Source organism: Oncorhynchus kisutch, linkage group LG30, assembly GCF_002021735.2.
Source record: "Oncorhynchus kisutch isolate 150728-3 linkage group LG30, Okis_V2, whole genome shotgun sequence".
Classification (NCBI taxonomy): domain Eukaryota; kingdom Metazoa; phylum Chordata; class Actinopteri; order Salmoniformes; family Salmonidae; genus Oncorhynchus; species Oncorhynchus kisutch.
The window spans coordinates 6,946,224-7,016,370 of NC_034203.2; the positions used below are offsets into that span (position 1 = coordinate 6,946,224).

Consider the following 70,147-nt stretch of genomic DNA (forward strand, 5'->3'; position numbering starts at 1 on the left):
TAACAGCAGGGGTTAATATGCCTGTCTGACATCAGATTCAATTTTTTTTAAACTTTTGGAATGGCATCTCTCCTGTACCCTACAGAATGAACGGTGTCCAGATGAGAAATTCACTATTTCTGAGCCAGGCAAAATCACTCATCAGTGTCATTATCATTTGCATATCCAAGTAAATGCCAATAGAAAGCAAACTAAAATGCGTCTAGTTTACTGTTATTCCATGTGCTATGTTTGACGTGACTGTTAGCTGAAGTTGGCTAGCTAGCAAGTGACAAGAACGTTAGTCAGTCTGCATAGCAAACATTTTTGTTAGAACGGACGAACAGACCTTTTGCATAACAACAGAATTAATGACTGGTTGCATCTGTGGCAACATGCCCAAAAGAACAAACCGATATTTGACCAGACTGGTGGTAGGATGATATTGGTAGAAGAATGGAATTGTAGGAATTTTCTTATCAAAATCAATTAAAATATGTAATTCATTGTTAGTTTAATATGTTAACTGTTTTATACAACCAACAAGGCATGCAAGATCGCGCTATGTGATGAATACAGTCACAGGTAAATGGGTTGACTGGCTCTTCGTTTCGTGTCGGGCGCCATTTACCTGTGACTGTATTAATCACATAGTACAGCCTCTTATGCCTTATCGCTTAAATATTAGATACAGGTTTATAGTGTTTTAACTCTGACTCATTTGAGGATGAAAGGGGGTTCAGTGGACGATGTCACCTTGGTAACATTTTCGAATGTTAGAACAGCATATTGTGGTCAAATGTATTTTTAGCTGTCCCATGAATGTTTGTGAACTATCAGTGCAGACAGCTGATGTGAGACAATGCCCCTAGCTGTGTCAAAATAATTTCCTGACTTTTCTGGTGGTTTGTGTGGTCCTCCAGGATTCGTACGAGCGGGCCAGGGCGCTCCTCAAGTCTCACGCCAAGGAGCACAAGAACCTGGCCACCGCCCTGCTGCAGTACGAGACGCTGGATGCCAAAGAGATCAAGATGGTACTGGAGGGCAAGGCCCTAGAGATCAGATGAGACCTCAAGGGTGGAGGCGTCACTCTGTTTATTGGGCAGATCGGGATGGGGTGGGGAGTGGAGACTGTTGGGACTGGCTTTTTGGAAGGTGTTGGAATGTAAATATATGAAAATCAAGGTTTCAAGATAGGATCATTTTTTGATGTAAAATATGTACGCAAACTACGCACACAGTCTTATCTTCCTGTTAATGTCTGGATAGTTGTTAGGATCCTTATTGTTGATAAAAAAGGAGGATTGTGGGATTTCCCTTCAAATTGGTAGAGGCAATCAGCAGTTTCTGCATCCATTTTTGGATTTATAAATTAATGATATGTACCCATAATTGAAGAATATAACTTGTAAATGCCTCATGAGTTTAGTTCAACTGTCGTACCCCATCAGAACCCAAAATATAAGCTTGTATTACGTCAATGTTTGTAAACAAACTAAATGTAAACAAACACTGTAAAGCCTAAAAATGGCCAGATTTACACTAGTTTTTAGTTTGAATGTATCCCATTGTCATATGACCACTTATTCAATGTACCCTGTCGTGTGTGTGTGTGCACATGTGTATGTGTGTTGAATGTTCTATGGCTAGTAAGTCCAAGTCCAGTGAGTCCATGCCCTGGCTCCTCAGAATTGTCTCTACCTGAGACTGTCGATCATGTATTTGTAATAAGGAATCTGATTCCCCCTAAATAGTCGAACAACTTTTCCCAGGTTTACCAATATTCCCAGGTTTGTCTGAGCCGTATGTGCTAGTTGCCGTTTCGAAGATGGCCTTTTGGGAATGTACATGTACCCGGAGTAGGGACTCTTTTGGACTTGAGCCACAATTCAAATGTGTCTTAGCACTTTGGTCAGTCTGAACACTTACTCTATGTATTTATGTTATCAAATGTCAATGCTGTGTGTATATATAGATGGAAGGGAGTGCTGCTGTGCTTTGAAATTATGCTTTTATTCACTTCATACTCCTCAACGTTGGCAAATTAAGCTGCGACAGGCCATTGGATTCTCTGTTTTTGGATCAGATTAGTCCATCTATTTACTATGAAATACCTTAAAGTTATCTGGTTTCTAGGTCTAAACAATTGTAAAAGTAACAGTTAAACCTAAGAGACCCTACAACTCCTCATATCCTGGTTCACTCCCCACTACTGCTGTGTACTCGCTATTCACATCTGAGCACAGCTGTCTCTCTAGCATTACTTGAGTAGATCTGTGAATCTGTTTTTTTACATTTCCTCACTTTGAATGGTTTTAAGCACAGTAGCTCAGAACCTCACAGTGTAAGCAAGGACCGTCGTACTAATTTGCTGACGTGTAGGCCTATAAGGAAAACGGTCAAATGCATCTGTAGACAATCGACTCAATCGCTTCAACAATGCAGTATCTCCATCTTTGGTGAGAATTAACAGTTTTTACAGAATGCTTTAGGCAAGAATATTGAACTCCTTTTGAAATAATGTTGAGTTGGAAGCGTTAAGATTGTGATACAATGGAGGTTGAAAGCCATACCTTTTAGGATGTAATAATGTTATTTTAGAGGCAAAGTTTATTACAATGTCTTGCAAAAGTATTCATACTCCTTGGTTTTCTTCACATTTTGTGTTACAAAGTGGGATTAAAATGTTTTTAATTGTAATTTTTTGTCAACAATCTACACTAAATAGTAAAATGTCAAGTGGAAGAATATATATTTAAGATTGATAGAAATTAAATAACTAAAATGTATTCAGTCAATATACACATTGAGAATACAAAACATTAAGGACACCGGCTCTTTCCATGAGACTGACCAGGTGAATCCAGGTGAAAGATATGATCCCTTATTGATGTCAGTTGTTAAATCCACTTCAGTCAGTGTAGATGAAGTGGAGGAGACCGGTTAAAGAAGGATTTTTAAGCATGTGTGCTATTCAGAGGGTGAATGGGCAAGACAAAATATTTCCGCTGAACGGGGTATGGTAGTAGGTGCCAGGCACACTGGTTTGTGTCAAGAACTGCACCACTGCTGGGTTTTTACACTCAACAGTTTCCCGTGCGTACCAAGAATGGTCCACCACCAAAAGGACATCCAGCTAACTTGACACAACTGTTGGAAGCATTTGAGCCAACATTGGCCAGCATCCCTGTGGAACGCTTTCGACACCTTGTAGAGTCCATGCCCTGACGAATTGACATTCGTTCAAAGGTGTCCTTAATAATTTGTACACTCTGTGTATGTTAGAAACACATTTGGCAGTGACTACAGCTGTGAGCCTTCTTGGGTAAGTCTCTAAGAGCTTTACACATCTGGATTGTGCAATATTAGCCAATTATTATTTTTATCATTCTTAAAGCTCTGTCAAGATGTTGGGACTCATGGCTAGACAAACATGTTAGTCTTGCCATAGATTTTAAATCAGATTTCATTCAAAACTGTAACTTGGCCACTCAGGTACATTCCCTGCCTTCTTGGTAGGCAACTCCAGTGTAGATTTGTGTTGTAGGTTATTTTACTGCTTAATGGTGACTTCTTCTCCCAGTGACTGCTGTAAAGCAGACTGAAGCAGGTTTTCCTCTAGGATTTTACCTGTGCTTAGCACCATCCCACTTCTTTTTATCCTGAAAAAAACGAATTGCCGACATCAAGCTTACCCATACCATGATGCAGCCACCACCATGCTGGAAAATAAGAAGGCAGTTAACTCAGTGATGTGTTGGATTTGCCCCGAACATAAGGCTTTGCATTTAGGCCCAAAAGTTTTTTTTATTTTTATTTTCAGTCATACTTTATTCTGTATATTTGTATTCTTCTTTTGACTTTGTCATTTAAGTCATTATGTCGTCATTACAACGTTGCTGATCCATCCTCAGTTTTCTCCCATCACAGCCATTGAACTCTGTAACTGTTTTAAAATCACCAATTATCTCGGCTCAGGATATGACCCAGATGCAGACAAAGGAGACGGAAGGTACAATACACAGAGTAGTTTATTAAACCACAGGAGGCAGGCAAAGGACAGAGATATTCAATGTCTGATTTGTTATTGTTACCCATCTTCCAATCGCTGCCCTTCTTTATGAAGCTTTCAAAAAGCTCCCTGGTCTTTGAAGTTGAATCTGTTGCTTGAAATTCAATACTTGACTTAGGGACCTGACAGATGTATGTATCGGGTACAGCGGAAGGGTTAGAGTCATCCAAAAATCTGGTCAACTCCTATTATTTCACACAGTGAGTCCATGTAACTTTATTATGTGATTTGTTAAGCCACATTTTACTCCTGAACTAATTTAGGCTTGCCTAAACAAAGGGGCTGATGCAATGAATATATTTTAGTTCTCATTTTTATTTATCTTTAAAAAAAAGACTATATATATATATATATATATATATATATATAAAATCTTCCACTTTGACATTACAGAGTAGATTGTTGAGCAGAAATTCCAATTTATTTTACACCCCACCAAAAATGTGAAGAAATCCGAGGGGTCTTAACTTTTGCAAGGCACTGTACCTACTGTGTACCCCATTCCCAAGTGTATAACCAGTATCATTATGTGTAGGCCAATACGTACATTTTTAGTTTTTCTTGCCAAAGTAACACATTTCGAGCTCTCAATGATATGACAGACGTTGGAGGAATTTTTTGTGCAGCTCAAATAAATAAATGAACAGAAATGTAATAAACAAAACCCTACTATAATATTAACTGTGGTTTGTGGTTGGTTATCTGTTTGATTTACACACCTTTCCTGACACCGGAATTATGCATGTTTAACTTCAGTGTAGTTGCTACATGCTCAAAAAATGCTTGCCAGGAGATTCTGTAACGTTGATACATAACCAGCTAACGGTTTGAGTAAAACGACAGCACCCAAGGTAAGTCGGAAATCAGCTAAACTAGATTTTTTTTTTTTACTTTATATTAAAATAAAAATTCTGAAAATGAGCATAGCTTTAACTAAATGTCCCAATGTACTAGCCAGTGCAAACATTTGCACTGTAAATAAACGGATAGAATCAGAATTTTAGGTAACATAGCCTCTGTATTTTTAATACAGTATGCCCATTCTTTTTAGTTTAATGTTTATTTGGATAGTGAAACAAAAACATTTAATTTGGCTCTACAGTATACTCCAGCATTATGGATTTGGAATCACATTTTTTATATTAGGCAGAATATCACCTTTGACTCAAATGACACAGTTCATTATTTACATTTAATTTATATTGGATAATATCAACATGATTTATACACAAGGTGTAATCCATTCTGAGAGACTCCCAGCAGCCTTGTTTATTGAATTTATCATACTTCACTCAGAGCACAGATACACACTCCCCAAGTTTAAAATGAACAGGTCTGTCACGCCCTGGTCGAAGTATTATTGTGTTTGTCTTTATTTATTTGGTCAGGCCGGGGTGTGACATGGGTTTATTGTGGTGTGTTTTGTCTTGGGGTTTTGTTAGGTATTGGGTGTGTGGCTTAGTGGGGGTATCTAGCAAAGTCTATGAAGGTCTGGAGTGGTTCTCAATCAGAGACAGGTGTTTATCATTGTCTCTGATTGGGAACCATATTTAGGCAGCCATATTCTTCGATTGTTTTGGTGGGTGATTGTCCTTAGTGTCCTTGTTGCTGTCTCTGTGTTAGTTTACACTAGTATAGGCCGTTTCGGTTGTTGTTACGTTCTTTGTTTTGTAGTGTTTAGAATTGATTCGTGTTTTACATTTTGTTCATTAAACAAGGATCGCAATCTACACGCTGCATTTTGGTCCGACTCTCCTTCACACCTAGAAAATCGTTACAGAATCACCCACCACAACAGGACCAAGCAGCGTGTCAACAGGCAGGAGCAGCAGGAGAAGCAACAGCGGCAGCAGGAGATACGTAATAAGGAATTCTGGACATGGGAGGAAATCCTCGACGGGAGAGGACACTGGGCTAAACCAGGGGAGTGTAGCCGCCCCAAGGTGCAGCAGGAGAAGAGGCAACAGGAGCAGCCCAAAGAGGAGTACAGTATGGACTATACTTCTTGGGAGGAGATAGACAGGTGGGCGGTCGACCCAGGGAGAGTGCCGGAGCCCGCCTGGGATTCGATGGAGCAGTGCGCGGAGGGTTATCGGATGATGGAGTTGGCGAAGCAAGCACGGCGGCGTGGACGGAAGCCCGAGAGTCAGCCCCAAAAATTTATTGGGGGGGGGGGGGGCTCACAGGGAGTAGGGCTACGCCAGGTAGGAGACCTGCGCAAACTCCCTGTGCTTACCGGGGGGCTAGTGAGACCGGGCAGGCACCTGTTATGCTTTGGAGAGCACGGTGTCCCCAGTGCGGGTGCATAGCCCGGTGCGGTACATTCCAGCTCCTCGTATCGGCCGGGCTAGAGTGGGCATCGAGCCAGGTAAGGTTGGGCAGGCTCGGTGCTCAAGAGCTCCAGTGCGCCTGCACGGTCCGGTCTATCCAGTACCACCTTCACGCACCAGCCCTCCGGTGGCAGCTTCCCGCACCAGGCTTCCTGTGCGTGTCCTCGGCCCAGTACCACCAGTGCCAGCACCACGCATCAGGTCTACAGTACGCATCAGGTCTACAGTGCGCCTCACCTCTCCAGCGCTGCCGGAGCCTTTCTCCTCTACAGCGCTGCTGGAGTCTCCTGCCTGTTCAGCGCAGCCTGAGCTGCCAGCCTGCATGGAGCAGCCAGAGCTGCCAGCCTGCATGGAGCAGCCAGAGCTGCCAGCCTGCATGGAGCAGCCAGAGCTGCCAGCCTGCATGGAGCAGCCAGAGCTGCCAGCCTGCATGGAGCAGCCAGAGCTGCCAGCCTGCATGGAGCAGCCAGAGCTGCCAGCCTGCATGGAGCAGCCAGAGCTGTCAGTCTGCATGGAGCAGCCAGAGCTGTCAGTTTGCATGGAGCAGCCAGTCAGCCAGACTCTTCCAGATCCGCCAGTCAGCCAGACTCTTCCAGATCCGCCAGTCAGCCAGACTCTTCCAGATCCGCCAGTCAGCCAGACTCTTCCAGATCTGCCAGTCAGCCAGACTCTTCCAGATCCGCCAGACTCTTCCAGATCCGCCAGCCAGCCAGGATCTGCCAGATCCAACTACCTGCCTGAGCTTCCCCTCAGTCCCGAGCGGCCCCTCAGTCTCGAGCGGCCCCTCAGTCCAGTGGGGTTCTGGGTGAGGACTACTAGGCCATGGTCGGCGGCGAGGGTGGACTATCCTAGGACGCGAGGAAGAGGGACTAAGACATTGATAGAGTGGGGTCCAAGTCCCGCGCCGGAGCCGCCACCATGGACAGACGCCCACCCGGACCCTCCCTATTGTTTTGAGGTGCGTCCGGGAGTCCGCACCTTAGGGGGGGGGGGGGGGGGGTTCTGTCACGCCCTGGTCGAAGTATTATTGTGTTTGTCTTTATTTATTTGGTCAGGCCGGGGTGTGACATGGGTTTATTGTGGTGTGTTTTGTCTTGGGGTTTTGTTAGGTATTGGGTGTGTGGCTTAGTGGGGGTATCTAGCAAAGTCTATGGCTGTCTGGAGTGGTTCTCAATCAAAGGCAGGTGTTAATCGTTGTCTCTGATTGGGAACCATATTTAGGCAGCCATATTCTTCGATTGTTTTGGTGGGTGATTGTCCTTAGTGTCCTTGTTGCTGTCTCTGTGTTAGTTTACACTAGTATAGGCTGTTTTGGTTGTCGTTACGTTCTTTGTTTTGTAGTGTTTAGAATTGATTCGTGTTTTACGTTTTGTTCATTAAACAAGGATCGCAATCTACACGCTGCATTTTGGTCCGACTCTCCTTCACACCTAGAAAACCGTTACAAGGTCTATACTGTCCTTCACTACAGATGCCACCATCTTTGTCAATAACCTGTAGTAGCAATGTGTGCTGTCTACATATAGCTGTAAAAAACGTTTTTTTCTTTTTTGTCATGTGTTCATGTTTTTATTACTTGCTGCAAAATTAATTGCCCCTAGGGGACAATAATTACCCCTCTACTCTTTTTAATGTTGATATATTTAAATGGCAGTTAAGTGGTGTTTGTTTCCTAAACCAAAAACTTTAAAGAGAATCTTGTTATTTGTCCACTTAGTTGGAGTTACTACCGGCAACTTATTTTGGAGATATATACATGTGAAGTCGGAAGTTTACATACACCTTAGCCAAATACATTACTCTGTTTTTCACAATTCCTGACATTTAATCTGAGTAAAAATTCCCTGTTTTAGGTCAGAATAATTGTAGAGAATGATTGATTTATTTCAGCTATTTCTTTCATCACATTCCCATTGGGTCAGAAATGTACATACACTCAATTAGTATTTGGGAGCATTGCCTTTAAATGGTTTAACTTGGGTCAAACGTTTCGGGTAGCTTTCCACAACCTTCCCACAATAAGTTAGGTGGATTTTGGCCCATTCCTCCTGACAGAGCTGGTGTAAATTAGTCAGGTTTGTAGGCCTCCTTGCTCGCACATGCTTTTTCATTTCTGCCCACAAATGTTCTATAGGATTGAGGTCAGGGAAGCCATTATGCCACAACTTTGGAAGTATGCTTGGGGTCATTGTTCATTTGGAAGACCCATTTGCAACCAAGCTTCAACTTCCTGCCTGATGTCTTGAGATGTTGCTTCAACATACACACAATTTTCCTGCCTCATGATGCCATCTATTTTGTGAAGTGCACCAGTCCCTCCTGCAGCAAAGCACCCTGACAACATGATGCCACCCCCCTGCTTCACGGTTGGGATGGTGTTTTCTTCGGCTTGCAAGACTCCCTCTTTTTCCTCCAAACATAACGATGGTCATTATGGCCAAACAGTTCTGTTTTTGTTTCATCAGACCAGAGGACATTTCTCAAAAAAGTACAATCTTTGTCCCCATGTGCAGTTGCAAACTGTAGTCTGGTTTTTTTCTGGCGGTTTTGGAATAGTGGCTTCTTCCTTGCTGAGCGGCCTTTCAGGTTATGTCGATATATGACTCGTTTTACTGTGGATATAGATACCTTTGTACCTGTTTCCTCCTGCATCTTCACAAGGTCCTTTGCTGTTGTTCTGGGATTGATTTGCACTTTTCTCACCAAAGTACGTTAATCTCTAGGAGACAGAACGCATCTCCTTCCTGAGCGGTATGACGGCTGCGTGGTCCCATGGTGTTTATGAACGTGGTACCTTCAGGCATTTGGAAATTGCTCCCAAGGATGAACTAGACTTGTGGAGGTCTACAATTGTTTTTCTGAGGTTTTGGCTGATTTCTTTTGATTTTCCCATGATGTCAAGCAAAGAGGCACTGAGTTTGAAGGTAGGCCTTGAAATACATCCACAGGTACACCTCCAATAGGCTAACTGACATCATTTGAGTCAATCAGAAGCTTTTAAAGCCATGACATCATTTTCTGGAATTTTCCAAGCTGTTTAACTGCACTGTCAATTTAGTGTATGTAAACTTCTGACTCACTGCAATTGTGATACAGATTATTTCACTTATAACTCACTGTATGTAAACAATTGTTGGAAAAATTACTTGTGTCATGCACAAAGTAGATGTCCTAACCGGCTTGCCAAAACTATAGTTTGCTAACAATACATTTGTGGAGTGGTTGAAAAATGAGTTTTAATGATTCCAACCTAAGTGTATGTAAACTTCCGACATCAACTGTAGTTAATGCAAGGTATTTGTATAATGTAGACTACACATGCAGAACGTGCATGCTAGACTTACAATAACTTCCCAGAGGAGTTAGGAGTTATCAAGACAATAACAATGAGGATATATAAACTACTTAAATCAGATCACAAGGGGATCTCCCTTATTAACCAGTTGTAATTGTGGTACTTCATTATTAACCATACATCGTTGTTGAACCTGGTCATGACACAGTAACTGACAGATGCAATTCTATTGCCTTTTGGATAGGCTTGAGTGTCTTGTAAAGGAAAATCAGTCCTCTGTCTGACAGGATAGACAATCTGTGTCAGACCAACTACCACCCGATGGGAGCTGTTATCTAAATACTACATGTTTGAGAGCCACTTTCATGTTGGGCTGATCTGTGAACTGGCAGCACATTCCCAGGTAGGAGAGGAATATTTCCTCACAGACTGCATGTAAGTCTGTGTGGAAACATTCAGATCACAATGTGTCTTTTGATTGTCTACACGTGTCGCCAAAGCTGTTCAAAGGTACAGTCAATTTAGTGTATGTAAACTTCGGACCCACAGTGAATTATAAGTGAAATAATCTGTCTAATCAATTATTGGAAACATGACTTGTGTCATGCACAAGGTAGATGTCCTAACCGACTTGCCAAAGCTAGTTTGTTAACAAGAAATGTGTGGAGTGGTTGAAAAAGGAGTTTTAATGTCTCCAACCTAAGTCAAATCAAATCAAATTTTATTTGTCACATACACATGGTTAGCAGATGTTAATGCGAGTGTAGCGAAATGCTTGTGCTTCTACTTCCGACAATGCAGTAATAACCAACAAGTAATCTAACTAATAATTCCAAAACTACTGTCTTATACACAGTGTAAGGGGATAAAGAATATGTACATAAGGATATATGAATGAGTGATGGTACAGAGCAGCATAGGCAAGATACTGTAGATGGTATCGAGTACAGTATATACATATGAGATGAGTATGTAACAAAGTGGCATAGTTAAAGTGGCTAGTGATACATGTATTACATAAGGATGCAGTCGATGATATAGAGTACAGTATATACGTATGCATATGAGATGAATAATGTAGGGTAAGTAACATTATATAAGGTAGCATTGTTTAAAGTGGCTAGTGATATATTTACATCATTTCCCATCAATTCCCATTATTAAAGTGGCTGGAGTTGAGTCAGTATCAGTGTCAGTGTGTTGGCAGCAGCCACTCAATGTTCGTGGTGGCTGTTTAACAGTCTGATGGCCCTGAGATAGAAGCTGTTTTTCAGTCTTTCGGTCCCAGCTTTGATGCACCTGTACTGACCTCGCCTTCTGGATGATAGCGGGGTGAACAGGCAGTGGCTCGGGTGGTTGATGTCCTTGATGATCTTTATGGCCTTCCTGTAGCATCGGGTGGTGCAGGTGTCCTGGAGGGCAGGTAGTTTGCCCCTCCCTGTTCACCCACGCAGTCGTGGGTGAACAGGGAGTACAGGAGAGGGCTCAGAACGCACCCTTGTGGGTCCCCAGTGTTGAGGATCAGCGGGGAGGAGATGTTGTTGCCTACCCTCACCACCTGGGGGCGGTGTATGTAAACTTCCGACTTCAACTGTAAATGATAGGAGTGCATCCTTGTGTCGCTCCCTCTTTGAACTATCGGTTGCCCGATTAACAAAATAACATTCTGTGTAACAATAAATCCATAGCACTTACAGCACAATAAAATATATACAAATTCATAGCTCTTTGTGAACTCTTGAAAAATTCAAATATGACAATTTAATTCACACAGTAACATTAATTTCGTTTATTCATGTTTTCATCTGTCTTCACACCTCCCCTGGCGTCAGTGACTTAAGGACTTCCATGAGAACATCTCTTCTTAGAGATTGCCACAGATATGGTATGTTTGAACCTTGTGATAGCCCACAGATTGTCTGCCATCCAGACAATGTAATAAATTGTCATTCAGTCATCATACTGGGCTTTGCATGCCAGCCTTCTCTCATTCTTACACTACAGCTGTCATTCATGGAAAACAAATGAAAAATCAAAGGGCCTATGCAGAGCATCGAAACTTTTTGTTGTTGCTGTTTTTACCGATGCCTGGAAAATACAACCAGATTATAATCTAATCAACTATATTTAAATGATAGGAGTGCACCCTTGTGTCTCTCCCTCTGAACAGTGCAATAAAATATATCAAAATTCATAGCTCTTTACAAACTCTTGAACAATCCAAACATGGCAATTGTATTCACACAGTGACATTAATTTAATCTGTCTTCACACCTCTCCTGGCGTCAGTGACCCCAGGACATCTATGGGAACGCCAGCCAGTGAGGAGTATTATCACTGTCTCATCCTTCCACTACAGCAGTCATTTATGGAAAACAAATGAAAAATCAAAGAGCCTGTCATGTCAAATAGTGTCCCCCTGCAAAAAAAGTTTTTGGGGTTCCCAGGACTACCGAAACATTGCAAAGAATACTATCCAAAGATGTTTTGGGATTTAAATTGCTAGCTAATGTTACTTGTTTGCTTACATCAGCTAGCTAGCCATAAAGTTTTGTTTAGCTAACATTAGCTAGCTAGCTAATTGTTTTTGTAGCTTTCAGTTTGTATGTAACGTTAGCTGCACTTCAATGGCATGCCTTAAGGAGATGTTATTTTAACTTTCCAACCAGGTGAAGTACTATGAAGGCACCGCATGAACAACCATTTTTCAACAACAGTTTTCCATCTAGGTAGTTGGTCATCTAGAAGTTGCTAGTTATACATTTAGTTATATGTCTGTCATTTTGAGGTATCTAGCTATAAGTTAACTCTGATCAATCAAATGGATAGGTCTAAGCAATTATGGTCATTCCAACTGCCCTTAACTAGGTATATTTGCTAGACAGACACACAGACAAAGAGAGAGGGGGGAAGAGGGAGAAATAAAAGGTGAGAGTGAAAGAGAGAGGTGGGAAAAGCGTGAAAGACCGAGAGACATGGAGGAGAGAAACATAGAAAGTCATTAGTGCAAAATTACTTAGACTTGAGTATTTCAACAACTCTTGTCTTCAAACTTGTGAGGCAATCACATGTACCTACGGGGGAAGGATTGTCAGCCACACAGGAGGGGGATTTTCACTGAGGAGATGGAGACCATGCTGACCATGCCGAGATGCATGTTGGCCATTTCAGAGTGAAGCACATGATTGCCAAAATCAACATACACTTGTTTTGGCATGGGATTGTCAAGGATATGGACAGCTGGGCAAGTGAAATAACAGTTTGTTTATCGATCACATTCTATTATATCTGAAATTATTATGATTTCAATTAATGTCATATCAGAGAGAAAACAATGTTTCAATTTGTCACATTGTGCTTGAAGGTGAATACCTGTCTAGCCTGATGGTGACCGATTATTTTACCAAGTGGGTGGAGGCAATACCCATTCAGGTCTGTAAAGGAAGATAACGTGCTTAACTCTAAATTCCCTTCTGTAACCCATATGAAAAGGGTGCTTGGAACCAAAAATGTATTTTATTTTGTATGATACCCATCAATGACCAGACTGGCAAGGCCACCTCCAAGGCGATGATGGACATCTTCAACACCCATGGTTCTCCTGAGTTCATCTTTTTTTTCACTCCCCCCCCCCCCCCCCCCCCTTTTTCTCCCCAATATCGTGGTATCCAATTGTTTTAATAGCTACTATCTTGTCTCATCGCTACAACTCCCGTACGGGCTCGGGAGAGACGAAGGTTGAAAGTCATGCGTCCTCCGATACACAACCCAACCAAGCCGCACTGCTTCTTATCACAGCGCCATCCAACCAGGAAGCCAGCCGCATCAATGTGTCGGAGGAAACACCGTGCACCTGTGGCAACCTTGGTTAGCGTGCACTGCGCCCGGCCCGCTACCTCCTGAGGTCATCTTGAGTGACCGAGGTTGTGAACTCTGGAACAAGGTACGGATGTAATAGGTTATATTCTGTCACCAATAGTTTGGAATTTTTTTTACAATTAGTTTTTGTTTTTCCATGGTACATAATCAGACTTGTCAATATGTTCCATTGTCAATTGATATCCCTTTCCTACCCCCTCCTCCAGGTTTGGATGAAAGGACCAACCCTCAAGACTGCCATGGGCAAGTCCCATGACGGGTTATAGGAATGGTGGGAGGACAACCTGAAGGTAATTATCTTTGTACACAACAGCATCGTCCAGGCCTCCAGAGTACTCACTCTATTGCCTGCTGTACGGACGGGAGCCGCAGCTACTCCAACTGGTGTGGTGGAAGTTGTCGAACCAGATCAGAACGCCTTCGAGGACCACCTTCAGGCACGGACTGAGAAGGATGTGGAGGTTTTTGACCAGGTCAAAATTATTGTCTGCTGTTTATTTTCTGGCCTTCCAAGAGATATATAAGAGATGTATTTGTAATAACATGAAATATAATTGCATTTATTTATTTTATCAATCAAGGTGAGACTGAACATGGACAAGGCTCTTGAGAAAAAGGAGAGCCACCCGAGGAGAATCAAGGGGACCAAGTGCTTTGACATCCAGGCAAATTACTTGGCTTGGAAGAAAGGAAGACGATACCTGGGAAAGCTTGATGCTCTTTTGCTCCTCGCTGGGGTCACCATCCGTTAAGGTGAATATAAAATCTCAGATGATTACTATTTGTATTTGCTGCCTCATGGTGGGTGGCATCACCATGCTGTCAGCAGTACCAACAGTGGCCCAGTGGTTTCTCCAAATAGTCAATCTCAAGGCTAACCACTGGGTCACATTAAGTAACCGCCACTTCCAGGTAGGTACTGTTAAGGTGTAGGACTCCAGTCGTCATGACACCACCCTGGATTGGTAAGGACCATCCCTTACCAACCCCACTGACATAAACAATTTGACGGGTATCCTTTCTTTTCTGTCTTCCATTAACATTATTTCATGTCTAATCAAACATTTAAATTGAATCATTCAATAACTGTATTTTTACATACCTGATAATCCTGTGTGTTTGCTTGTTTACGTCTGTCTCCTATCCGGTTCCCTTTACTCTGCTCCTGTTCTCCAGGACCTAGGGGTTCTGCCTAACACCCAGACCTGGATCCACCTGATGTCAAATCAAATCAAATCAAATTTATTTATATAGCCCTTCGTACATCAGCTGATATCTCAAAGTGCTGTACAGAAACCCAGCCTAAAACCCCAAACAGCAAGCAATGCAGGTGTAGAAGCACGGTGGCTAGGAAAAACTCCCTAGAAAGGCCAATACCTAGGAAGAAACCTAGAGAGGAACCAGGCTATGTGGGGTGGCCAGTCCTCTTCTGGCTGTGCCGGGTGGAGATTATAACAGAACATGGTCAAGATGTTCAATGTTCATAAATGACCAGCATGGTCGAATAATAATAAGGCAGAACAGTTGAAACTAGAGCAGCAGCACAGTCAGGTGGAAGTTGAAACTGGAGCAGCAGCATGTCCTCCATTACCAACCACCCTCCAACTTTTCATTACATCAGCTACTGTTATTGTCATGTTGTCAATATCGGCTAAGAAAGAGCAAGACAAATATCATACTGGCTACATAATGTGAGCTGCACAGATTAGCTAAAAACACTAGCACTGTAAACCCTCAGAACAAAGAGGGCAGCAGCGCCTGGACTTTGCAGTTTCCCTCTTCGAGTCCACCTTCCAAGACTGACTACATGTTGAAAACAAGTGACAAGCTCCCATCCGCACAGCACCCACCTCCTCTCTATTCCACACACCAGAATTCAGTATTTCAGTCTTTGATTGCCATGTGAGTGTACAAGAAAATCAGAAAGTAAGTTGACACACATGTACCAACAATATATTTATATATTTAAATCTAAAATATTGCTGGATTGGTTTTCACAGATGTTTCATAAGGTGTTCGTTATTGTAAATTGTTACATATCCCTTGATGGTATTTGTTCAACATTATTAATTGTTGTATCATAAGACAACCACAAGGGTGTACTAATGAGCTAGGCTCCCAAAAAATGTCTGCAGCATTGAAGGTCCTCAAGAACACAGTGGCCTCCATCATTCTTAAATTTAAGAAGTTTTGAACCACCAAGACTCTTCCTAGAGCTGGCCGCCCAGCCAAAGTGAGCAATCGAGGGAGAAAGGGCCTTGGTCAGGGAGGTGACCAAGAACCCGATAGTCACTCTGACAGAGCTCCAGAGTTCCTCTGTGGGAATGGGAAAACGTTCCAGAACGACAACCCAAAAATGGGGTATTGTGGGTATTAATCCAATTTAATCCATTTTAGAATAAGGCTGTAATGTAACAAAATGTGGAAAAAGTCAAGGGGTCTGAATACTTTCTGAATGCACTGACTGATATAGTTCCAGTCCTCTAGGGCTGCACTGTCTCTGTTTTTTCTTGGATAATAGGCGAATCAGACACTGAGTTATAGAGGTGTTTGAGATCTCCCTAGCCATTTAATTGACATTAAATGATCAACTACACCCTTTTTACACTACTGGGCCAAATGGAGACAAGTCGAGCTCTACTGGGCTGGCCAGGTTACAGATCCACCATAGTTGCTGGAACCGTACTAGAAACAACAACGTAAAAAAGAAAACATCTGAGCCAGGACAGTTTGGTTTGGTTAGGCTTTACAGTGTAAGTCCAGTATAAGAGTGAGGAAGAAACATGGATTGGAGTTGTTCAACTGTGATAAAGGGCCCATAAAAGAGAACTAGGCCTAATCTTTCTCTTCAATACTGACCATTTAGACATACAAATGTCAGTTAGTGTTTCAGTCTCTCACACACACTGCTGATAGGCAGTGGACTGAAATAGGTGCCAGTTCTCATATTGGGTGCCGGTACCGTTTTATATTTAGGAACTCAAGCAGTAGAAAATGTGAGGTTTCGGAACTCAGTTCCAGTGGGAAGTCAAGCACTGCTGATGGGACGATTTTCCTAATCCTATTTATGGCCTGGCCCTGGTCCTAAAATAACCCTAGGTTCTATACCCTTTTCGGTGGTGACAACAAGGAACCAGATAGGTACAGTATTTCTATAGGCAGGGTCACTGCATTGGATATAAAAGCAACCAGTTCATCAGTTCTGACAGAAACAAATTTGGTGGGATTCTAGACGTTGTACTCATGTTTACACTACTATGTAGGGTATGTAAACAAAGTGGCATAGTTTAAAGTGGCTAGTGATACATGTATTACATAAAGATGCAGTAGATGATATAGAGTACAGTATATACATATACATATGAGATGAGTAATGTAGGGTATGTAAACATTATATTAAGTAGCATTGTTTAAAGTGGCTAGTGATATATTTTCCATCAATTCCCATTATTAAAGTGGCTGGAGTTGAGTCAGTATGTTGGCAGCAGCCACTCAATGTTAGTGGTGGCTGTTTAACAGTCTGATGGCCTTGAGATAGAAGCTGTTTTTCAGTCTCTCGGCCCCTGCTTTGATGCACCTGTACGGACCTCGCCTTCTGGATGATAGCGGGGTCAACAGGCAGTGGCTCGGGTGGTTCTTGTCCTTGATGATCTTTATGGCCTTCCTGTGACATCGGGTGGTGCAGGTGTCCTGGAGGGCAGGTAGTTTGTGATGCGTTGTGCAGACCTCACTACCCTCTGGAGAGCCTTACGGTTGTGGGCGGAGCAGTTGCCGTACCAGGCGGTGATGCAGCCCGACAGGATGCTCTCGATTGTGCATCTGTAGAAGTTTGTGAGTGCTTTTGGTGACAAGCCGAATTTCTTCAGCCTCCTGAGGTTGAAGAGGCGCTGCTGCGCCTTCTTCACGATGCTGTCTGTGTGGGTGGACCTATTCAGTTTGTCTGTGATGTGTATGCCGAGGAACTTAAAACTTGCTACCCTCTCCACTACTGTCCCATTGATGTGGATAGAGGGGTGCTCCCTCTGCTGTTTCCTGAAGTCCACAATCATCTCCTTAGTTTTGTTGACGTTGAGTGTGAGGTTATTTTCCTGACACCACACTCCGAGGGCCCTCACCTCCTCCCTGTAGGCCGTCTCGTCATTGTTGGTAAATCAAGCCTACCACTGTAGTGTCGTCCGCAAACTTGATGATTGAGCTGGAGGTGTGCATGGCCACGCAGTCGTGGAGACGCACCTAGAGATGCACCTTCACCACATGGGACAGGTAGGCTGAGAATAATGTACAATGTAGGGAGTACAGTAGATCTAAACTTTGCATGTACTGTACAGCAGTGGTGGGCAGTCTCACCCTGCAAGGGATGGTTTATGATTGCAGTATTTAGTAGTGTTCCAGCACAGGCAATACCCAGACTACGGTTAGTTGAGTAGTAGAATCAAGTGTGCTACTGCTTGGCTGGAAAAAAAGCCTGCACTCACACAGGCCCTTGTTGATCACCAGGACTGAATAATTACAGTATGCGTGTACCTGTTGATATCCCACCCCACACCTCTCTCATTCTTTTTCTACATCTCTCTTACACACACACACACACACACATGAAAACGGGAGTTCCCTTTCACAACTTCATCAGCTGGCAGGAGCTGAGCGCAGCAGAACTGATGAGGTCCTGGAACAACTGCACCACGATGGGTCGGTCTGGGGTCACTGGGGTCATACAGTAGTTTAGCAGACCCTAGCTCTAATTATGATAATACAGTTGAGTGGCCTCTATCTTTGGACTTTGATTATTAGTAATGATAACAATAAATAGACTTTCTTTGATTTTGCTAACCCAAACGAAATGTGCTAAGCCCCCCAAAAAATGTTGTAACTACCAAAGCAAATAACATTACGTTAAAACATTGATTTTGTATTTGTTGTTGTTTGTACTTCATGTCCAGAAATAAGTGCTTCCAGGTGGCAAGCCTATTTTAATTAACATTGAAATTAAATCTATTTTAATCCCACTTTGTAACACAATCAAATGTGAAGAAATGCAAGGGCTCTAAATACTTACGCAAGGCACTGTATATCTCGTAACGTATGAATTGTGCGTGTATCTTTAAGCTTTATTTATGATGGACGGTGGCACACACTCCAGGGAAATTCACATATTTTCTGTCTTTTATTTATTTTTAAGTCTAAATCTTAACCAAACAGAAGCCAGATCCCAGCAATTTCGCTATTGTCAAGCACTCTACTCCAAATCCGTATCTTTAAAACAATAGTATGTGTTAAGATTGTCAACATGTCAGTGTGTGTTACCATGTTAATTATTCGTTTTCACAAGGTTTAGCTTAATCTTAGTCTACTACACACACAGTTTTGTCAATCCTATTGATTCATCATTGTTTCTTCTGAAATTCCTCAGGCACGCTGCAAAACAGTAAAGAGGGAATATGAGCAAATTATGAAAGAGAACGTTATTGGACAATGTTGCAGATGAAAACAACCTTTTTAGTTAACATCTGGTGCCATGTATGTTAAAATATATAGTAATATACTGTATAATATAATATATGCAATTTAGCAGATGTTTTTATCCAAAGCAACTTAAAGTCATGCATGCATACATTAAGTATGGGTGGTCCCAGGAATCAAACCCACAATCCTGGCGTAGCAAGCGCCATGCTCTACCATTGGAGTCCCTGTCAAATACATTTGTACCTCTTCTCTATACAATTCCAGATTTAGTCCATGCCATGGACTACTCTAATGCCAGTTTAATTACTGTGTATCAGGGTAAGGTCATTGCATTTCAATTAGGTCAATCAAGGAAGTAAACTGAAATTACAATTAAATTCACATTTTTTTAAATTCACATTTTTTTCTAATAGAGAAGCAATGAATGTTTGTTTACTTACTGTGTGTGTGCTGGAGTGAATTCCTCTGCTTTCTGCCTTTCTCCATCCTCCCCAAAGTACTGAACACTGGTGAGTCACATGATACTGGTCACATGACTCACATGATGCCCCCGTCAAGAATGCAGTCAGTGATAAGTGAGAAATCAGTGTAGAAAAAGCTACACAATGGCAGTTAGAATCCAAAAAGAAGAAGAAGTTTCAATCACATATGGTCTATTTGTTCTCCCCTCCTCTCCCTTATATCTAGTTACAGCGATAAATTATTAGATGTTTATTATTATAGTGTCATGTAATACCTATTTATTCATACATGATCTCTTCTTCACCCTTCTGCTTCACCAGTCACCACTTTGCCTTGACAGATCCCTCTATCTTTGAAGAATTGATCCCTATTATGTCTGTTGTGAGTATCTCATCAATACATCATCATCCCCACATCTTGGAATGAGTCTGTTATCTTTATGGGATTAAGGTAGCTTTGTTTTGTCTGTGTAATCAGCCATGCTAGGTCAGTGGAGCTTCAGGTTATTTTATGTGTATATCTTTGTGTGTGTATTACCTTTTGTGTGTAAAACTGCTTTATTCTAAGCATAAGCCATTTATTGCGTGTTTATATATACAGGCGAAGATGGAGAGGAAAAAAAGAATACATCTATAACTGAGGCTTGAATGCAAAATAAAGATGCTTATTTGGACATCATGGGGCCCAAAGAATCATAGTGCAAGACAGTGCATAAATAAAAGATCTCAGGCCATCCTCAGTGTAAATGGTCAGCACACACACATGGCTTCTATTTCAAGAACAATTAGATTTGTCAAGCAAGAAAATACATCAGAAAATCTATAAATCAGTACCTAGTACAATCGAATGTATGATCTAGATTATAAGAAAAGCGGACAGAAAAATACAAGAAATGATTGCTTTTTCATATAGCATGTGAACATTTCGCCAGAATAAATAACATAGGATCGTAAAAGAGTAGGGAGCTAGAAAGACCACTATATATATATATATATACACACAGGTAATATAAACATCCAATAACTGACTGATACTTAAGATGAATGTGGATAGGAGGTGATATTTTGAAGCAGTATACTAGCAATTGATATGTTTGTTACAACGTGGGCATTTGGACATTGGTTTATGGACTCTAGGTAAATATATAACTGATAAAGACACACTGTGATATTATCTTAGCTCTTGTTGTTAAGCAAAGTATGTGTTTCAATGAACACTTATATTTTCTGCATTGATCACTGGTTGATAGAACCCTTAAAAAGTGACAGTTTACCCCAAAATCAAAGTTAGCTATACTATTGGATTGCGTCAATTCCATGCCATTTATTTGGGTTTTATGGGTGTTATGACGCGTCCACTGTGGGGCTCTACAACAGTTAGCTTTCAGTTTAAGTTTAGGTATTTTTTTAACCCTTATTTTACCAGGTAAGTTGACTGAGAACACAGCAGCAACCTGGGGAATAGTTACAACGGAGAGGAGGGTGGGGGTGAATGAGCCATTGGAAGCTGGGGAGGATTAGGTGGTACAGTGGCTTTTTTTCCCTATTTTGTTGCCTTACAACCTGGAATTAAAATCGATTTCTTTTTTTTTGGGGGGGGGGGGGGGGGGGCGTTTGTATCATTTGATCTACACAACATACAGTGCCTTGCGAAAGTATTCGGCCCCCTTGAACTTTGCGACCTTTTGCCACATTTCAGGCTTCAAACATAAAGATATAAAACTGTATTTTTTTGTGAAGAATCAACAACAAGTGGGACACAATCATGAAGTGGAACGACATTTATTGGATATTTCAAACTTTTTTAACAAATCAAAAACTGAAAAATTGGGCGTGCAAAATTATTCAGCCCCCTTAAGTTAATACTTTGTAGTGCCTCCTTTTGCTGCGATTACAGCTGTAAGTCGCTTGGGGTATGTCTCTATCAGTTTTGCACATCGAGAGGCTGACATTTTTTCCCATTCCTCCTTGCAAAACAGCTCGAGCTCAGTGAGGTTGGATGGAGAGCATTTGTGAACAGCTGTTTTCAGTTCTTTCCACAGATTCTCGATTGGATTCAGGTCTGGACTTTGACTTGACCATTCTAACACCTGGATATGTTTATTTTTGAACCATTCCATTGTAGATTTTGCTTTATGTTTTGGATCATTGTCTTGTTGGAAGACAAATCTCTGTCCCAGTCTCAGGTCTTTTGCAGACTCCATCAGGTTTTCTTCCAGAATGGTCCTGTATTTGGCTCCATCCATCTTCCCATCAATTTTAACCATCTTCCCTGTCCCTGCTGAAGAAAAGCAGGCCCAAACCATGATGCTGCCACCACCATGTTTGACAGTCGGGATGGTGTGTTCAGGGTGATGAGCTGTGTTGCTTTTACGCCAAACATAACGTTTTGCATTGTTGCCAAAAAGTTCAATTTTGGTTTCATCTGACCGGAGCACCTTCTTCCACATGTTTGGTGTGTCTCCCAGGTGGCTTGTGGCAAACTTTAAACAACACTTTTTATGGATATCTTTAAGAAATGGCTTTCTTCTTTTTGTATCCAAATCCGGCTTTAAACTTCTTCACAACAGTATCTCGGACCTGCCTGGTGTGTTCCTTGTTCTTCATGATGCTCTCTGCGCTTTTAACGGACCTCTGAGACTATCACAGTGCAGGTGCATTTATACGGAGACTTGATTACACACAGGTGGATTGTATTTATCATCATTAGTCATTTAGGTCAACATTGGTTCATTCAGAGATCCTCACTGAACTTCTGGAGAGAGTTTGCTGCACTGAAAGTAAAGGGGCTGAATAATTTTGCACGCCCAATTTTTCAGTTTTTGATTTGTTAAAAATGTTTGAAATATCCAATAAATGTCGTTCCACTTCATGATTGTGTCCCACTTGTTGTTGATTCTTCACAAAAAAATACAGTTTTATATCTTTATGTTTGAAGCCTGAAATGTGGCAAAAGGTCGCAAAGTTCAAGGGGGCCGAATACTTTCGCAAGGCACTGTACCTACCACTTTGAAGATGCAAAATATGTTTTATTGTGAAAGAAACAAAAACTAAGATAACTTGAGCGTGCATAACTATTCACCTCCCTCCGCCCGCCCCCCCAAATTCAATACTTTGTAGAGCCACTTTTTGCATCAATTACAGTTGCAAGTGTCGCTATAAGCTTGGCACATCTAGCCACTGGGATTTTTCCTCCTTCTTCAAGGCAAAACTGCTCCAGCTCTTTCAAGTCCGATGGGTTCCGCTGGTGTACAGCAATCTTTAAATCATACCACAGATTCACAGTTGGATTGAGGTCTGGGCTTTGACTAGGCCATTCCAAGACATTTACATCTTTCCCCTTAAACCACTCAAGTGTTGCTTTAGCAGTATGCTTAGGGTCATTGTTCTGCTGGAAGGTGAACCCCCATCCCAGTCTCAAATCTCTGGAAGACTGAAACAGGTTTTCCTCAAGAATGGCCCTGTATTTAGCTCCATCCATCATTCCTTCAATTCTGACCAGTGTCCCAGTCCCTGCCGATGAAAAACATCCCCACAACATGATGCTGCCACCACCATGCTTCACTGGGGGGTATGGTGTTCTCAAGGGTGATGGAAGGTGTTGAGTTTGCGCCAGACATAGTGTTTTCCTTGATGGCCAAAACTCTCAATTTCAGTCACATCTGGCCAGAGTATCCTTTTCCATATGCTTGGGGAGTCTCCCACATGTCTTTCGGCGAACACCAAACGTGTTTGCTTATTTTTTTCTTTAAGCAATGGCTTTTTTTCTGGACACTCTTCCTTAAAGCCCAGCTCTGTGGAGTGTATGGCTTAAAGTGGTCCTATGGACAGATACTCCAATCTCCGCTGTGGAGCTTTGCAGCTCCTTCAGGGTTATCTTTGGTCTCTTTGTTGCCTCTCTGATTAATTCCCTCCTTGCCTGGTCAGTGAATTTTGGTGGGCAGCCCTCTCTTGGCAGGTTTGTTGTGGTGCCTTATTCTTTCTATTTTTTTATATTGGATTTAATGGCGCTCCGTGGGATGTTCGAAGTTTCTGATATTTTTTTATAACCCAACCCTGATCTGTACTTTTCCACACCTTTGTTCCTAACCTGTTTGGAGAGCTCCTTGATATTCATGGTGCCGCTTGCTTGGTGGTGCCCTTTGTTTATTCGTGTTGCAGACTCTGGGGCCTTTCTGAACAGGTGTATATATACTGAGATCATGTGACAGATCATGTGACACTTAGATTGCACACAGATTGACTTTATTTAACTAATTATGTGACTGAAGCTAATTGGTTGCACCAGATCTTATTTGGGGGCTTCATAGCAAAGGGGGTGAATACATATGCACTTTTCTGTTTAGATTTCTTAGTTATTTTTTTAATTTCACTTCACCAATTTGGACTATTTTGTGTGTGTCCATTACATGAAATCCAAATAAAAGTCCATTTAAATTACAGGTTGTAATGCAACAAAATAGGAAAAACACCAAGGGGGATGAATACTTTTGCAAGGCACTGTACTTATCAACCATCAGTGAGATGGATGTTCTATACAGAGGCCTTCCATTCTTGGAGCTGTTGCACCTAATTGAAGCCTTTTGTTGTAAATTCTAGCTTTCAGCTTGCTTGTGTATATGGTTGTATACCACAGTTGAAATTCTGTGTTACACTGTTGGGTAATTATATTCTGTTGCATCCTGTGGTGGATACAAAGATGTCCCAGGGACTCATCTGAACTAAGTTAAATGATGAGTTATCCAACTCTTTGGACTCTTTGGTACAGCCTCTCCCATAGGTCGTTTGGTGACCCTTTACGAAAACGAAAGAGAACATTGGGTTGCGGATGTAACCTTGGTTCTCTGAGTAGAGTAACGGGTCGCCAAGCTTTCATCTCGTTCCACCACCTCCTTGGAGTTTGAATGAAGAAATGGATCGTATGTCATGCCACACCACCTTTAATAGTGACAGGTCATGTGGGTACACTAAGGGGGTGGCGTGACTGTAAACATGTTTGATATTAAGCATCTCAATCACATCACGTTCCCGTAGGTCTTTTGGCAGCCCGTGGATTGCCATTGCAATGGACAGATGAATTGTGAACAAATGAACTGTATTCTTGCTCTCATTTTGCTGGTATGAGAGAGAGGGGAAACTAATTGGGCACAAAGAGAAGGGCTCTGCAGACTACGAAAGGATTGTGAGTGATGTGGAATACTCATACACTGTACTGCTCTCTGTACTAATTTCTTGCATCAATACACACAGTTCTCACACTATCTTCTTGCATAATCTCCCCCTACACAGAAGCACCCACTTTCTCACACACGCACACATACACACACCACCTATTCTAACACTTATTCACAGTTTCTCATTTCTCTACCTTTGCACTTCCTCTCTCTCACTCTCTTGCTCACTCACTCACACACTCTCTCTCTCCCTATCTCTCTCTCTCTCTTGCTCTCTATCCTTTCTCTCTCACACACATGCACACTCACAGAGAGAGAGAGAAAGAGAGAGAGAGAGAGGTCCTGTTTGCCTGTGGGCTGATTTCACAAGGGAAATGTGTTCGAATGAGATAGAGACGGGCCTGGCCTATGAATCAACACACTTTGTGCTCACACCAATCAGACTATGGCAAAACATATTTATTGTGTGTGCCGGAGAATGCATTTGCTTAAGTGTGTGGTGTGTAGCGCGTGTACTTCTAACAGACCTAGTGTGTCTGTCATTTTGATATAAAAAATGTGTGGGTGTGTATGTGTGTGTATGTTTGTGATTGTGTGGGTATGTGTGTTGTATTGTACAGACTCTTAGAAAAAAATCGTTACTTATAGAATCAAAAAGGGTTCTATATCACTTGCTTCATGTATAGAACCCCAAAAAGTTATATATAGAACCCTTTTATAGAGTTCTTTAAAACTCAGTCAATATTCACATCATAAGAAGGAATTACCCTTGACCATGACCACAAATTTGGGAAAATGAACATTCTTTCCCATTGAACCTATTGTAAAAGAGCCAACTTCGTTGTCGATTTTTAGTTATACAGAAATAACAAAACAATGCCTGAAAAGCTACGGTGTTGTTCAATGTACATGTAACCAAGTCCAAAACCCTATGGTTCTCAATGCTCCCACGTAGGAAAAAAGAGCCTGTGAGTAGAGCCCTGTGGCAGGCTATTCGGTGTGGGAGAGTGGGAAATGAGGGGACCTGGTGTCCAAATAGCTACTGTATGGAAAATATTTCATCACAGGTATGACATATAACTTGTTTAGTAAAGTCGTAACTTCACTCACTACTTGTAACTGTATAGTCTGTTTGTTTGTCTTGGCTGGCTTAATGTTCCAGTCGGTACTAGCACTCACTCGCTCATGTGGTTGCTAGCACCGTCATGAAAAGGGGCATGAGTATGATGTTTTTCTAGGTAGTGAGAACGCTCGGAAGCAGGCAATGTTGAAAAGTAATCTTTAGACATTTTGTACTTTTCTTAAATGTAGTTTTGTAATTGACTATGGGGTAACCAAAGGTTGTTTTTCCCACAGGCAGCTAGCTTTCTATCTAATACCGACTTGGACTATCCAAGGTTTATTCTTCATTGAACCAAAATTGGTTCCATATAGAATCCTGTATGGTGTCATTTATGAAGTCTACACCTGTTGTATTCAGCTCATGTGACAAATAACTTATGATTTGATTTGATGTCCCACGTCAATCTTTGTACCTATTCTGTCTGTCTGAGTATGGGTTGTTGCCTGGCTTGTTCCTGAGAAGAAGAGCTCCAGAAGTAAGCATGAGTTAATTTGCCAAAATGAAGACAAAATGCCCCGCAGACACATCACATTTGGGAAGTATTCAAACCGCTTGACTTTTTCCACATTTTGTTACGTTACAGCCTTATTCTAAAATCGATTAAATTCCTTTTTTCTTCAATCTACACACAATACCCAATAATGACAAAGCGAAAACTGGTTTTTAGAAATGTTTACAAATTTATAGAAATCTGACTCCATACTGAAATACTGAAATAAAAGTAATAATTATCTAATTGCCAATGTCACGATGGGTCTTTAGCTCTATTTGGCATATTTCACAATAAAAAACATTTATTTATAAGAGTTAGCTAGCTTGTGTCTCATTAAGTGTCTCATTAAGTAGGCTAGCTAGCTCACAAACGGTGCTCAAATTCTAATTAAACCTTATCTACCTAGCCTATGTCACACCCTGACCATAGTTTGCTTTGTATGTTTCTATGTTTTGTTTGGTCAGGGTGTGATCTGAGTGGGCATTCTATGTTGGATGTCTAGTTTGTCTGTTTCTGTGTTTGGGCCTGATATGGTTCTCAATCAGAGGCAGTTGTTAGTTATTGTCTCTGATTGGGAACCATATTTAGGTAGCCTGTTTTGTGTTGGGTTTTGTGGGTGGTTGTCTCCTGTGTCAGTGTTTGTACCACACAGGACTGTTTTGGGTTTTCACGTTTCTTGTTTGTAGTTTATTCATGTATAGTTTCATTATTAAAGAACCATGAATTATAACCACGCTGCATTTTGGTCCGCCTCTCCTTCCCAGGAAGAATCCCGTTACAGCCTAGCTATAGTTTATCAGACTTTGGCCTCATATTTGAATTAAATAATCCATTTTGCTTACTTTAATAAATTGAAGGTAAGCAAAAGTATGTGCTTATTGGTACACTATTTGCAAGTTCAACCATCGTCCTGCATTGTCATGCTGGAATGGCAGTTGTTTTTTTAATCAGAATGGCAGTTCGATTTTGAATGGCTCAAAAGGTTTTATATATACAAAAAGTTTTTTATCTAAAAGTGTAAGATTTTAATAAACACATTATTTCCTTTTGTTTCTAGCTAGCATTTAGCTTGCAACAGCCAAGTTTGTATGAAGCATGCTGTTTGCCACTCCATGTCACGTTTGATCAAGGTGGGTGGAATAAGGTGCAGAGAGCAGGTTTCAGTGATTCGACAGTCCGGCGCACAAAAAAACACGGTCAACCCAACACACAGGGTGAATAATCCAACACACAGGGTGAATAATCCAACACAGAATCAAAATAGACCGGAGAATAAAACACAAGTACTACACCAAATGACATGAATACAAAAACAATCCCGCACAAAACAAGGGCGGGACAACCTACTACATATAAGGACGTTAATTAAACTAAAATACACACAGGTGAAACTAATAAGACAAAACCAACAGACAAACGAAAAAGGGATCGGAAGTGGCTAGTAGGACGGTGACGACGACCGCTGAGCACCACCCGAACAGGCAGGAGAACCAACTTCGGCGGAAGTCGTGACACTCCAACCTCGGAGTTAATTGTAATTTCAGAGTTTGATGTGACTGGGTTTGTTTTTATTAGCTATTGTTAAAATCTAGATTACACTCTGGGTTAGTGATAGAACCCTCAAGGTTATATGCCTTCACTGGGTACATACTGAATATAGAACCTTTTTTAGCAAAGGGTCATTTAATTATTGTCCAATGAACTGAAAGGTTCTACATAGAACACCAAAGAGTGTACTATATGCTGTATAGTATGAACAAGTTCTGGTGGAACTGCAACAAATTCATTCTGACAGCAGGAACTGAATGGATTTCAACCTCCACTCCAGCCCCTCCCACGGTCCTATCTATCCACTGAACACTAAATCAATGGATGTTATATAACTCTCTCTCTTTCTCTCTCTCTCACACACACACACACATACACAAACTGTGCTCTGTCATTGTGCATCAATGCGTGCGTGGGTGTTGTGTGTGGGGCTTTAGGTGATTATTTCTATAGCTTTACTTCACTCCACAAATCCTATGTTTTGAGGAAATTCTGTATTCTCTCTTTCTATCATCTTTCTCTCCCTCTTGCTCAGTTTGCTGGCATTGCATTTCAGTGATGCTGTACCTCCATGACAACCACGATTGTTAAAAGCCCCAAATATCTGTTGAGCTAATTATATCATGGGTGGGTCTAATCCTGAATGCTGATTGGTTAAAACCGCATTCCAGCCTGTGTCTATTCCACAAGTTACCACCGACCTAAATCTACTATGTTAAAATACCTATTTACTCTGTTCCATGTGATTGTGCAATCCACTGTCTCATCAGCCCAGCCAAGCAATTTATAAACTTGATTTACAATTTAAACAATGCAGTTTTAAGAAAAAATAAGTGTTAAGGAAAAAATAGATAAATAAAAAAAGAACAGTAACATATAAATAAAGAGCAGCAGTAAAATAACAATAGCGAGGCTATATACAGGGGGTACAGGTACAGAGTTAATGTGTGGGGGCACCGGTTAGTCAAGGTAATTGAGGTAACATGTACATGTAGGTAGAGTTAAAGTGACTATGCATAGATAATAAACAGAGAATAGCAGCAGCATAAAAGAGGGGGGGGGGTGCAATGCAAATAGTCTAGGTAGCCATTTGATTAGCTGTTCAGGAGTCTTATGGCTTGGGGGTAGAAGCTGTTAAGAGGTCTTTTGGACCTAGACTTGGCGCTCCGGTACTGCTTGCCGTGTGGTAACAGAGAGAACAGTCTATGACTAGGACATTATCCCAGAAATCGGCGATGGAAAGCGTGATCCCACAGTCACCTGGAACAGCTGATGCTCTCATTCATGTTTCAGTGTTACTTGCCTCGAAGCGAGCTTAGAAGTAATTTAGCTTGTGTGGTAGGCTCGTGTCACTGGGCAGCTCATGGCTGTGCTTCCCTTTGTAGTCTGTAATAGTTTGCAAGCCTTGCCACATCCAACGAGCATCGGAGATAGTGTAGTACGATTCAATCTTAGACCTGTATTGACATTTTGCCTGTTTGATGGATCGTCTGAGGGAAAAGCGGGATTTCTAAGAAGCTTCCAGGTTAGAGTCCTGTTACTTGAAAGCGGCAGCTCTCAGTGCAGATGTTGCCTGTAATCCATGGCTTCTGGTTGGGGTATGTACGTACTGTCACTGTGGGGATGATGTTATAGATGCATTTACTGATGAAGACAGTGACTAATGTGATGTACTACTCAATGCCATCAGAAGAATCCCAGAACTAATTCCAGTCTGTGCTAGCAAAACAGTCCTGTAGCTTAGCATCTGCTTCATCTGACCACTTTTTTATTGACCGAGTCACTGGTGCGTCCTGCTTTAGTTTTTGCTTGTAAGCAGGAATCAGCAGGATAGAATTATGGTCAGATTTTCCAAATGGAGGGCGAGGGATAGCTTTGTACTCATCTCTGTGTGTGGAGTAAAGGTGGTCTAGAGTTTTTTTCCCTCTGGTTGCACATTTAACATGCTGGTAGAAATGAGATAAAACAGATTTAAGTTTCCATGCATTAAAGTCCCCGGCCACTAGGAGCGCCGCCTCTGGATGAGTGTCTTCCTGTTTGTTTATGGCCGTAAACAGCTCATTGAGTGTGGTCTTAGTGCCAGCATCTGTTTGCGTTGGTAAATAGACAGCTACGAAGAATATAGATGAAAACTCTCTTGGTAAATAGTTTGGTCTAACGCTTATCATGAGGTACTCTACCTCAGGAGAGCAAAACCTTGAGACTTCCTTAGATTACGTGCACCAGCTGTTGTTAACAAATATACATAGACCGTCGCCCCTGTTCTTTCCTGCCAAAAAAATATGAAACCCGCCAGCTGTATGTTATTCATGTCGTCATTCAGCCACGACTCGGTGAAACATAAGACATTACAGTTTTTAATGTCCCGTTGGTAGGATATATGTGCTCGTAGTTCGTCTATTTTATTTTCCTGTGATTGTACGTTGGCTAATAGTATCGACGTAAAGGCAGATTACCCACTCGCCGTCGGATCCTTACAAGGCACCCAGATCTACACTACCGTTCAAAAGTTTGGGGTCACTTAGAAATGTCCTTGTTTTTTAAAGAAAAGCAAATTTTTTATACATTAAAATAACATCAAATTGATCAGAAATACAGTGTAGACATTGTTACTGTTGTAAATGACTGTTGTAGCTGGAAACGGCTGATTTTTAAAAATGGAATATCTACATAGGCATACAGAGGCCCATTATCAGCATCCATCACTCCTGTCTTCCAATGGCACGTTGTGTTAGCTAATCCAAGTTTATAATTCTAAAAGGCTAATTGATCATTAGAAAACCCCTTTTGCAATTATGTTAGCACAGCTGATTTTTTTTCTCCTAATTAAAGAAGTAATAAAACTGTCCTTCTTTAGACTAGTTGAGTATCTGGAGCGTCAGCATTTGTGGGTTTGGTTACAGGCTCAAAATGGCCAGAAACAAAGACCTCTCTTCTGAAACTCGTCAGTCCTATTCTTGTTCTGAGAAATGAAGGTTATTCCATGTGAGAAATTGCCAAGAAACTGAAGATCTAGTACCTCGCTGTGTACTACTCCCTTCACAGAATAGCGCAAACTGGCTCTAACCAGAATAGAAAGAGGACTGGGTGGCCCCGGTGCACAACTGAGCAAAAAGACAAGTACATTAGAGTGTCCAGTTTGAGAAACAGATGCCTTACAAGTCCTCAACTGGCAGCTTCATTAAATAGTACCCGCAAAACACCAGTCTCAACGTCAACAGTGAAGAGGTGACTCCGGGATGCTGGCCTTCTAGGCAGAGTTGTAAAGAAAAAGCCATATCTCAGACTGGCCAATGAAAAGAAAATATTAAGATGGGCAAAATAACACTGACACTGGACAGAGGAACTCTGCCTAGAAGGCCAGCATCCCGGAGTTGCCTCTTCACTGTTGACGTTGAGACCGAAGTAAGAATCTAAATAAACTCAGCAAAAAAAGAAACGTCCCTTCTTCAGGACCCTGTCTTTCAAAGATCATTCATAAAAATCCAAATAACTTCACAGATCTTCATTGTAAAGGGTTTAAATACTGTTTCCCATGCTTGTTCAATGAACCATAAACAATGAATGAACATGCACCTGTGGAACAGTCGTTAAGACACCAACTGCTCACAGACTGTAGGCAACTAAGGTCAGAGTTATGAAAACTTAGGACACTAAAGAGGCCTTTCTACTGACTCTTAAAAACACCAAAGGAAAGATGGCCAGGGTCCCTGCTCATCTGCATGAATGTGCCTTATGCATGCTGCAAGGAGGCATGAGGACTGCCGATGTGGCCAGGGCAATAAATTGCAATGTCCGTACTGTGAGACCCCAAAGACAGCGCTACAGGGAGACAGGATGGACAGCTGATCGTCCTCACAGTGGCAGACCACGTGTAACAACACCTGCACAAGATTGGTGCATCCAAACATCACACCTGCAGGTAAGGGACAGGATGGCAACAACAATTGCCCGAGTTACACCAGGAACGAACAATCCCTCCATGAGTGATCAGACTGTCCACAGTAGGCTAAGAGAGGCTGAACTGATGGCTTGTAGGCCTGTTGTAAGACAGGTCCTCACCAGACATCACCGGCAACAGTGTTGCCTATGGGCACAAACCCATCGTCGCTGGACCAGACAGGACTGGCAAAAAGTGCTCTTCACTGACAAGTCGCAGTTTTGTCTCACCAGGGGTGATGGTCGGATTAACGTTTATCGTTGAAGGAATGAGCGTTACACCGAGGCCTGTACTCTAGAGCAGGATCGATTTGGAGGTGGAGGGTCCATCATGGTCTGGGGCGGTGCGTCACAGCATCATCGGACTGAGGTTGTTGTCATTGCAGGCAATCTCAACGCTGTGCGTTACAGGGAAGACATCCTCCTCCCTCATGTGGTACCCTTCCTGCAGGCTCATCCTGACATGGCCCTCCAGCATGACAATGCCACCAGCCATACCGGCCAGGACCATTCCTCCCAGAAATGTCCAGGAACTTTATGTCTCAGTTGTTGAATCTTGTTATGTTCATACAAATATTTACACATGTTAAGTTCCCTGAAAATAAACGCAGTTGACAGTGACATGACGTTTCTTTTTTCCCTGAGTTTATTAGCTAGATATTAGGGCTATAGTTGATCGAGACCCTGGGTCTCGACCCCGCCCTGTGCAACTGGGTACTGGACTTCCTGACGGGCTGCCCCCAGGTGGTGAGGGTAGGCAACAACATCTCCTCCCCGCTGATCCTCAACACTGGGGCCCCACAAGGGTGCGTTCTGAGCCCTCTCCTGTACTCCCTGTTCACCCACGACTGCGTGGCCACGCACGCCTCCAACTCAATCATCAAGTTTGCGGACGACACAACAGTGGTAGGCTTGATTACCAACAACGACGAGACGGCCTACAGGGAGGAGGTGAGGGCCCTCGGAGTGTGGTGTCAGGAAAATAACCTCACACTCAACGTCAACAAAACTAAGGAGATGATTGTGGACTTCAGGAAACAGCAGAGGGAACACCCCCCCATCCACATCGATGGAACAGTAGTGGAGAGGGTAGCAAGTTTTAAGTTCCTCGGCATACACATCACAGACAAACTGAATTGGTCCACTCACACAGACAGCATCGTGAAGAAGGCGCAGCAGCGCCTCTTCAACCTCAGGAGGCTGAAGAAATTCGGCTTGTCACCAAAAGCACTCACAAACTTCTACAGATGCACAATCGAGAGCATCCTGGCGGGCTGTATCACCGCCTGGTATGGCAACTGCACCGCCCTCAACCGTAAGGCTCTCCAGAGGGTAGTGAGGTCTGCACAACGCATCACCGGGGGCAAACTACCTGCCCTCCAGGACACCTACACCACCCGATGCTACAGGAAGGCCATAAAGATCATCAAGGACATCAACCACCCGAGCCACTGCCTGTTCACCCCGCTGTCATCCAGAAGGCGAGGTCAGTACAGGTGCATCAAAGCTGGGACCGAGAGACTGAAAAACAGCTTCTATCTCAAGGCCATCAGACTGTTAAACAGCCACCACTAACATTGAGTGGCTACTGCCAACACACTGTCAATGCCACTGACTCTACTCCAGCCACTTTAATCATGGGAATTGATGGGAAATGATGTAAATATATCACTAGCCACTTTAAACAATGCTACCTTATATAATGTTACTTACCCTACATTATTCATCTCATATGCATACGTAGATACTGTACTCTATATCATCGACTGCATCCTTATGTAATACATGTATCACTAGCCACTTTAACTATGCCACTTGGTTTACATACTCATCTCATATGTATATACTGTACTCGATATCATCTACTGTATCTTGCCTATGCTGCTCTGTACCATCACTCATTCATATATCCTTATGTACATATTCTTTATCCCCTTACACTGTGTATAAGACAGTAGTTTTTTTTGGAATTGTTAGTTAGATTACTTGTTCGTTATTACTGCATTGTCGGAACTAGAAGCACAAGCATTTCGCTACACTCGCATTAACATCTGCTAACCATGTGTATGTGACAAATAAATTTGATTTGATTTGATTTGAAATATTTACCTGACAAAGTGCAATTAAAAAAAAAAACGTTTAACAGATTATGAAATGGCAGATCAGTCTGTTCCTCCATGCCGTGCTCTGTTGTCCCCACACATGCAACACTCCACTATTTCAAAGGCCTAGGGCTACGTTTTTAGACAATACAATTATTCTCCCTGGGCTACAACACCAGTGCAATGAGAAATATATTATTGTTATCAAGTGAATACACACTTACTGTCTACTACGCTGTAAACTGCAGTGATGTAGGCTAGTTTGATTAACTGCTAGAACTTCCTGTTTTGTTTCATGCCCGAAATAACTGCATACAGCTTAGTCTTGATTTTGCAACCATCTGGATAAGTTTGGGTCTATTCTCTACAGTTTAGAAGGTCCAGAAAGGTACATTAGCAGGCCACTCATATGGTGTATTTAGTCAGGATGTAGCCTATTGGTGTTAAGATAGGTCTACTATAGGAACATATGGGTTTCTCCTTTCCAACTCCCCACCCGTTCTTTATGCTGTGGTCTATTTTACTTTCAGCAAGCAAGATCAATCGTGCTGTCTCACCTAATAGGCTATTAGTAAAGAAAATAAGTTGAAATAAGTGTCCTAAAAGCTTTTGTAGTTTGGCTTTTTCTGGGACTACACGAGATTGATTAGGAATAGCCGAGGCAGCAGAAAGGCCAGGTGCATAATTGTGCAACAGAACAACGAGGACAAGCTCAAGATATAGTTAGAAGCGTACGCATATTACCCTATAATTCCTAAACTCAATTTTGGGATTATTACCGCAGTGAATATATCCAGTCAATTTACACAGCGAAAGAAACAAATGTGATCAGATAGTCTAACGAAATCATAGGTAGCCTACTGTGAGCTCCCGAGTTTGCGCTCCCAGAACCCGTGCACACTACTCGAAAAGCTAGCTACCCTATTGATTCCGTTTTTAGGGACAAGGAATGTATCCTTCCTAGGCTACAACAACACAATATAATGAATAATGTCATGATTTTTTTCAAGTAAGTACAAAACTCTAGGTTCGCAAAGCAAATAAAGTTGAATGAATACTCAATGTGTGTGTGTGTGTCAGTTCAATAAAGTAAATTCAATAAAGTTGAATGAATAGTCAGTGTGTGTGTGTGTGCGCGCGGGGGGGGGGGGGGGGTTGTGACACTTCAGGATTATTTTATTTTAATTGCAAATTCAGCATGAATCTTTCTGAATTTGAAATAAGTGGGTAACTTTGATTAAATAACACTGGAAATAATGTGTTGTCTCTCACTGCGATATCGGGGTACAGAAAACAAACACCTTATGGTTGCCAGACACACACACACACACACACACACACACACACACACACACACACCAGAGAGCAGGTTGATGCTCATTGTCAGCACAACTCACACATATTTTTCCCATGTAGTCTGACTGAATAGGCTCCAATGTTAGCTGTGCTAGGCTACCACAGTCGGAATTCATGATTAGCCTATTATTGTATGGAAAGCATAGGCCTATCATTGTCAACACCATAATCTCTAGATATTTCCAGTTTGCATCTTATTTGTTCGGTACCCCATATTCTCACAATTTCTCAGGTCATGATAAATGGATAAATCCAGTGTTATTATAGCGTTTTCGTTTAGTGTCTTGGCTATCTAGGCTACTCTGTCCAAGCCGCTCTTTTATCATGAATATTTTACTGTAGCCGCAGCGCTTTGAGTAGCGGAGCGAGGCTTCCGCTAGTGGCAGAAAACGTCACAGATTTTTCAACTAAAAAAAATCAACAAGAGCATCATTGCTTCACTGTGCCGCCCATTCCATTCCAACAATTGACCCAACCACATACCGCCTACATCCCTGATTTCGCCTCATACCATTGCCCGGTGTTCCTCGTATTTGTAAAGAAAAAGGCATCCCCAAATTTCCACAATGGCAAGTAATGAAGACAAACCGGCGGCGAAAGAGGATGAGAATGCTGGAAGCTGGAAAGATTCTATCTTCAACCCAAGGACTGGAGAGTTTTGTGGGCGCACAGCGAAGAGCTGGGGTAAGAAAACCTGGACCGGGGCTGGGGCATAGCCCACTGTCGAAAACCATTTTTATTTTATTTGTATTAATATAATTGCAAGCTATTCGATTTGGATGTGTATATTGTCACAGCCTAATACCGGATAGTAATATTATATTATATCCACCCATTCATTCATAGTCTCTATCATTGCGAGGCAGTGGTGGCCTGATAGTGTGACAATGAATCTATTTCTGTCTCGTTGGTTTTGAAGCATCATATTGTCAGCCTCATGATGTGTGTGTGCGCGCGCATACGTGTGTGCATGGTGCGTGTGTGTGACACTTTGTACATTTCAGCACTGATTAGCTCAAGACAGATGAATGAGACTAGCCCACCTTTAAGCATAATAATTAGAAACCAAAATCAGTGAGACCACAAATAGACATATAGTCTACAAATCAAATACACGGTTTATGATATATAAGGTGAGCTATACCTTGTCTAGGCATTCTTCAGTAACCCCCCAAATTGGAATTATAAACTATATGCAAATTATATTCATTCAGATTAGATCATACATTAAATGAATGTGCCCTTTTCACAACAATTTGATCAGAAATCATCAATATCTGCCCTGTAGTGTATCGTACTACATCATTAGAATGCAACAAAAAAAAAATCTGCAGTGTGTGCTTGTGTGTGTGCACGTGTATGTGCATGTGAATCCTCTGGAACAGACCAATTTATGGCTAACAACCAGCTAGCATGATTATGTGAAGACCTTGATGTTAAAACCTTCACTGGTGTTACTAGTGAGATACACCACTGACACACACAGATAATATGAAAGTATTCACATTTATGGAATATATATCATCAATTTATAGCAGTAATCTATGGTTACTTTGAAGATGGTGAGCAAGCTCAGCTAAATCTATGCGAACTAGCAGCTAGCATTAAGACCCTGTGTGGTGCTGCGCAGTGGGATGCTCCTCTCCTCTCTCACTCTGTCCCAACATCTCCTCCCTCTATGGCTGCATGGCTTCCCACATTAGCATGCTTGTCAAGGTCAAATGGGTTTCCCCCTTGATCAAGATGCAGGTGCATGATGGGAATGTGTTGGAGGAGAGTGGAGGGAGGGGGAGGTAGGACAGGGCAGGCAAATATTTTGGAATCCTCCATTCTCTGCTGGCTATATGAGATGTGTAGGCTGTAGGCCTGTAGTGTGTGGTGAACAACCTGATTGTCTGTTTGCATGGTAGACCCAGTTCTTATGTTATAGCCCATGTCGTTCAATGGATTCATATGAATTGCTTACATCCATTGTAACATAATATGGTCTCTACAATAGACATTAATATGCATTAACATGCAGTTATGCAGGATTTGAATTATGTACCAATTCTTGGGGATGGGCTAGATCGAAATACACTGAGTATACCAAGTATTAGGACTACTATACCCTGTTCAAAGGCACGACATCTTTTGTCTTGCCCATCACCCTCTGAATGGCACACAATACACAATCCATGTCTCAATTGTCTCAAGGCTTAAAAATCCTTCCTTAACCTGTCTCCTCCCCCTCATCTACACAGATTGAAGTGGATTTAACAGGTGACATCAAAAAGGAATCATAGTTTTCCCCTGGATTCACCTGGTCTATCTATGTCATGGGAAGATGTTTTGTATAGTCAGTGTATATTTCTAAAGCTTATGGGTTGCCCAATGCCCAGCACCTAGCACCCATGGGCAGCCCTGTCATTTGATGAGGCTTCAGACATGGACCTCTCAGTCAAAATGCTAGGCTCTTCTGTCATCTTTGATCATTCTGCCTATCATCATAAGATAACAAAATGCATACCTTTGCTCAACAAAAAGTTGAGGCTGGAAATTGGTCCTCATCTCTCCTTTCCTACTTATCCAGTTATTTACATGGAAAGCTGTCCTTATTGAAACGCCTACATTTACATGGATGAATTATCTAAATACACATTGATATGCTACTATGATAGAGGCAGTTCACCAAACGACCCTCGTCTGATCAGGTGTGTAGACCTAGCTTTTAGCTCGGAGGGCTAACATAGTCTGGAATCGTGCTAATCTCTCTCTCACTCTCGATCAATCTCTCTCGATTGATCTCTCGCTTTCTCTCTACAGGCCTCATTCTCCTGTTCTACCTGGTGTTCTATGCGTTCCTGGCTGGGATGTTCGTCCTCACCATTTGGGTCATGCTGCTGACACTGGACGACTATGTGCCAAAGTACCGCGACCGGGTGCCACACCCAGGTGAGTAGCACCACAGGGAGATGATTTATTCAATCAATCAACCAACCAACTGAATAAATCAACCAATCAGTCAATTGGGTCAGATCGGCAAATTATTTATTATTGGGATTTTATTTGTGTACAAGGTCATTCTGAGGGAAAACGGAACTGAAATATCCAAGAATTGTTGTATTTTGTTGATTTTGAGCACACGCTTTGTCGGTTAGGACAGGTAGTTAGCATTTTTCAATCCTGAGAATCCTGTGGACTACGATTGGTCAATATTGCCCAGCACTATACAGCCACTGTTGAATGATGAGATTTCTGGTTTGAACTCTAATAGTAATGGCCAAACTCTTTATATACTGTCTGTTTGGCAATACTTGATTTAAAAGGGTACCTATATAAGGATGAATGTGTTATGTATGGGTTATGAAAGTGTTATGTATGGGTTATGAATGTGTCATGTATGGGTTTTGAATGTGTTATGAAGCCCTAATGTAGGTATCCTTTAAATTAACTGTTACTGTTTGTTTCTGGGTTTACTACATAACATTGTTGACCCTGATTTATTTGTCAGTAGATTTAACTATGTTTTACCAGGTATTTTTGATGAAGGTAGTCGTGATCTCATACTCTACTCTCTTTTTCTTAGGGTTGGTCATCCGGCCCAAGCAATTGGACATGCTGTTTAACAGATCTCAACCTCTCCAGTTTGCACAGTATGTCCAGACCTTAGAGTCTTTCCTGCAACGTGAGTATGGTTTTTGTTGTCTCCTTGCCAAATCTGTGCCCTTTTCTGTCTCTCTCTAACTTGCCTTCTTTTTCTCTCTCTCTCTCTCTCTCTCTCTCTCTCTCTCTTCTCTCTTTATTTCTCTCTTTGTACTTTTCAATCATGCTTTATTGGCATGTCTATGAAATATAATGTTGCGTTATGGGTCGTTCCAAAAAATTTGTGCCTTTTGAGCCCCTTTGACATTTTAAGTAGAACTTGTGCACACATTTTGAAAACGTAATAAACTTAATCAATTCAATAATATGAATAAAGACGATAAAGTGCCCAAATGGAGCATTTTGACATCCTCTAGGAAGATTTTAACCCACTTAACCCCAACATTTCTTCAACTTTTCACCATCATTGTAAAGCCTTAATTATTTTGTTGCTTTGACAAAGTAATTTCTTGTGATTAGGGATTAATTTCAAGGACAAAAACAACAGTCTTCCCTGTTACGTGACCTGACCTCACATTTTAATATGGTGAAACTATTCCTTTTTAAATATTTTTTTCAAAAGAAACATTATTAAACATTAAAATAGTCAAACCGTTGTGTAAAAGCAGCTGTTGCCCATAGATAGACACAGGCTCTAAATGTTTTCACAATGAACTTTTTTTTGTTACGCTTGCATTCAATTGCCCATCCCGCACAACAAGCTCCTGAATATTTCCACACTATGAGGTTGGAATGATACTGTGAAATTGATGATGATATAATGCCCTTTTTGTGTAAGATCTGTTTGAAAAGACTGCCTGAAATGACTGTTTTAGCGGAATGGAGTGGACATCACCAGACGGTAAATTAGTTCATAAACTCAGCAAAAAAGAAACATCCCTTTTTCAGGTTATTGAAATGTAACATCCAATAAAAATCTTGCCCGATCATTCAAAATTCACCAGACCTCCAAGGGAGGTGTGACATTGATGTGATTTTGGAGGTATGGCAACACGAGACCAATAGACCAATAATAAAGTCATACAAGTCTGTCATTATCGTTTTTTTCTCAGATTACAATGACACAGAGCAGGAGAGGAATGTGGCGTGCGCGGCGGGGGGCTACTTTGAGCAGGAGGGCGAGGTGGGCGAGCAGAGGAAGGTTTGTCAGTTCAAGAGGAGCGATCTGAGCCTCTGCTCCGGCCTGTCCGACTCCACGTTCGGTTACACCGAGGGGAGACCCTGTGTCCTCCTCAAAATGAATAGGGTACCTCCTCCTTTCCCTCTTCTCTTTGGATACATATTTGTGTCCCAATTCTCTTTCTTTCCAAAGTGTGTACTCGCACACTCCCTGTCATCTAAAAACATTGGATTGGTTTAAGCATTGGCTTCCACCATTTTTCAATCCATGACAGGGAAGTGCACATTTTGGGAAAATGGTAGATAATTGGGATGAAGCCAATACTCACCAGATGCATGTCATTGACTTGAATACACTTGGCTCCTGATGAAGTGCACATTGGATAAGTGCAGACCCAATTAAATCCAGGGCAGTGCTGTGTAGTTCACCAGTCCCAATTCAAAAACACTTTCACAAGACCCTTGCATGTATCAGTAGACGACATTAGCCAATAGTGGATTTCTCTCCTCCTCAATCTAGTTATTTCCATTTGCTTCTCTTTGTTACAGTACCATTCTCTATTATTACTTTTGCTGTCCTTTTCACCCTCTCCTTATATATGTTTCTATCCCATTGGATTGCTCAGAGTAGACCACATTGATGGTAATGATTTAAATCAGCCGATTGTGTGACTGGCTCTCCGATTCGTTGATTGGTTAATTGGTGTTCCAATCACAGATCATTGGGCTGAAGCCACGTGGAGATCCCTATGTCAACTGCACAGCAAAGGTAAACGTCATCATGATCTCAGTATGTGTGTTTTTGTCTGTGTTTGAAGATAGTCATATACTCTGGTTACCTTTAAATCATTTTTGTTATTTATTGTTTATGTTGATATTTGTGTCTTCTTTTTTTCCTGATTTGGTTTGATTTTTTTCCCCTCATTGTTCCAGTTGAAGGTTTAGGGTAAGCTTAGCGATGTGGAAGTGTATATGTTTATACAGTATGCAAGTTACTACCTCGTGGAAATAACTTGCATTGTACTAGCAACTTACTACAGGGTTGTTTTGTTGTCCCCCCCCCCTTTTTAAGTGCTCTATTTTGTTATCTGCTTGATTTTCGAGTTGCTTTTGCTTCTTGTGGTCCTGTTTGATGCAGCATACCAACATTATAATAGGAACCTTTTAGAACCTACCAGTGTTATTATACGAACTGGCCATTGACTCTGACCTCTCATGGAGCCCAGAAAGAGTAGGCATTGCTTAATGTAAAAGCGAATGGTTTTACATTACAGTGAACGCAGCTTTCGGAATATATCAAAATCTTAGATAATATATTATTCTTACATACTCATATGAACTTGTGTAGATCTGAAAAATATTTGATAGGTGTGCGCAATAGGGCAAAATTGACACACAACATAGAGGGATATTAACCGGAGGAGAAAGTAAGCCGGGCAAATTAAATAGTGCAGGTACGGGATACTGGTTAAATACGAGCCTATCACAATAATGAATACAAAGATGACACGAAAACTGTAGGTTATTACACAATAATTTATCATTACCACTTGTCAGCCACACTCCAAAATGTCCTGTGGTTCGACATGAACACTAACATTTTGCGAAAGCAGAGATGACTGGCCAGGACCGAGATGCGCACAGACAGCAGTTTGGCGCATCAATCAATTCTGGCTTCAAGTGTGCCTAATGTAATGACAATTGTTGAACGTGATTAGCCTACCCGTTTCAGTGTTTTAATAGATGCTGGATTTTTTTAGGCAAGTGGACGAACATGTAGCCCACTTGCCCCATTAAAAGGTAAATACATTTTGACAGTTAAATGACATGTCTGTACTATTAGGCTCATTAAAAAAATGTGTGCATGCGCTACATAGGAGGTCCCATACCGGGAATAAATAAATCTACTTTCACCGCTGCATTTTATCTACTGATGCAAGAATTTGGAAGACCATTGAATGGACCTATGGTTCATTGAGCTGTTCTATCCAACCCTTTCAGATCTATATGAAGTCCCAACAGTAGACATGGGATAGGATATACATACTCTTGCTCTTCTATCATTTTTCTGTGTTGACTATTATTCTTTCTCTTCCTCCTTTGCCTCTTCAGAGGGACACCCCCATACAGATGCAGTACTTCCCTAGTGAGGGGCGGTTCGATAAAATGTATTTCCCTTACTACGGCAATAAGCTTCATGTAAGTTTGGGTGAAAGGTGTATCCATTTTTGTCTTGTCGTACTGGTTGGTGCTATATCGGAAAGCATTATTATACAATGATGCAAGAATTTGAAAGACCGTTGGATGAGCAACAACAGTCTTTGTTGGTCAATTATAATTTTTTCCCTTCCACTCCTTTGCCCCTCTTTTCTTTACCACCCTGTGGCACTCTTACTGTGTGTCTCACCCTCCCTCTTTTTGGTCCTTCCTTCCACCTCTCTTTATCTCTCTCTCCCTCCCCACCTCTCTACCCCCCCCCCCCCCCCCCCCCCCCCCCCCCCCCCATTCTCTGTCTGTAGGAGAGGTATGTGCAGCCCCTGGTTGCGGTTAAGCTGTTGCTGAACAAGGACGACTACAACACAGAGCTGACCATCGAATGCCGGATCGAAGGATCTGACTTGCGCAACAACGACGATCGAGACAAGTTCCTGGGCCGTGTCACCTTCCGAATCACAGTCAAAGAGTAGGGAGTAGTAGCGAGAAGGAGGATAGTGTGGAGAAATGTGGTTCTGACCTTCCCCGGACGATTCCTATTAGAATAAAAATGGGCCTAATTCCAAACCAATCTCTCCACCGTTGCTCCATATCCTAGGCGAGGGACATTCAAATCTGGTATTATTCATACTGCCTCGGTAGTTCATTGATTGGCCAGATAGCCTACTCATCTGGTGTTACAGGTTAGTCTCTGGTTAGCTGTGATAGGGAAAGCTTAAAAAACAGCAGTGCTGTGAACCCCGAAACCTGGATTTGAATAACTTATTTTTAGGTTCTTGTTGACCCGATCTTGTATTTCTGATAGTGTTGGATATGTGTAAGCATAGCAAGAGTGCTAGATGGAGCAATTATCATATAATAGAGGATACCACATTCCTTTTAGATCTACAGTACATCACACCCAAAATGGGCCTAGAATAGTGCCTAGTGGTATGGGGTGAGAGATCGGTTTGGGATTGGATCAAAGAAGGATAGGGCAGTGATGTCATCCATTTTTAACTACTGTATCTCCTGGAAAAAACGGTAATCCTGCCAAATTCAATGGAACATCTAGTTCCCTTGTTTGCTTCTATGTTTACTATAATATGGCATCATCTTTTTCCTATCCTTCATTATCTCATTCTAGCAGGAGTCTTTGACGATTTACCAACCTAACGGCCATCATTCCCTTCTATTAGTCGGCTTTTGTTGTATGACCCAGTGCTCTAGTGTTGATCTAGGAGCTTATTTTCTATTCCCAAATGGTTTAGATTGGAGATTAAATGTGGTAAACTGAACCTAGATCCTTGCTTAGTGCCATGGGTTGGATCAACAGTCAGGAGCCTCAATCTGTATTTCACTTTCATTCATCCACTGCCAATACAATCATGTTTACAGTTGACCCTCTCACCAACAATTATTCCTCAAAATCACATAGGGACAACTAAATCATAAGGTCAAAGACAGTTAAACACTGTCAAACCGAGATGACCTCAACAATTAAATGTCTTTGAGAACCCTTTTCCTCTTGGGACCACATTTTGAACTTTGTCATATTATAATAGGGAACTGTAGATAAGTATGTGTGGTGTGGTCTGAACACAACCCAGTCTTGTGCCGTCTGTCTGTCCCGGCTGCATGTCTATGTGTCTGTTTACTTTACCCCTATACCTCGCCACTGTAATAGCCATTGTTTGGTGAGCGTTCGGATGCAAAATGGCTGCTGTGCAACGCCCAGGTGGGTGCTATACATTGATGGAGGATGAGAGGAGTTATCCTACCACACATACACACACACCACATCACTTACGCACGCACACACCACCCCAACACAATGTAAAGCGCTTGGAGACCTGTGAGAAAGCGCTGTGTAAATGCAATCCATTGTATCTATGTACTGTATATCCTTGTATGTATATGTACCTATCTTTGGGTCTGAATGCTTGTCTGTTTGTCTATATATTCTCTCTCCTACTCTCTACCGTCTGTGTCTGTCTTTCTCAATGTATATATTTAATGGATTCACACTGTATTTTTTTTCTGTCACAGAACACAATGTCTGAGCACTGTAAAGAAATAATTTAAAGAAATATTTACAGGATATGATCATATTCAAAGCTATGTTTATACAGTCTGAAATGGAACCTACATCTTGAAAGAACAACTTCATATGCAGGATGCCTTAAGACCTGTGCAACAATTATGGATTAAAAGGTGATTTGGGAGGGGGAAAAAAATCAAACCTGTGGTCCTCTTAAGTGTGGTTATTTATTGATTGTCCAGGTGCATGTAACATGTGATATTCTACTTTTACCACAAGAGGGCAGCAGCATTAAGACAGAAATCGGTCGACTGAAGATTCCTTCCTTGCTTGCTGGAAGGAATCTTGCGATGGTGCTACCCAGTGGTGATATTTAGCAGAGTAGTAACCCAATGGTTTGCTCTCATGCGATAATTGTGTTTAATCACCCATTTTCATGAGTAGTAGATTGTATGCATCAACTTCAATTAAAGGAGCTTGGTTGGCAATTAGATAATTACTTTGATTACCATAAGTCATTTACCTTAAACAAACTGTGATATAGAGGAATACATTAATTGAAGGGGCTTGCTTGCCGAGAGAAGTATAATGTTTCTTGTTTGCTATTGATTCCAGTCATCGTGACACTGTTTGTAAGGATATTGGAGCAAACTAATATGTTCAGAACCTTACACATAAACCAGCACTTGCTAGCTTTATTGGCTACATGTTTAGCCAAGGTATTACACTACTTGTATAGTAGGCCTATTTTCAAAGGCTGATGCAGGAATGTGACTACAACATAGACCATCAGGAAAAATAGGATATTGGTTTGGGGATAAGTACATTTCAATCTTGGAGGATAATGTCATGATCAGAAAAGCTTGACTTTCTAATGAATCAGGAAAATCCCTGTGACAGGCAATGGCGATACAATGTTGAGTTTGAGGCACTGTCCTTCACCATCAATAGCTGTCAATACCTGAGTCGACCTACGCTCCTTAAAAGATCATCTCTCTGCTTTTAGCTCTAGTAGCTTCTTCTACCTTTGTCACTCGCTTAACGGTCCTTAGCCCCGCCCTTGGAATATCATCTCTGCAGTAAGGAAGCGAAATGCCGCACTGGGGTAAATGTCAGGGATGTCCCCTCCACCCATTCTGTTTCACTCAAAAATGAATAAAAAACACAGTTTTCTCTTTATACATCTTTTGCTCTGCTTCCTCTCCCACTCTTTCGTTCCTTTTCCATGTCTCTTTCACCACTCCCCTCCAGTAGTCTATTGATTTGGTCGCCTAAACAAATCCCAGGGTTGAGCTCTATTTTCCCCACCTATCCTTTTCAGTAGTTAAATGCCATTTTGTAATGCATCTATTTTGGGGCTCCCGAGTGGTGCACCTCAGTGCTAGAGGTGTCACTATAGACATTGGGTGTTATTGGGAGTACCATAGGGCGGTGCACAAGTTGTCCAGCATCGTCCGGGTTAGGGTTGACCACCGCAGGTAGTAAGAAAAAACACAAACTGTAAAAGACATATCTTTTTTTTATTCAAATAATTCAAAATTCAAGCAAGTCCCTGATAAATGTCTGACATTCCTACAGTAGCATATGTAATGTTTTTCTCTCATATTATATTTACAAGTATATTTATATTCAGAGTATAATTAACATATTTACTGTAAAAACATAATACTGGTCAAGATCTGGAAAGTTTGTCAATTTAAAGTTATATGAAATAAGTCTTGAGACAAGACAAAAGGGAAATGTGATTTTTTTTGTTAAAGGTTTTGAAGGCTAGCTAGCTAACTAGATTCTAACTTGAGATTTGTACATATATCTCGAACTTCAGACAAATCACATCGATGGAAGCAATTTTCTAGTTAAAGGTGCACACACATATCTCAGGGAGGAAGAAAGCCATATAAATTCACATTTGGGGGGGGGGCTGGTACAAGAACACAACTCCTCTAAATGTTCAACTTTCGAATATAGAGTCCAACGGCCTTTTCTCTACATTCCTCTCTCCTGACAAACCAGGGCATAGAACCTTCCCAAACACAAGAGTTGAGCATTCTTCCAGTTCTGACTAGCACCTAATCTGTGGATTTCTCCCCTCTCAGTGCATAAATATACATATTTATATTCATATACAACACCGTTTTAAAATAAAACTAGATGCTGGACTGTGAAGTCCACCTGCTTGGAAATGTAGTGATTGACTTCACTGGGTTTAAAGGTGAAGAGTCACTGTAGGTAAGTAAATGTTACCTCCACCACATTTAATTTGAAATCATTTCTGTTGGTAGAAATCATAATTTATTTGCTTTTGATTGCTTCCAGGTGAAATTTGTAATATAGGTGAAGTGTCCCAAAAAAGTTATCACCTCTGCCTTTAGAGTGGCAAAAGGAATGTAAGGGGGGTGGGGGGAGCGAGAAAAAAAACGTAGCTGTATCAAATTAAATGAATGCACCACAATCAAGAACGAGATCCCAACCATATTCCTGAACTAATTCATTCAGCATATCGTGCTCCATTGTGGCCAATGCCTAGGTTTGAGGGCTAGCACTGCTGTCTGCATATGCTAATCTTTCTGGTGCAGGTTGTATGTAACCAGAGACCTGTATTTATCCATTAATCATATAATGTTTTTGTATTTTACTCTTTTACTCTTACTCCATGTTGACCAGGGGGGCACTACTACATCATGTGAAACATCTGGGAGTAGCTGCAATCTGAAGAGACAATACCAATCTTGGTAAAGCCACATTTGGCTACTAAAATCAATGGCAACCAACCCGTTCCAGGGAAGGATACCTCATCTCTCTCTCTCCTGCTGCTCTCCTCCCTTGTAAAATAATTTGTGTGTGTAATTTTTTGTTGTAGTTTTACAGAACATGAGCGAATCAGTTGATGTGTTGGTGACACACTTGTGTATATATGTGCCAACTTTGGTTGCTCACAGCAGTGTGCACGTGCCAGACTTTCCCTCGTCGTCACCCCCCCCAGCGGACTCTTTCCTGTTGGGGTCATTGAGCTCGTCAAACAGTCCCGTTTCTATCATCTCCTGTTGCCATGGAATGGCTACGGCTCCCGTGCCAATCTCCTTGAAGAACTTCTCATCGTTGGCATCGAACACAATGCCCTTGATCTCAGAGAACTCAGCAATGTCGCCAGTGTCCTTGGCGTACACCACGTTGGGCTTGGGCACCCAAGGGGGGTCGATCAGACCAGCCTCCAGACGAGGGAAGTTGATGGCCTTGAACCACTCGTGTTTTCGGGGATCCTCGCCGCCTCCCCTGTAGAGGACAGAATTGTGACACCTCCGCATTAGGATCATACTGGCAGGTCAAGGCTAAATAGGTTTACGACACAGTTGACTAGTTGTTTTCAGAGTGCATTGGATAGTCTTGATTCTGCCTTGATCAATTGTAATGTAGGGAGATGACTAATAACCGAGTTGAAAATCTGTTGTATCAGCATGCTAGCATGTTTGCCATCAACAGGGTTGGGGTCAATTCCATTTAAATTCCTGTCAATTCAGGAAGTACACTGACATTCCAATTCAATAAGGATCACTTGGAACTGGAAAATGAATGGAATTGAAAAGGAATGGCCAACCCTTGCCATCAAGCTAGCCAGACAGTCAAAATGCTATTATCCCAGCAATGGTGAGCTACCTGACTTGAAAGGGCTGTTTCTTCATAAATTACAACATCAGTAGGAAATAGAGAATTGTTATTATTGCAAATATTAGTCGTAGCCTGGACGGACCGATGCTCTTACTTGCAGCCCAGGCGTTCATCAGTCTTCTTCTTAAGGAACTCCTGAATGATGGCCTTGGTTGGCGCGTCAAAGTTCTTGTGCTCCCATGGGGGTTCATCATTGATGATGCGACGCTGCACCTCCTCCTTCTCCACCTTCTGCTTCCCGGATTCGGGACCCTTGAAAGGGGTGTAGGCGGCCACCATCTCGTAGATGCTGCAGCCCAGGGCCCACCAGTCCACGGACGTCCTATAGGGAACATCCTGTAGGATCTCAGGGGCCATGTATGCTCCGGTCCCAGCCTGGGACGGGGTAGGGGAGGTAGGAGAGAGATTCAGGGAGTAGGGTAGAAAGATGAAGGAGACAATAAGAGGACAACTCATCATTGTACAGTATGTTTGAAATATACGTTTTAGTTTTAGTTTGGCACATTTTCTATACACACAGACAGACAGACAGACACACACTCACACATCTATATGGATAACCATGCACAATCATAGCATTACAAATGTGAGTAGTAATACATCCTGTTGAGAATGATCAAACCTGTGGTCTTGTACTGTGGAGCAGGGATTATCAACTAGATTCAGCCGCTGGGCGATTTTTTCTTGACTAAACATAATAATTTCAAACCTTGCTTTGTATATGATCACATGTATCTCTCTATTATGCGTGGGAATACTTGGGAACAGATTTCCAAAATTAAAATCACTTGGAGCTAATTTCCTGATGTTTTTACAGTCTTTTATGGCCAACAATGAACATAAAATAAAATACAAATTATTTATTTAGTTTTGCTTAGAAAACTTGTGGGGGGGGGGATACATTTGCCCTACAGGCCACCAGTTGGGGAACCATGCTGTAGAGGATGATACCTTCAAAGTGTGTTTGCTACCACAGCCCTATAAATTAGATCTTTAGCATGATTTCAAGGGCTTCTCCCCTTGTCTGACTGGTATCAGATATCTATTAGATTTTATCCTGCATGAGTTTAAGCAGGCCTGCTTGCCAGGTTTCTCCTTGTACACTTATTTAAGAGGAATGGACTTGCCACTCCCATTCTTAAGTTGACTATTGACCCGGGGCTTAAACGCTAAGCACGTTGAAAGCACCTCTCCAAAACATGGATTGCATTGGATTTTTCATTTCATCAGCTAGGGAATACTCCCTGTGATTGGTCAAATCAAAGCCCTCCAAACACCTGATTGGTCCAGCCTTGACTCAGTAAGGACATTGGCCAAACAGCTGGGGAAAACTTTGTCCTCTAATTCCTTGACTTTTTTGGTAGATCCAAGGGCAATGGACAAGGGAGCGATCACCTTGCTTACTCCATTGAGTACCTTGGGTATTCTGCATGACCTTTTCAACTTTTATTGTAGTAAATCTAAATCTAAATCACTTTAAAACTGCCCAACAATGTGGATATGTATGCTTTTACATGAAACCCTACAGGCAAAGTTATTTTATTGGGCTCACTAATACATAGTCAAGAAATAACAACACTACACATACATTCTTTAATGTATGGTTTACCTGATTTGACCAGTCTGATCAGGGAACAGATTTGTGTAATGCCTGCTAAGTAAGAGGCTTAAAAGGCCAAAGCCAGCCAAGCCTTTGGGGGGTTAGCCACAGCTCCCTGGTCTGCCAATGAGGACCAGAGAAGATCACTGGATAATGAGCTTACTGGGCTTCTATAGAGCCTGCAACTTATTCTTTGCCATTATTGACCTGCAGAGATGCCCCAATCTGTAAAACTCTCTAATGAATCATTTTTACAGTACAGCTAATGGTAGTCTGGTTCACATGATTGATACACGTACACACATCATCTTAGGAACTAGCACAGGAAAAAGTCTTCCACATATGCACTTTTCATCAAGTATCAGTTAAACACCCAGGGACCAACACAATTATAACAATTAACACAATTAGCCTTGTCTACTCTGAATCACCTAGACAACTTTGCAGTATTTAGTTTTTTAAGTGTTATTCTTTACAGTATTAGCCCAGAATGTTTTTGTGTTATTACATACAACCGGGAATAACTTTTGGATATCAGAGCGGCGGTAACTCACCAGCATTACCAACATTACGACCAGGAATACGACTTTCCCGAATTGGATCCTTTGTCCAGGGCCGTTGAACTGATTAGGGAGGTAGCCTAGTGGTTAGAGCGTTGGACTAGTAACAGAAAGATCGAATCCCCGAGCTGACAAGGTCAAATCTGTCGTTCTGCCCCTGAACCAGACAGTGAACCAACTGTTCACTGCCCGTCATTGAAAATAAGAATTTGTTCTTAACTGACTTGCCTAGTTAAATAAAGGTCAAATAAAAAACTTAAAACATTCCAGAGGCTGATCCAAAACACTGCAGGCAGAGAAGAGGTCTAGTCTGACTAAGGAGGCACACACACCACCCACTACTTCCGAGTATATTACTCACAAATTTTCAGTCTCTGGATAATAAACTTGACAAGCTCAGGGTGAGGATTTCCTTCCAGAGAGACATCAGGGATTGTAAACATACTCTGTTTCATGGAAACATGGCTCTCTAGGGATATACTGTCTGAGTCCATACAGCCAGTTGGGTTCTCAGTTCATCACACAGACAGGAATAAATATCTCTCCTGGAAGAAGAAGGGCAGGGGTGAGTTTTTCATGATTAACTACTCATGGTGTAATTGTGATAACATACAGGAACTTAAGTCCTTTTGTTCACCCAACCTAGAGTACCTCACAATCAAATGCCAACTGTATTACCTCCCAAGAGAATGATCTTTGGTTACAGTCACAGCTGTGTATATTCCCCTTCAAGCCGATACCACGATGACCCTTAAAGAACTTAACTGGACTTTATGCAAACTGGAAACCACATATCCTGAGACCACGTTTATTGTAGCTAGAGATTTTAACAAATACAATTTGAAGAAAACGCTACTGAAGTTCTATCAACACATTGACTGTAGTACTCTCGCTGCTAAAACACTTGACCACTGCTACTCCAACTTACGGGATACCTGCAAGGCCCTCCCCCGCCCTGCATTTGGCAAATCTGATCACAGCTACATTTTTCTCCTCCCTTCCTATAGGCAGAAACTCAAGCAGGAAGTACCCGTGCTAAGGACTATTCAACAATGGTCTGACCAATCGGAATCCACACTTCAAGATTGTTTTGATCACACGGACTGGGATTTGTTCCGGTTAGCCTCTATGAATAACATGAACGAATACACTGATATGGTGACTGAGTTTATCAGGAAGTGTATAGAATATACAAATATACTATTAAAACCTACCCTAACAAGAAATAAAACCTACCCTAACATCTGTGGATAGATGGCAGCATTCGCACAAAACTGAAAGCGCAAACCACCACATTTAACTATGGCAAGGTGACTGGGAATATGGCCGAATACAAACAGTGTAGTTATTCCTTCCGCAAGACAATCAAACAGGCAAATGTCAGTATAGAGACAAAGTGGAGTCGCAATTCAATGGCTCAGACACGAGACGTACGTGGCAGTGTCTACAGACAATCACGGACTACAAAGGGAATACCAGCCATGTCGTGGACACCGACGTCTTGCTTCCGGACAAGCTAAACACCTTCTTTGCTCGCTTTGAGGATAACACAGTGCCCCGATGCAGCCCGCTATCAAGGACTGTGGGCTCTCCTTCTCCGTGGATGACTTGAGTAAGACATTTAAGAATGTTAACCCTCGCAAGGCTGCTGACATCCCTAGTCGCGTCCTCAGAGCATGCACAGACCAGCTGGCTGGAGTGTTTACCAACATATTCAACCTCTCCCTATCCCAGTCTGCTGCCCCCGCATGCTTCAAGATGTCCACCATTGTTCCTGTACCCAAGAAAGCAAAGGTAACTGAACTAAATGACTATTGCCCCATAGCACTCACTTCTGTCATCATGCTTTGAGAGACTAGTCAAGCATCAAATCACCTCTACCTTAACTGCCACCCTAAACCCACTTCAATTTGCTTACCGCCCCAATTTGCTTACCGCCACAACAACCACCCGAGCCACTGCCTGTTCACCCTGCTGTTATCCAGTAGGTGAGGTCAGTACAGGTGCATCAAAGCTGGGACTAAGAGACTCTCAGGCCATCAGACTGTTTAAATAGCCATCAGTAGCACCTTAGAGGCTGCTTCCCTGTATAGACTTGAAATCCCTGGCCACTTAAATAACGGAACACTAGTCACTTTAATAATGTGTACATATTTTGCATTACTCATCTCATATGTATATACTGTATTCTATTCTATTCTACTGTATCTTTGTCTATGCTGCTCCGACATTGCTCATCCAAATATTTATATATTCTTAATTCCATTCTTTTACTTTATATTTGTGTGTATTGTGTGTATTATTGTGAAATTGTTATATGTTATTTGTTAGATATTACTGCGTTATTTAAGTGGAGCTAGAAAAATAAGCATTTTGCTACACCTCAATAACATCTGCTAAACACGTGTATGTGACCAATAATATTTGACTTGATTTGATTTGAGGAGATGCTTCTAAACTATCTGTTTTTTTGTTCTTTGTCTTGCAAACTCCTGTACTGTGTCTTTGATTGGTCAGATTTTTGAATCCTGGTTTGTTGGAAAGACAGACATGTTCCATAGACCATTCTACATTCTCAATAGGCTACATAAGTATAGCCTATCTTTAAATAGCACAAAGGTGCTGTACACAAGATTAGGCAGTAAACTGTACACAAATGATCCCAGAATCTCTTTTTCACTGTTGAGATCAGTGTTTGTTGCAAGTGGACACCCCTTGACATATTCCCTACCCAAACCAACCAAACCCCCAACTTGACTTTCAACGCAGTCACTCAGCCCCAAAAATGTTCATCCTATAATTGGCTGGGCTATAATAACCACTAGGGATCAAATGGATTATATAATGAAGGCAGTCTCCTCTTGGACAGATCCTTAATGATCCAGTAAGCCCTCTCCAGATTTACAGCAAATGCTTTAGAGACAGAGAGAGGGTCCAGATAGAATATAAATTAGGTCAAAAGTCACTAACCCTAACCCTGGCAGGACCCCATTTCCAGGGAAAACATATTTAGCCCCATCATCTAATAGCTCATCCTAGGCAGGTATAAAAATTGTCAAAAGCTCCAGCCATCCAAGTCATAGACTGTTCTCTCTGCTACTGCATGGCAAGCGGTACTGGTGCACCAAGTCTGGAACTAAAAGGACCCTGAACAGCTTCTACCCCTAAGCCATAAGACTGCTAAATAGTTAACCAAATACACTATATATACAAAAGTATGTGGACACACCTTCAAATGTGTGAATTTTGCTACAGGTATATAAAAATCGACCACACAGCCATGCAGTCTCCATATACAAACATTGTCAGTAGATTGGCCTTACTGAAGAGCCCAGTGACTTTCAACGTGGCACCGTCAAAGGATAGCACCTTTCCAGCAAGTCAGTTTGTCAAATTTCTGCCCTGCTAGAGCTGCCAAGGTTAACTGTAAGTGCTGTTACTGTAAAGTGGAAATGTCTAGGAGCAACAACGGCTCGGCCGCGAAGTGGTAGGCCCCACAAGCTCACAGAACGGGAACGTTGAGTGCTGAAGCGCCTAGCGCGTAAAAAACGTCTGTCCTCGGTTGCAACACTCATTACCAAGTTCCAAACTGCAACGTCAGCATAAGAACTGTTAGTCGGGAGCTTCATGACATGGGTTTGCATGGCCGACTAGCCGCACACAGGTCAAGGACTACCATATGCAATGCCAAGTGTCGGCTGGAGTGCTGTAATGCTCACCGCCATTGGATTCTGGATTCTGGAAAGGCATTCTCTGGAGTGATGAAACATTTCATGGTTCGGACTAGGGAAATCTTAACGCTACAGCATACAATGACATTCTAGACGATTTTGTGCCTTTTCCTGATTCAGCATGACAATGCCCTCGTGCACAAAGTGAGGTCCATACAGAAATGTTTTTTTTCAAGATTGGTGTGTAAGAACTTGATAGGCCTTAACAGAGCCCTGACCTCAACCCCATCAAACACCTTTTGGATGAATTGGAACGCTGACTGCGAGCCAGGCCTAATCACCCAACATCAGTGCCTGACCTCACTAATGCTCTTGTGGCTGAAATGGAAGCAAGTCCCTGCAGCAATGTTCCAACATCTAGTGGAAAGCCTTCCCAGAAGAGTGAAGGCTGTTATAGCAGCAAAGGGGGGACCAACTCCATATTAATGCCCAGGATTTTGGAATGAGATGTTTGACAAGCACATATGTCCACATACTTTTGGTCATGTAGTGTAGCTACCTGGATTATCTGCATAGACCTTTATTGCACTCTTGCACTCTTTTCACATACGCTGCTGCTACTGTCTATGATCTATCCTGTTGCCTAGTCACTTTATCCCTACCTATACACTGAGTGTACAAAACATTATGGACATCTTCCTAATATTGAGTTGCACCCCCCCACCCCCATTTCCCCTCAGAACAGCTCAAATTTATCGAGGCACATATTCTACAAGGTGTTGAAAGCGTTCCACAGGGATGCGGGCCCATGTTGACTCCAATGCTTCCCACAGTTGTGTCAAGATGGCTGGATGTCTTTCGGGTGGTGGACCATTCTTGATACACACAGGAAACTGTTGAGTGTGAAAATCCCAGAAGTGTTGCAGTTCTTGACACAAACCGGTGCACCTGGCATTGACAATTTATCAGAAGTCCCTTGCAAATACATTAGAAGCTACAGACATGTGAACCATTGAAATTGTCACACTATGTTGAAAAGGTCATTTTTCTGCAAGCTTGCTGTCAGATCGCAATCATAAAGGAACCTTTCACGTCTTCAACTCTCGTCTTATTGCCTTCATTGTCATGACATTCTCATAATCTCTTCATTCTCCACCATCCCTACAGCTACCGACTTTTGATAGTTTCCCATTGTCACAGTCAACTACAAGTTCTTTAAAAAATCCAACTTCAAAAGGCTTACCTTCTGGGAGATGGTCTTTCCGGCGGGCAGCTCCACAGCCAAACCCAGATCAGAGAGTCGGCACTGGCCAAAGCTGTCCAGCAGCACGTTCTCTGGCTTCATGTCACGGTATATGATATCCATTTCATGCAGATGAAGGATGCCTGTGCAGATCTGTGCTGTGTAGTAGATGATACGTGGCATCTCGATACCCTTGGTCTTCTCACTGACGTAATAGATGTGGTACCTGAGGTCACCGCCGTTCATGAGAGTCATGACAAGGCACAGGTGGGTCTTGGTGTCGTAGGCGTAGGCCAGGTTGACAAGAAACAGGCTGTTGACCTTTTCCAGGATCTGCTTCTCCAGCAGGGCCATCTTCTCACCGTGTTTCTTCTTCAGGCGTTTCTTGCACAGCTTCTTGGAGGCGTACATCTGGCCTGTGTTTTTCACCTGTACGGCACATACCTGGACAGAGGGAGGCCATGGGTTAAGAGGACTCCTGAATACCTCAGCAAAGCTCCCTAACGGTTGTATAAATGGCGCCTCATGACACTAAGCTTTGATACTGCCCCTATGCTCTAACAAGGAGACATTTGGTTTTTATTATTGACAATTCTCATCTTTCGGAACAACTCGATAATGATACAACCCTGAAAGTATGCATGGAAGAGTAAGGTGTGATGAAACGGATAAAAAAATGAAGATCTGTGGGTGAACTTTTAGAGAGAGAGATTAGTTCTTTGCAAAGACAAACTGAGGTGTATTTTGTACTAATAGACACTGTGCATCAGTGAAACTATGGGAAAGACTACATAGGATTAATCATTTATTTTGTGCATAGTTCTTGTGTGCATTTTCCTGTTGTCACAAAGGTTTTACATATTCATTAAATAGATAATATTGCAGATACATATTACTGACACATTTTGCACATGTTGCCAAGACATGCTGCTACTGTATTGGTTTCTACATGCTTACCTCTCCGAAACCTCCCTTGCCCAGAGTTCTGAACTCATAGAAGGTTTTATCACTGATGGGCTGCTTCTCGTACTCCTTCCACTGCAGAAATTTGTCAAAGAAGGGGCTAGTTTGGTAATCCGTGAAGGGTTTGTCTTTCAGAAACTCCCGTGTGGCTTCCTTCACCTTAACATTGATCACTTCATCAAAGTCATTGTCCGTCACTGCCTTGCACTTGTCGGCTACCTCCGCAGTGAGGTAGGTCAGGAAGTTCTTGGAGGCGTCCTTGCAGAACTTGTTTATCATGTTTGTCCTCTGCTTGTCCTTGTCAGCGCCTTCCGCCAGATCCCAGTCATTCAGCTCATCCAGGAACTCAGCGGCATTGATGTACTCTGGGGTAGCAGCCAGGAACTGCCGGAAAAACTTCTTGCCGATCGGCTGCCTCTCGCAGAGCGACTCAAAGTTCTTCTCCACAGTTTCCCTGATGGCGACACACAGCTCGGCCTTAGGTAGCGACAGACTTCGACGACGCTTTTTCATCTCCTTGTCGTCACCACCCTGGGCTTTCAGGTAGGCCGTGTTGGCCACAAGGTTATCCAATCCCCCCATGTCACACATCTTGGCGGCTTTGTCGATCTGTCCCACCTACGCGACTGGGTTCTTCAGCGGTTCCTTAGGATCCCTTGCTCGGTGCAGTGTGTTTCTGAGTGTGCGTGTCTGTGTGAGTGTGCGTGTCTGTGTGAGTGTGCGACTCACTCCAAAGTCAGGGTGTGAATGAGCGACTACACCACAAGTACCTGCAGACCTAAGACACACTGACACACCCAGTAATTACTCATTCAGAATTAAATACCTGGGAGGGATTTTGACTTAAGGATATTTGTGTGGTCTATTCGTAGATGCTGGTCACGGAAAGGGAAACGTAAGAAGGTTCTCTCCTAAGAGGCTTTATGGCTCTCTATATTTGGCCCGTTGTCGACCTGTGACTTGCGGGGCCCATTGAGTTCTGTTGACTAAAAACTAAGGGCGAGATGATGTGAAGAAAGGAAGAAGATCTGTCTGCACATACTCATACACACAAACAACACACATACTCACTCAAACATCCCTCATCCACATGCCATTTTGTTTTCAACAAACCACCATTTATTGAAAACAAGAGAGGGATCAAGAGTTGTAAGTAGAGTAGAGTAAACAATGGCCTTGCAAAGAACCAGGTCAACAAAGGTAGCTCTCTTGACTTTTTCGCTCTCTGTCTCCCAGTATCAGCAGTCCACTTCAGAGAGCTTACTCGTAATCTGATTGCCTCTCCTTCCTCCCCACCGCACTCTCTCTCTCACGCACACACACACAGACACACACTGAACTCAGAGCACAGAGACACATTGTTAACCGCATGGGATAACTTGTTCTTCATTTGAGCTAACATACAGAAACATACAATTATTTGCATATTTTTCTTAAAACTCCTCACATAGTTTAAAACATTCTAAATGTTCTATTTATCTCATAATATAGCTATAATTTCCCACATATACCCTTACAATGAATATGACAGTTTATCCTCTTATGAAAATGTGAAAGTAAATGTTAAACCTTGAGCACTCTACCTCCCAGGGCTCCTCTGGCCTCAGCCATGTGAGGCTAAATGGGGGATATCAGATCGGCAACAGATCAGAACGATTCATATCGTTTGGGAATGATTGGATATTTTTTACTGTGGAGCCAGTACAGATTGATCTCCTAATGATTCCTGTTTGCTGTGTCAATGTCACTTAAATACAGTGAACCACGTGGACATGATATTGATGTTGCTCATACAGGCATTTTGCCAAACCAAGTATCAAATACACTACATGACCAAAATAATGTAGACTCCTGCTCGTTTAACCTCTCATTCCAGAATCATGGGCATTAATATGGAGTCCCCTCTATGCTGCGATAACAGCCTCCACTCTTCTGGGGAGGCTTTCCACTAGATGCTGGAACATTGCTGACGGGTCTTGCTTCAATTCATTCACTAGAGCATTAGTGAGGTCAGGCACTGATGTTGAGCGATTAGGCCTGTTTCACAGTCGGCGTTCCAATTCATCCCAAAGGTGTTCGATGGGGTTGAGGTCTGGGCTCTGTGCAGCCCAGTCAAGTTTTCCACCAACCAACCATTTCTGTTTGGACCTTGCTTTCGCCACAGGGGAATTATCATGCTGAAATAGGAAAGGGCCTTCCCCAAACTGTTGCCACAAAGTTGGAAGCACAGAATAATCTAGAATGTCATTGTATGCTGTAGCTTTAAGATTTCCCTTCACTGGAATTAAGGGGCCTAGCCCGAACCATGACAAACATGACAAACCATGACAAACATCCCCAGACAATTATTGAAAATAATCATGGCCTCTAAACCTTCAAGCTGCATACTGGACCCTATTCAAACTAAACTACTGAAAGAGCTGCTTCCTGTTCTTGGCCCTCCTATGTTGAACATAATAAACGGCTCTCTATCCACCGGATGTGTACCAAACTCACTAAAAGTGGCAGTAATAAAGCTTCTCTTGAACAAGCCAAACCTTGATCCAGAAAATATAAAAAACTATCGGCCTATATCGAATCTTCCATTCCTCTCAAAAAATTTTGAAAAGGCTGTTGCGCAGCAACTTACTGCCTTCCTGAAGACAAACAATGCATACGAAATGCTTCAGTCTGGTTTTAGACCCCATCATATTACTGAGACAGCACTTGTGAAGGTGGTAAATGACATTTTAATGGCATCGGACCGAGGCTCTGCATCTGTCCTCGTGCTCCTAGACCTTAGTGCTGCTTTTGATACCATCGATCACCACATTCTTTTGGAGAGATTGGAAACCCAAATTGGTCTACACGGACAAGTTCTGGCCTGGTTTAGATCTTATCTGTCGGAAAGATATCAGTTTGTCTCTGTGAATGGTTTGTCCTCTGACAAATCAACTGTAAATTTCGGTGTTCCTCACAAGGTTCCGTTTTAGGACCACTATTGTTTTCACTATATATTTTACCTCTTGGGGATGTTATTCGAAAACATAATGTTAACTTTCACTGCTATGCGGATGACACACAGCTGTACATTTCAATGAAACATGGTGAAGCCCCAAAATTGCCCTTGCTAGAAGCATGTGTTTCAGACATAAGGAAGTGGATGGCTGCAAACTTTCTACTTTTAAACTCGGACAAAACAGAGATGCTTGTTCTAGGTCCCAAGAAACAAAGAGATCTTCTGTTGAATCTGGCAATTAATCTTAATGGTTGTACAGTCGTCTCAAATAAAACTGTGAAGGACCTCGGCATTACTCTGGATCCTGATCTCTCTTTTGATGAACATATCAAGACCATTTCAAGGACAGCTTTTTTCCATCTACGTAACATTGCAAAAATCAGAAACTTTCTGTCCAAAAATGATGCAGAAAGTTTAATCCATGCTTTTGTCACTTCTAGGTTAGACTACTGCAATGCTCTACTTTCCGGCTACCCGGATAAAGCACTAAATAAACTTCAGTTGGTGCTAAATACGGCTGCTAGAATCCTGACTAGAACCAAAACATTTGATCATATTACTCCAGTGCTAGCCTCTCTACACTGGCTTCCTGTCAAAGCAAGGGCTGATTTCAAGGTTTTACTGCTAACCTACAAAGCAATACATGGGCTTGCTCCTACCTATCTCTCTGATTTGGTCCTACCGTACATACCTACACGTACGCTACGGTCACAAGACGCAGGCCTCCTAATTGTCCCTAGAATTTCTAAGCAAACAGCTGGAGGCAGGGCTTTCTCCTATAGAGCTCCATTTTTATGGAACGGTCTGCCTACCCATGTCAGAGACGCAAACTCGGTCTCAACCTTTAAGTCTTTACTGAAGACTCATCTCTTCAGTGGGTCATATGATTGAGTGTAGTCTGGCCCAGGAGTGGTAAGGTGAACGGAAAGGCTCTGGTGCAACGAACCGCCCTTGCTGTCTCTGCCTGGCCGGTTCCCCTCTTTCCACTGGGATTCTCTGCCTCTAACCCTATTACAGGGGCTGAGTCACTGGCTTACTGGGGCTCTCTCATGCCGTCCCTGGAAGGGGTGCGTCACCTGAGTGGGTTGATTCACTGATGTGGTCATCCTGTCTGGGTTGGCGCCCCCCCCTTGGCTTGTGCCATGGCGGAGATCTTTGTGGGCTATACTCGGCCCTGTCTCAGGATGGTAAGTTGGTGGTTGAAGATATCCCTCTAGTGGTGTGGGGGCTGTGCTTTGGCAAAGTGGGTGGGGTTATATCCTTCCTGTTTGGCCCAGTCCGGGGGTGTCCTCGGATGGGTCCACAGTGTCTCCTGATCCCTCCTGTTTCAGCCTCCAGTATTTATGCTGCAGTAGTTTGTGTGTCGGGGGGCTAGGGTCAGTTTGTTATATCTGGAGTACTTCTCCTGTCCTATTCGGTTCCTGTGTGAATCTAAGTGTGCGTTCTCTAATTCTCTCCTTCTCTCTCTCGGAGGACCTGAGGCCTAGGACCATGTCCCAGGATTACCTGACATGATGACTCCTTGCTGACCCCAGTCCACCTGGCCGTGCTGCTGCTCCAGTTTCAACTTTTCTGCCTTCTTATTATTCGAACATGCTGATCATTTATGAACATTTGAACATCTTGGCCATGTTCTGTTATAATCTCCACCCGGCACAGCCAGAAGAGGACTGGCCACCCCACATATGCTCTCTCTAATTCTCTCTTTTTTTCTCTCTCTCGGAGGACCTGAGCCCTAGGACCATGCCCCAGGATTACCTGACATGATGACTCCTTGCTGTCCCCAGTCCATCTGACTGTGCTGCTGCTCCAGTTTCAACTGTTCTGCCTTATTATTATACGACCATGCTGGTCATTTATGAACATTTGAACATCTTGGCCATGTTCTGTTATAATCTCCACCCGGCACAGCCAGAAGAGGACTGGCCACCCCACATAGCCTGGTTCCTCTCTAGGTTTCTTCCTAGGTTTTGGCCTTTCTAGGGAGTTTTTCCTAGCCACCGTGCTTCTACACTTGCATTGCTTGCTGTTTGGGGTTTTAGGCTGGGTTTCTGTACAGCACTTTGAGATATCAGCTGATGTACGAAGGGCTATATAAATAAATTTGATTGGATTTGATTCCTCTTCCACCAAACTTTACAGTTGACACTATGCATTGAGGCAGGTAGAGTTCTCCTGGCATCCGCCAAAACCCAGATTTGTCCATCAGACTACCAGATGCTGAAGCGTGATTCATCACTCCAGAGAAAGCGTTTTCACTGCTCCAGAGTCCAATGGTCGGCAAGCTTTACACCACTCCAGCCGCATGGCATTGCCCATGGTGGTCTTAGGCTTGTGTACAGCTGGTTGGCCATGGAACCCACTTCATGAAGCTCCCGACGAGCAGTTCTTGTGCTGACGTTGCTTCCGGAAGTGATCCAGTTATAAAAGATTCCTGTTGAAGTAATTGGACTTTCTGCTTATGTCCTGAAAGAAGAGGACATTGTTGTGTAATGAGTTGTGTACTTTTTAGTTGTTTGACATAGTAGTGCAAGGATAAGGGACATTGTTAATAATGAACATTTAGGCCTAATTAGCCATTCAAAGGAGAAGAATATTACTGCAACAATGTTGCAGACTACTTCTATTATTTAGTCCCCTCATACAGACTGCATCAACACAGTAATAGGTGTCATTCTTTATTTTTGTTTGTTTGTTATTGTGATATGAGATAAATGCTGTAAGACTGCTTGGTTGTATTGCTATGTTTTCATTGGCTGTCTTCAAGTTAGGCTACACGTGCACGTGAGGTAGGTTACAGTAGGCTATTCTGTGAACTGTGAAATTGTGCCTGTTGTGTTGTTGCCTAAAAGTTGTTGCCTAAAACTGACAATATATGTTCATTATTTTAAAGCAGAGCTGTCTTTTCATTACTGCTGCCTTGGGGTAGGGGGTCTAACCTGTCTTAGGTATTGGGATGTATTGCAGGTGGATGCTCCATGATATTAACCACATAATCTGAAGGGCTGTATGCAGTTAGTTATTTTTAACTGTTCACCCTATACTATTAGGAAAGGTGCCACTACTCCTAAATACTGTGGTGAGGTTAAATGTTTTGGGCAACAGGGACACAGCTCTGTTTGAGAAAAACCCTACAAGAAAAGGTATTTCCTACCTATTACATGTGGTCGTTTCAGGTTGTGTATTCATTGTCGTTTATGTATGGCCTTGGAATCAACTCCAAATCCAATGTTAGTCCATTATAGCTTGTTAACTGGCTTACAGAAGCAAAATAACAAAATGTAGACCTATCCTATCTTTGCTAAATATAGTGCATTCGGGAAAGTATTCAGACCGCTTGACTTTTTCCATATTTACATAAGTATTCAGACCCTTTGCTATGAGACTCGAAATTGAGCTCAGGTGCATCCTGTTTCCATTGATCATCCTTGAGGTGTTTCTACAACTTGATTGGTGTCCACCTGTGGTAAATTCAATGGATTGGACATGATTTGAAAAGGCACACACCTGTCTATAGAAGGTCCCACAGTTGACCATGCATGTCAGAGACAGGAAGATGGCGGAAGTGGATGCTGAGTTTGAATTAAGCAGCGCGTCAAGTACATTTTCTGAAGAATGTTCTGAATGGACAACATTAATATTGAAAACTGGAACAAAAGGAAATTGTCTAAAATTGGAGTGCAGGATACGTGTGTAAATAATGAATCGCTTCTTGTTGGGATGCTGGTTTGAGGTGTCGAAAATGGTGAAGTATGCGCTTAGAAAAGTGGAGTCTGTCCGAATGACCAGGAGTGGTCTTATTTTGATTAATTGTATTTCTGAAGAGCAGAGGAAGATTGCAGTGGGCCTTAAAAGAATCCGGACAACAGAAGTTTTGTGTTTTGAACTTAAGTAATAGAGCACGCATCAAAGAAGTCATCTCAGGGGTGACGACTGATGTTCAGGTTGAATACCTGAAGAGAATTTCTGGTGTTGTTGGTTCCCGGCGTCTGACCCGCTTGGTGAATGGAGAAAAAGAAGAAAGTCTGTCGGTCCTGTTGTTTTTTGATAAAGAGCAAATACCTACGCATGTGAAGCTTGGTTATGTAAGATAAGCCATAGGAGCTTTCATCCCCAAACCACTGCAGTGTAAGAATTGTAAAGGATTTGTTTCAAGTGTGTGCAGACGAACGGAGTATACTGAAGAAAGGTATGTAGAAGGAGGTGTTGCAAATGTGGTGGTGATCATGATCCTGAGTTCCTGGAGTGCCCTGTAAGGGTGAAAGAAATTGTGGTGGCAAAAGTTAGAGCGGTCAATCGAATCTCCTATGTGGAGGCGATTAAAATAATTGAGAAAACAAGTGATGCAAGTAAAGAGATGGTAGAGGATACACCTCAGCCTGTAGTAAATGTTTTCTGCCAGACAAAATATACCCTGTGTGTTAAAAAGGTGGATTTTGTTGCGTTCATTGCCACAGTTATAAACCGTACAGCACAAGTCTCAAAGAAGTCGAAGAAACTAGACATTATTGTGGCTGCAGCAGAAAGGTCTTTAGCATTCAAGGATTTTACATCGAAAGACTTGCAAGGGTTACTGGCACCGGAAAACCCTACATCCCAGGTTCCCCTTGAGCCTGTGTAGGGATCAGATCTTTTTTTTTTTTTCTTTTTCTGACAGAAAAGTTGTTTGATCTATATAATTTTTTGTTGTTGTAGTTTTGGTAGTTCAGTATTTTGGGGGAGTACAGTTTCCATCACTCATAGTAGGTTGGTGGGATGCACATTAAATTGTGTGATCACCAATATACAATAGAAGAGGAACATATCAGAGCAAAAACCAAGCCATGAAGTCAAAGAAATGGTCAGTACAGCGCCGAGACAGGATTGTGGCGAGGCACAGATCTGGGGAAGGGTACCAAAACATTTCTGCAACATTGAAGGTCCCTATAAGAACACAGTGGCCTTCATCATTCTTAAATGGTAGATGCTTGGAACAACCAAGACTCTTCCTAGTAGAACTGCAAAAGTGTTGCTCTCCACTTTCTGGAGGACTGAGTTTTGAAATCAGTGGAATTAGAGTGATAGCTAAGATGGAGAAAATTCTGCCGTTTGATTGCAAATATGCAGAGAGAGTCGAAAAGAGAACACAGAAGGCTGTGGGACAACACACCTGTCTCCAGATTACATCTTCAAACTAAGGGCAACCATGGCATCTGTGACAGAGGACAAAGCATCCATCCATCCATGTATACGGTAAGATAGTCTAGCTAGCTACATTTTCATATATTACACGTTTCTAATTTGTCAGAAAGTAATTTTCATTTCAAGTTAAAGCGTACTGTTAGCTAACGTTCACTGACTGGCCTTCTATAGGAATTTAACGACTGCATAGGGCTATGTTTTGGATGACTGGCTGCGAACGTTTATTGAATTGTTTTATTTATTGATTTTTTTCTATTCCAGACATTCTGAAATTCACTAAAGCATCCCATGTATGTAACTTTAGTCTTTCACTTTTCAATGATTCTTTCACTTTTCAATGTATGTGATCTGTGTAGTAATATCATTTGTATCGTGCTTCTACACCTGCATTGCTTGCTGTTTGGGGTTTTAGGCTGGGTTTCTGTACAGCACTTTGAGATATCAGCTGATGTACGAAGGGCTATATAAATACATTTGATTTGATTTGTATCTCAAAGACATTTGTATTGCTAGTTATATCTTAATGTTAGCTAGCTAACATTGAACCTGGTTGATTAGCTACTTGCAGATTCATGCAGGGTAGTAATGTTATGAGTTGGGATTATGGTTCATTGTTCAGATTGTTAGATGTCTAAACAAAAGACTCCACTATGCAAGTAACCATTTCAATAGAATTTTCATGATGTCACTGCGACAACTGTCGATAGACGTAGCTGGTAAATTCACTCTGGCTATCTACTCCGATTTCAGAGCACTCTCATCGGTGTAATGTTTGTTGAATGGAGGAGACCAAAGCACAGTGTGATTAGAATATATACTTTTTAATGAATGACGAAGAACACGTAACTATATAAAACAACAAACCGAACGTGAAGCTATATAATACTAGTGCAGACACAGGCAACTAGACAGACAATAACCCACAAAATACCCAAAGAAGATGGCTGCCTAAATATGGTTCCCAATTAGGGACAACGATAAACAGCTGCCTCTAATTGAGAACCAATCTAGGCAACCATAGACATACAAAAACACCTAGATAGTAAACGACCCCATTAACCTACAAAACCCATAGACAGTACAAAAACACATACATCACCCATGTCACACCCTGACCTAACCAAAACAAAGAAAGCAAAGAATACTAAGGTCAGAGCGTGACAGAGTGCAGAATAAATGACGAATTTAAGGCCGGTGTCAGTGAATGTTGGAAAACAATTGTAATTCAATTGTTACTCGCAGAACAAACGCAGTCACCAACATTCTGGATAACATAAAAAGCCTAACCAGCTCTGCTAGGGCGAGTAAAATGTTCAGAATGAGCTGTTCATTTGTGTCTGGAAGTAGCTAGCAAGCGAGCCAACATTAGCCAGTTAGCCTGGGTGCTTGACTGCTGTTGTTAGGTCAGAACACTCGGATCAATCCTACTCCTTGGCCTTGAGCGAAAAGCTCCAAATTTACGAACGGACAATCTGACAACGCTCTGAGTTTACGAACACCCAGAGTGCATTCTGGCACTCCAGATTGAATTTACTAACATACCCATAGTATAAACCAGCCTTTAGTATTGAAGTCTTTGGTTGTTTAGTACATGGCCTCACTTGTGAATCCTTAAGATTGGTGGGGCTAAGGCTTAAGAGGGTGTGAACGATGCTGAATGGGTGTAAACAAAGAAGAGCTCTCCAGTAGGTGTACCAAAACATCTAAGGGCCATTTTCTCAGAAGTGAAGTACACGTTTATAAACTTTCAAAGTAGAATTGCTTTTCCATTGTCCCTCAACTGTATGATGTACAATTTTCTCTACTTTTATCCAATGTAAAAAAAAAAACATTTCACATTTTGCTACATAAGACCAAATTGAGCCAGCTACATTTTTAGGTTGCTCTTGTTGCATGCGCATATGGGCATTGATGGATAGGCTGTGTAGACTGGATAGGCTGTGTTTCCACTGTAAAAATTCATGGCATAACCAACTGCGTTACCGCTAAAACCAGCTTTTAGTTGGTCTTAAATATCCCTATCAGCGCTGTATGAAATTAGCACTTTGGATCATGTTTTTAAGGACATACCTCAAATATTTCCACCCGGCCATATAAGACTGGTGAATTACTGAATCGTTAGGGCTGGAAAATGCCATTGTGCCAGTTTTTACATGACTTGCAAACTAAAGTGCATTTGACACTAGCGCTGCAAAGTAATTATATAGGCATGTTTTTTCACATCCAGTGTCCAATGTCAAAAGCTCTCAGTTTCCATGTTATTCCCATTTAACAGCCTTTGAATGTTTAAAGTGTTAATCCCCCCAAAAAAACATCTCATGGTGCTTTTCCACCTATAGACTTACCCCCACACAAGGGTGTCACCAGTGTTTAATGTTAATGTCAGCTCTAGTGTTTCCATCAGGAGTGTGACACTAAAGACATGTGGCAAGCAGAATCAACAACCTCTGCATCATTCAAGACCCTTGCTTTGTGAGAAGGTGTTAAAAGTTAAAAGTTAGCCATTGTTATGAAAATGCGCCAAGTCAATGCAGGTCTGCCAGAGCCATGGCCCAGTGAGACACGTGCCGGCCCAGCGAAGATGGAAACAGAAAATTCTGAGCTTTTTGGGTAAAACACTGGGGTAAATGCTCAGTGGAAATACATGTGTTTAGTATGTCACATAAGCCATTTAGTTCATAAACAAAATTCAAGCACTATTTGCATGCTGTTCTGAATATGGCATCTTGCCTCGTGTATTTGGCTATTTTGTCAGACATGCCCCAAATCCCCAAACTGATGCGCTTACCCTGGGGCCACCTTACACTGCCAGCCTACTTCTAATGTCACTCTGCCACTCTCTCCATTACTGCCAATTAATACACCAGGGCCAAGCTGTGTTTGTGTGAAGATTCACTAGCTTTCTCTCATTTTCATCATCTCAGTTTCTCTGTTTTCTCACTCTCTGTCTGTATTCTTACAGGGGCAACTACATCCGTCAGTGGCCACACAAAAGCTGACTTACAGCAACCCCATAGTTACAATGGATAACAGGCCAATGTTCGAATGCTCTATAATTCAAACTTAATCAATTGATTAGTCATTAATGATGCCACCAACAGGGGCATTTAATGTATACCCCTGTGACCAGAGGCAGGTGACGGGGGCAAATTACATCATCATTACTGGTCCCATTGGTTGGCAGAAACCTCAACCTAAGGCTATGGAGCTATATAGGCTAATTCAGTCCGATAAACCTAAGTTAATATGAGCTTATCCACGCCCAAAGTGTCCCCAGCTCCCAGTGCAGTGCGTAAGACCAGGGAGTAAACGTCTTTTCCATGGCTTGTACGCTTTAGCTAGGAGCTGCGGCCCCAGTTCCCTCCAGTGTCACGTTGTACACAAGCCAATCACTTGCCCATGATGCACTTAAGTGGGGGCAGTGGGGGAGAGCCTGTGTCAGTGCCAAAGGTTACGCTGTTGTAACAGACATTAAAGCTACAGTGGATGCCTTTAACTTTGATGTTTGCATAGACTTGGGCAGATGTCCTTTTATGTTGATTTAACATTCAAGTTTTAATACACAGACACAAATTCCTGCAGAAAATCTGTGATATTTTCTTTGTGGTATATCATGTAATATTGTGGATGTTATTGGTATGTTATTAATGAAATTGAACATTTTGCTCTCATGAATATAACTATAGGTTCTAAGAGGACAGTTTACATCCTTTCACAACAAATGGTAGAGCATGGTGCTTGCAACACCAATGTTGTGGGTTCGATTCCCACCGTGGTCGCCTATATGAAAAATGTATGCAAGACTGCAAGTTGTTTTTGATAAAAACATAATCTAAATGTCATATATTATAATATTATATTACTAACCCACAGACACCTCAACAACTAACAAATTCACCTACAGGGACTTCTCGACAGCAAACAAATTCACCCACAGAAACACCTCGACAACAAACATATTCGCCCACAGAAACACCTTAATAACAAGCAAATGATCTTACAGGGACATCTAGACAACAATGTTATGCACTCGCATTAACAAACACACTTATATGCATTGCTTTTAATACATTTGTGAAGTGCATGAAGACTTTCTAAATACTGTATAATAAATAATAAGCAAAGTGCCTTCAGAAAGTATTCACACCTCTTGACTTTTTCCACATTTTCTTTTGTTACAGCCTGAATTTACAAAATTGATTAAATTAAGGTTTTGTGTCACTGGTCTACACACATTACCCATAATATCGAAGTGGAATTATGTTTTTAGAAATGATTACAAATTAATAAAAAATTTAAAGCTGAAATGTCTTGAGTCAATAAATATTCAACACCTTAGATAGGGCAAGCCTATATAATTTCAGGAGTAAATATTTGCATGAAGGGATACCTCAGCATTTTGGCAATGAGGGCCTTTATCTACTTCCCCAGAGTCGAATGAACTTGTGGATACCATTTTTATGTCTCTGTGTCCAGGATGAAATTAAGAGGTACTTTTGCGAGCCAATGCTAACTAGTTATAGCAATTGCGCAAGCGCTAGTTAGGGACTTCCATCAAACTGCACTGTTGGCTGTCTGGAATAAAAAAAAAAAACACTATTGGCTGCTTGGCTGCTGTCTGGTTGATCGCTGCTAGCGGTCATCTTCATCTCAAACAATTTCCATCTCGATGCGCTGCTACCGGCCACCTCCTTTTCCTCCTCTACCTGTACTGCCACTGCCTCGATCGGCTGATCAGGCTCCTTTTTTTATTTTATTCACTGCTTTTCTCGATTTGGCTAACTGAGATTGACCATTTTTATTCACATACTGTAGGTATATTTGAGATTTTAAGTGGATTATTCACAGGATATATTTCCAAAAAAGGGAGTGCTGCCAGAAACGGCTTTTAAATGCCAGTAACCAATCGGATGTCAGGAAATGACTCACCTTTCAGCACTAAGCACTACATCTACAAAGGATATAGCCCTGTATGGACTAGCTAACGATATGCTCTTGGAAAACAAGCTTTTGAATGATATATGATTCAACATGCAGAGTTTTAAAATTGCAGTTGAAGTTCTACATGAAACATGCTAACAATAACTACATTTATGCTAGATGTAGTTGACGGAGTTGGGTTAAAATTATATAAATCAAGTATGTATATACATTATTTACGATTTATTTGTATATTTTATGAAAGTATGGCAAAATATCCCAAAATCTGAAAATGGACAAATGGAAGCTAAATAAACTATTTTGCCTGTGGTGCATGGCCTTAACAAGTCACAATCATTTGAATGGATTCACTCTGTGTGCAATGATAGTGTTTATGAATGACCACCTCATCTCTGTACCTCACACATACAATTTTCTGTAAGGACCCTCAGTCGAGCAGTGAATTTCAAACACAGATTCAACCACAAAGAACAAGGAGGTTTTCCAATGCCTCAAAGAATGGCACCTATTGGTAGATTGGTAAAAAAAAAAATGTTTTAAAAGCAGACATTGAATATCCCTTTGAGCATGATGAAGTTATTAATTACAATTTGGATGGTGCATCAATACACCCAGTCACTACAAAGATACAACCGTCTTTCCTAACTCAGTTGCCTGGAGAGGAAGGAAACCGCTCATGGATCTCACCATGAGGCCAATGGTGACTTTAAAACAGTTACAGAGTTTAATGGCTGTGAAAAGAGAAAACGGAGGATGAATCAACAACATTGTAGTTACTCCACAATACTAAATAACATGACAGAGTGAAAAGAAGGAAGACTGTACAGAATTAAAATATTCCATATCATGCATCCTGTTTGCATAAGGCTCTAAAATAAAACTTAAAAAAATGTGGCCTGAATACAAAGCGTTATGTTTGGGGAAAATCCAACACATCACTGAGTACAGCTCTTCATATTTTCAAGCATGGTGGTGGCTGCATTATGTCATGGGTATGCTTGTCATCGGCAAAGACTAGGTAGTTTTCAGGATAAAAAATTACTTAATGCAGCTAAGCACAGGCAAAATACTAGAGGAAAACCTGGTTCAGTCTGCTTTCTGCCAGACACTGG

At 41.9% G+C, this 70,147-nt stretch overlaps 3 protein-coding genes across 4 annotated transcripts in view; 2 read left to right on the forward strand and 1 right to left on the reverse strand.

The window, feature by feature from the left end:
- The window catches only part of LOC109875020 (ATP-dependent zinc metalloprotease YME1L1), a 59,352-nt gene extending 54,615 nt beyond the window's left edge, over nt 1-4,737 (forward strand). For both annotated transcript variants that reach the window (XM_031810799.1, XM_031810800.1), the window contains exon 18: nt 903-4,737. In XM_031810799.1, the coding sequence (XP_031666659.1) occupies nt 903-1,046 (144 nt within the window). In that variant the 3' untranslated portion in view covers nt 1,047-4,737. The remainder of the gene's footprint in view (nt 1-902) is intronic.
- A 30,863-nt stretch (nt 4,738-35,600) lies between these two features.
- LOC109874478 (sodium/potassium-transporting ATPase subunit beta-3-like) lies at nt 35,601-44,700 on the forward strand. The gene is made up of 7 exons (XM_031809741.1): nt 35,601-35,898; nt 38,020-38,148; nt 38,783-38,881; nt 39,912-40,105; nt 40,697-40,747; nt 42,091-42,177; nt 42,498-44,700. Exons 1-7 carry the CDS (start codon nt 35,781-35,783, stop codon nt 42,663-42,665), a joined length of 846 nt encoding a protein of 281 aa, XP_031665601.1. The 5' UTR covers nt 35,601-35,780; the 3' UTR covers nt 42,666-44,700.
- Nucleotides 44,701-45,713: 1,013 nt separating this feature from the next.
- On the reverse strand, nt 45,714-56,715 carry LOC109875341 (rhodopsin kinase grk7a-like). Its single transcript, XM_020467669.2, has 4 exons — nt 55,910-56,715; nt 54,953-55,396; nt 47,973-48,253; nt 45,714-47,485 (listed from the first exon to the last, which is right to left on the reverse strand). Exons 1-4 carry the CDS (start codon nt 56,504-56,506, stop codon nt 47,146-47,148), a joined length of 1,662 nt encoding a protein of 553 aa, XP_020323258.1. The 5' UTR covers nt 56,507-56,715; the 3' UTR covers nt 45,714-47,145.
- Nucleotides 56,716-70,147: the final 13,432 nt, after the last annotated feature.

Excerpts from the sequence above, each read along its gene's own strand:
- LOC109875341 (XM_020467669.2), bottom strand. The coding sequence starts at position 56,506 with ATGTGTGACATGGGGGGATTGGATAACCTTGTGGCCAACACGGCCTAC. Across the intron at positions 55,397-55,909 it reads GCAAGGGAGGTTTCGGAGAG|GTATGTGCCGTACAGGTGAA; the intron begins GTAAGCATGTAG and ends CCCTCTGTCCAG. Across the intron at positions 48,254-54,952 it reads GAAAGACCATCTCCCAGAAG|GCTGGGACCGGAGCATACAT; the intron begins GTAAGCCTTTTG and ends ACCCCGTCCCAG.
- LOC109874478 (XM_031809741.1), top strand. The coding sequence starts at position 35,781 with ATGGCAAGTAATGAAGACAAACCGGCGGCGAAAGAGGATGAGAATGCT. Across the intron at positions 38,149-38,782 it reads CGACCGGGTGCCACACCCAG|GGTTGGTCATCCGGCCCAAG; the intron begins GTGAGTAGCACC and ends TCTTTTTCTTAG. Across the intron at positions 38,882-39,911 it reads CTTAGAGTCTTTCCTGCAAC|ATTACAATGACACAGAGCAG; the intron begins GTGAGTATGGTT and ends TTTTTTTCTCAG.